We start from the raw sequence: 71159 nt of genomic DNA on the forward strand, positions 1-71159 counted from the left end.
ATCATTAAAGCAAACCTTGAGTGGGAAAAGGTCGTTTACTCTTAGTTTTAAATTAAAAAATTTTAATTGCGGGTCACTTAAATATCAATTTTATCACATTAAAACTCAAAACAGTTTCTTCGGCAAACTACATTAATGGTGATTAACAAATATAATGCAGAAGGATTTTTCTATAATATCAGTTCAGTACTTAACTCATATTGAAATTTAACAGAATCATAATATAGAACATAAATTAGAATCCTAAAATAGATTAGGAGAAACCACATACATTGAATGGAAAACTCTTCAGCATGAAATATAAAATTCATAATAATTATGAAAGAAATATAGAAAATAAGTCAAGATCAACAATCCACCATTTGTTCAATGGAACAAGATAGCTTGACAATAACTGTGAAGTTGTTTGTGTAAAAGTAAATTTGAAATTGCCCTCTAAAATATAAGTTGAGCTTGAAAGGAGCTGTTATTAATGGGACTTGAATTATAATCTAAATTGCATTTTCGACTGTGTAGTACACAGTGTTAAAAATAATGAAATATATGAGCCTATTTGGTACATTATTTAAAATATTATTCTAAAAAATTATTCCGAATATGATAAAATATGATTAAATCAAATAGAATAAGATTTTGAGAATGTATTTGGTACATTTTTTTAAAACATTTAGAAAAATTTTTAACCCCCAACATTTGTTAATTTAGCTAAACAACCCCCCCACCCAAAACAATAAAAGTTTATAAATTAACAAAAACACCCTCATCCACCCAACCGACTGTTGACCACCACCGTCAGACGGTAGTTGACAGAATAACGCACGACCGACCGGGTCTGACCGATTTGGTCTTTTCTAATCAGATCTACAACGAGATCGTCGTTAACAACTAGATTTCTGGCTATTGTTAACGGCCAAAATCTAGCACTCAATGATGGCCAATATATAACTGTCGTCAACAGCCAGATCTCTGACCGTTTTCAACTAGATCAACATATGATCAACCAAATCCGACCGATCGTACATCGTTCTGGTGCCAACGGTGGTTGCTGACAACCGCCAATGGCTAAAGTGCGTGAAGATGTTTTTATTAATTTAAAAATTTTTATTATAAAAGATAATTATTAAATGTTTTGAGTTGGATAGCATAGAATTAGATTTTGAATTGAATTCCGTCAATATTAAGACAAACACGTTTTTTGTTGTTTACTTTAAATAAGATAATAGAATAGAGTTTTAAAATTTTAACCAAACAGGGTTATACTATCAATGAATACTTGTAAATTGACTATGATGTGAAAAAAAAATTAAAAAGACAATATATATACAGGACTAGATAAAATTATGTACAATACCCCAATGCTAGAAGTTCTGATTGCTCTTCACAAAGAACATGTCAATGGAAAGATGTCTACCTTCTTTCTTATCCGACTTCAGCTTCTTGCGTTTACCATGACTAGCAGGATCCTTCCGGACACACCTAATAATTTCCGTTTATTAGATGAAATTTAGTTTCCAGATAAACAATGGAAATGAGAATAGTCAAAGCAATTTGTTTATTAATGTTGCTATTGAAGACAAAATCACTTCCAAATGTGAGCTATTAACCAAAGGAGAATGTCTACACTAAGAAATTTCCAAATATTGAAGTTGATTTAGTCCTAGAACATGTCTCTATATTTGTCATTTCATCTATTTGGATTCTAAGCAATTATGTGAAATATGGCCATAAATAGGGTCGTTAAGAAAAATGATCGATGTTGCTAACCCCACCAGCTGTCCATTCAGGTTGGGTTCAGTTGTGCATTTATATTAATTAAACCCTAAGTCCTTATAAAACGACCATTCATATAGCATTAGAGAAAATAAAATTCTGATAAAAAAATTATTCCTTTATGACCCACCCAGTTATAATTTAGGTTGGGCAGAGTTGTATAAACGATTTATACTAATTAACTTGACTTCAGCTTCTAGACACCAGAAGTTATTAAAAATAATTAACAACTGGTGCAGGTCCCTCTGTTTCAAGCATGTTTAAAGAGGACAAGACAGAAGAACTGGACCAGATTAAAATATAAAATACCTTTGCGGCGGCATCAGCATTCTCAAGTCAGAGCCAGATTCCTCCTCCTGAAGCCTCTGAGCAAGGTGAAAATCAGAGTGCTCTTGCCTTTCCTCAACGAAAGTTGGTGGCATCTCTATTCCACATAATGAACACTTGTAGTCATCCACCCAGAAATTTTGATCTTCTTGATTAGATGAAGACACAGCCTCTTTGTCCAGGGAATTAGCTGCCTCGATTCTGTCATGGTGGCTGCCCTCATAATGCTGGAGAACCGAAGAATTGGCTTCTAACAGTTGTGACTCTTCATTGTGATGATATTTGGGAGAATGCCCTATCATGTCAGACTTATTCTCCTAAAGAAATAGAAACGCACAATCTAGCTATTTGAGAAAGTAATCGGTCTAGAAGAGAACAATTAGATAAACTTGTGAATACAAAGAAAAGAAATTTCTAAAAGGTATAAATAACATGATGCTCATTCATTCAAATTAAGAACGGGTCAAAAGTGGACTTTTCTTCAGGCTCGACACATACCTTTTCTGCAGTTTCATCACTTGAAGGCTCATGAATTTTCTCTGCTTCACCAACATTGTAGGTGAATCTATGATAGTTATCATCTAGATCTGGTACACATTTGTTGTCAAATGAATCTCTAAATACACAATGACTTCTCTTGCGAATACCAAGAGAGATACTAGTTTCTTTATCATCCATGAAATGGTGATCACTGACATCTGATCCCAAGCAATTATCGTGACCAACATTTTTCCTAGAAGCATCTCCGGACATGATAAAGTTGGTGAGAGTTTTTTGAGTAGGATCTGCCGAGGCACCAACCTTTTCTTCATTGAACTGAGACATTCGCAGGCCTGACAGTAAGAAAATCATTTCTTTGTCAATATCTGAACTCCACAAGGTGCAAGATTAATTTTCTAACTAGCAAATATATTTACTATATCACTAAAAAATAAATACATATTTACTACATGACCAATTGGGGTGAGGTGGAAAAAAATATAAACCACAAGATGAAACCCTACCTATAAGTCTTAATGAAACCGGAAGTTCAGCCTTAAGCAGCACTGAAGCATGTTTGAAGATGTCCTCACTTGAGCAAATATGTTTTTGCAGAGTGACTGCTCTGGTTCGAACCTGAAGATAGCAGTTTGTCACTAGTGATGAAACAAAGAGGCATAATAGATGACAAATAAGAATAAAAAAATTGCAAATGAGTCAATAAAATTGTAGAAAGAGAACTTACTATTGTAAGGAGCCTTAAATAGAAAGAAAATAATTCAAAACTCATTATTACAATTCACTATTGTTTATCAATGTAAGCAGCACTGAAGCAACCAGAAGTACCTCAAAAGAAGCAGTTTTCAGTTTAAGAGTTAGAGTTCGCCCACGAAGACCCTCTTTTTCCATATCAGCAGATAGCATCTCTGCAATTTTAGCTGCAAATATAATCTTGATAAGGCATGGTTGGAGGAGGATATATTCATTTACTCATCCAGACAGCCTATGATTCTGAATTTAATATAAGATTGCTAATTCCTCTGCAGTTAACCCTATCATGGTAAATATTATTATATGCACCTGGTCTAGTACAGGACTCAGAAATTAAAAAATGAAACTGAAAAGCTATACAGACAAGAGGAAAAGAAAACTCTTCAGCTAAAAAAAAAGGACTGAAAAAATTAAAATTAGATCCCAAGTCCAGGTGCCTCAATTCTGTCAAAAGCATCACTATTCAGCTCTTCCCAAGTTTCCAGCATGACTATTCTGCTATTCCAAATTCTCAACACATCAGTCATTAGGGTCATCTGAATAGCAGCTTAGCACATTTTTCATTATCTGAATGCCACACGGTACTATCATCTTAATGGTCTACCCCAGCATAAACCAACCCCAGATTGAGATTATGGTACTAACTGAGGCAAAATCAAACCAAATCCAACCGGACCATTAAGATTACGACCTTAGGTAAAAAGTTTAGTTGTAATGTGATGAGCAACTAAGGGGGTTGGTATACCGTAGGAAGGGCAGTGGTAAGAAGTAGAGGAATAATTGCTGAAATTTGTTATGTAGGAGGTTAGAATTTGTTACGAAGGGCAGATGGCTTGATAGGAGTGGATATAGGAGGAATTCGGTTAGGAGCACAAAAGGTGTCTGATAGACCACCTATCAAGAAGGTTTACCAGCACAGAGGGCATAAGGGTAAAAAGCCACTAACAGATTTGGTTGGAATTGGAGAAGCATGCTTGAGTGGAGAGAAGCTGGAGGCAGGTGACGTGTGAACCAATTAGCTAGAAGGGAATAAAAGTTGTTAGATGATTCATGTATAAAAGGGAGAGCCTTTTGGTTAAAAAGGAGAAAAATTGTGAAGTGTGAATCAGGGAGGTCCCGAGCTCCTCGAACTGCTGGGATTTATCTTCTGTTTTTTTCTTTCATTTCAGTCCTGGAAAATTACTCTGTTTTTACCAATTTCAGTTCTTAATATCAATCCCAATTCAATCCACCAAAATCTGTCTCGCGAATTGGTTCCTTGTCTGATTTTGTTGTTGCTTGTTGCTTGTTAATCCTGGGGTTTTATCAACTGGCATCAGAGCTTGGTAATGCCTAAATCGAAAATGGAGCAAAAGGTGGAGGGATTAGAAAAAGAAATGGGTAATATGAAGGAGGAGTTAGGCAGTATCAAAGGGTATCTACTAAAAATGAGGGAATGGATGAGACTGAAAGAGGAGAGGAAGCACAAAATAGTAGAGATCGGGTAAGTCAATCTTGGGGAAAACTCCAACAGTAACGACAATGAGAAATGGGTCATAGTAAGGAAACTGAGAGCCTTGGAGGAAAATAAAGGAAAAAAAAAATTAGAATTACCAATGTTTAATGGAGAAGATCCCTCCGGATGGACTTTCAGAGCGGATCGCTATTTCTCAGTCAATCGTTACACAGAGGAGAAAGGTAGAGGTAGTTGCGGTTTGTATGGAGAGACGGGCACTGAATTGGTATCAGTGCGTCGAATCAAGGGCACCATTAGTTCATGGGAAGCTTTTAAAACTGCCGTGGTTGCGAGATTTCGTCCATCTTTCAAAGGATCAGCATATGAGTCACTAGTGGCCTTAAAACAAACTAGAACAGTAACAGAATTCAGAAAAAGCTTTGAAGAACATTCGCTCCTTTACGTGAGGTAGGAGAAGATTTGTTAATGGGATATTTTTAAATGGACTCAAGAAGAAATTCGGGCTGAACTGCGTTTGGCCCAACCAAATACACTTTTTGCACTTATTGAGCAGGCCCACATAGTTGAGGAGAAAAACGGGTTTTGGAAAAACAAAGCCCAAGCCATTTAAGACCCATCTACCTAAAATGGAGCCATACCAGCGGGTCACACCCAACCCAGAAAATTGGCGCACAAATAGTGGTTGCCAAGTACTTTTTCCAATGCTTCAGATCTGGTTTCAAGCAAAGGAAACGATCTGGTTCCAAGCAGAGGAAATGAACGACAGAGGCCAGCTAACGCACCCATGCAAGGAACTCGAGGCGAAGGGTTCCGACAACTTACTGACGCTGAGATTCAGAGCAAGAGGGAGAAGGGACTGTGCTTCAAATGTGACGAAAAATACAATCCCGCACACCGTTGTAAGGCGAATCGTTGCAGATTCTCTTAGTAACCGATGAAGACTCACCGAAAAAGAAGAACCCAACTCTGACAATGACGATGACACCAACCCAACAGGTAATCCCTTGGCTTTGTCTATGAACTCGATTGTGGGTATGACTATGGATAAGACTTTGAGATCCGGGAATGATTGGAGATGAGATGTCATTGTGTTGGTTGATAGTGGGGCTCCCACAATTTCATCTCAAAGGAGTTGGTAAGGACTAGGCTTGAATGCGGAAAAGGGCAACAATTCGGAGTAATGGTAGGCAATGGTTTTACCGTCAGGGGAGAAGAATCTGCAGAAAGTGAGTATGAGATCCAGGAGGTGGAGTTGACACCAAGATTTTTTTCCTTTTGATTTAGGTGGAGCTGATGTGTGCGTTAGGGATATCTTGATTGAGCACGTTAGGAGATGTGTGCTCTAACTGGAAAAATTTACCATGGCGTTCGATAGTAACGGGAAGAGAATTGTGTTGCCAGGTGATCCTCGTCAGTTAAGACTGTAGTATCTCTAAAAGCCATGCTAAGACACTACAGATTGAGGGTGCAGGTATGTAGTTGAGTTTTGTTCTATTGAGACGAAAGTTGAAGAGCAGAGTGACCCATGGAGCCGAAGTTGCTACATTACTTAATGAATTCTACCAACTGTTTGACCAACACTCTTGCCTACCACCACGGAGACCAACTGACCATGCAAAAACCCTCCAACAATCCTCCAAACCCCTAACCTACGCCCCACACAATATTCCTACAATAAAAAAAAATGAGATAGAAAGGTTGGTGGTGAAATGCTGCTGTCCAATAATCCAACCAAGTGTTAGCCCTTTTGCAAGCCCGGTGCTATTGGTTAAAAAGAAAGATAACTGGCGTTTTGTGTTGACTACCGCGCCCTTAACAACATAACCATACCGACAAATTTCCCATACCTTCAATTGTGAGCTGTTAGATGAGTTGGCTGGAGCGAAAGTTTTTTTAAGTTGGATTTGAAACCCGGATATCATCAGATCACAGTTAGGCCCGAGGATGTGCCGAAAACAGCTTTCCGGACTCCGAGGGGCATTACGATTCCTGGTCATGTCATTGGGGCTGACTAACGCTCCCTCCACTTTCCAGGCTCTAATGAACACCATTTTCAGACCAGTTTTAAGGAAGTTTGTACTGTTATTTTTGAGGATATCCTAGTCTACAGCCCAACCTAGAAGCCCACCTCACTCACTTGCGATACACCTTCCAAATCTTGACCGACAACGAGCCGGTTGTCAACCGGAAAATGTATATTTGGTCAGTTGAAGTTGAATATTTGGGACATTTGATTTCGGCGGAAAGGGTGGAGGCAGACCAACCAAGGTGAATCCATGCTATCTTGGCCTGTTCCACAGACTATCAAAGGGTTGCGGGGATTCTTGGGATATAACAGGATATTACCGTAGATTCGTGAAAGATTATGGGTCAATAGCTCAGCCACACTGACTAAACTACACAGAAAGATGCCTTCGGGTGGAATGAACAAGCCCACAAACCTTTGATAACCTGAAAAAAGCCATGTCATCCGTGCCTGTGCTAGCTGTTCCTGATTTCAATCTTCCTTTTGAAGTCCACACAACGCATCGGGCCAAGGATTGGGAGCTGTCTTACTTCAGAACCAGCATCCCATAGCATTCATCAGTAAAGCATTTTCCCATCAGTCCAAACAAAAATCAGTATATGAAAAGAGTTAATGGCCATAGTGTTCGCGGTTCAAAAATGGAGTCACTACCCACGGGCAAAGTTTCCTATCAAAACGGACCAGCGCAGTCTGCAGTTCCTGACAGATCAGAGGGTGAAAACACCTGAACAGCAAAAATGGATTTCTAAGCTTCTCGGTTACTCTTTTGAGATCGTGTATCAACTAGGTTTCAAACCACGTGGCTGATGCCCTCTCCCGCAGAGAAGACATGGAATTCATTGCTGTCTCGCTAGCTACCTTCTCAGAATTTGATGATTTGGCGGCTGAAGCACAGCAAGATGAAAGCTTCGAACTATCATCCAAGATTTGCTTTTTGATCCCAGAGTCCCCGATATACAGTCTACGCGCGGCGTCTGCTCTAACAAAACAGGTTGGTGATTCCAATCTTCTAATTTATTCCGCGTTTGTTGGAGGAATTCCACAACAGTCCTGCTGGTGGTCATTCTGGATTTTTTAGAACCTACAAACGAGTGACGAATCTAGTTTTTTGGGAGGGTATTAAAAGAGATGTTCAAACATTTGTTCAACAGTGTGCCACCTATCAATTGAACAAACTTCAGCCCTTAAACCTGCAGTCTGCTCCAATCTTTACCCATTCCCACCAGGTATTCGAAGACATTAGTATGGATTTTACGGGGGGCTGCCTAAAGCCAAAGGATACGACACGTCTTGGTCATGGTGGATCGATTAACTAAGTATGGTCATTTCCTTCCCTTATGTCACCCTATACGGCCAAGGATGTGGCTGATCTGTTTATTTCAGAGGTTTTTGACTGCATGGGTTTCCAAACTCAATTGTATCCGACAGAGACCGAGTGTTTGTCAGTCTATTTGGCAGAATTGTTTAAAGCTGTAGGTACCAAGCTGAATTCAGTTCCGCGTATCATCGCCAAACCGATGGCCAACGGAAATCGTTAACCGTTGTTTAGAAGCCTATCTCCGTTGTTTTATAGCAGCCAGCCTAAACAATGGCCACGGTGGGTAGCATGGCCGAATTTTGTATAATTCCACTTTTCATAGTGCAACCAGATGACCCTTTCAAAGCACCTACGGCCGTGACCCCCCACTCTTCTCCTCCGCTTCACCGACTATCCTTCACTGGTTGAAAAGTCAATCAGCAATGGCCGATCGTAACCCATCTTGGACATACTGAAACATAACCTGAGTACTGCCCAGAACCATATGAAATCACAGGCAGATGCCCATCACTGGGATGTAACTTTCAGCCTGGAGACCAAGTATTTTGGAAGCTTCAGCCTTACCGCTTTAGGTCTCTGGCTTCTAACTCAATGAAAAGTTGAGTCCACGTTTTATGGACCATTCCCCCTTTTGGAAAAAATTGGACAGGTGCATATAAAGCTGGAGTTGCCTTCCACAGCCAAAATTCATCCCGTTTTCACGTATCTCAGCTCAAGCGCAGTCTGCACAGCTCGGTCCCTATCCAACCCTACCATCCTCTGCCTCACAGAGGACATGGAGCTGCAGTTCACCGAAATTTGTCTTGGCAGTCCGCACACTAGTGAATGGCTCTCGGAAGTCCTTATAAGTGGAAGGATTTAGCCCCATTTGAAGCAACCTAGAGTTGGCCGACACCATCACTCTTCAATTTCCTCACTTTCACCTTGAGGACAAGGTGGTTCTTCAAGTGGGAGGTATTGATAGACCACCTATCAAGAAGGTTTACCAGCACAGAGGGCATAAGGTAAAAAGCCACTAACAGATTTGGTTGGAATGGAGAAGCATGCTGAGTGGAGAGAGCTGGAGGCAGGTGACGTGTGAACCAATTAGTTAGAAGGGAATAAAAGTTGTAGATGATTCATGTATAAAGGGAGAGCCTTTGGTTAAAAAGGAGAAAATTGTGAGTGTGAAAGGAGGTCCCCAGCTCCTCGAACTGCTGGGATTTATCTTCTGTTTTTTTTCTTCATTTCATCCTGGAAAATTACTCTGTTTTTACCAATTTCAGTTCTTAATATCAATCCCAATTCAATCCACCACAAATCTGTCTCGCGAAGTGGTTCCTTGACTGATTTTGTTGTTGCTTGTTGCTTGTTAATCCTGGGGTTTTATCAATGTCAGGAAGAATAAAAACGAGAGGGGAGAGAGAGGAATTCAGAATTAAAAAGTTAAGTTGAAGGAAGGCAACTGACCCTCGAAGTCAGTATTTGGTGAGGTGGCTGACCCTCGATCAGTCTTTCATTTATCATTTCTTAGTGTACTTGCCTTACTTCTCAGTGTTATGTGCTTGAGTGCTGATAGGACATGGCTTCTGGATGTATCTTCACTGGATGTAATGTTGTGTGTGGTTATTAATACAACTATTTTCTTTATTGATTGTAGTGTTGGTTGTGTTCTGTTGGTAGATTGTTGGTATTGTTAGTGGAATTGCAGGTCAGGATCTCATAATGTCAATACCAATACAATATCAACACTTTGAAAAGGCCTTACATGACATATGTGATCTTGGGTTTCAGAATTTGAAACATGGAACAGCAAAAGGACAGGACAATGATAGCAAGCAAGCAATGGCTCCGTAACAAAGCATTACCCACAATACATTTGGATAGAGAGAACACATTTTTAAGTCACTTACCCAATGTGCGATAAAGAAATGCTTTGTCTTCTGTGGCTGAGAAGGTTCTCTCATTACTCATACTTTTTCTGGACCTGATTTGAGGGGTAGCTGTACCTCCAAGCCCCAGTCCGACAGAGAGAAAAAATCTGCAATAATGAAATGTCTTCAGAACCAAAAAATCCGATTGCTTCTCCTATCTGTAATTTGCCTGTTTGTTTTTTTGCTCGTGACGATTTATAAAAATTAAATACTAGATACAAATGTGTAATGCTGCGCTCACAGAGATCACTTTAAATTAACTGCAGAGTAAGTATCAAAATGCCCAGTTACGTCAAGTATCATTCAATCCATCAATTGATTTCTTGTTCTATATGGATTGTTGAGAGATGTCCAACCAATAACCGTCCAAGCAAAAGGAAAAACAAGAAATGCAATGCAGAAGACCCCAGCAAGGTAGAAAAAGATCTTATGAAAAATGGGACCATCAATCATATAGAAAGCAAGAGACCGTAAAAAAAAGAGTAATTGGTAATATCATCTTTACACATGCATCTTAATTTACATACAATCAACTGATACAATTAAGAAGAGTGGCACAAACTGACCAGTGCGCAACCTGCTGTGAATTTGAAAATAGTGCACTATAAAACTGCCCTTTTCCACATCTCCTCACATGTATTAATTCCAAAAACGTCTCTTAAAATATGTTCAGTGACCTTACCAATGCCTCCAATCTGTAGATAAGTTGTCAATTGTATATTAGAAAAAATTTCAATTGTTGATTCGTACCATCTCAAAGATGTCTTTCCACAAACAAAGAATCGTTTCAAATAAGATGGTACAAAGTTTCTCCACAAGTTAGCAAATTACATATAACCTTTCTAATGGAAGGGGATATAAATGTCATCACAGCCATCCGGTCATTTGGTAAAACAAACTGTCCATTTGGCTTGTTAATATCTAGCAACCTGAAGAATGATATTCTCTAAAGGATTAACAAACTTTATCATTGTGTGCTAATCCAACTTTGAAAGCAAAAAAAAGTTAGCAGGGAAGAGAAAATATTATGCATGCAACAGCCAACAATCACAGTAACTTTCAATTATAAGAACTTCAGAAAGAAAAAGATTGTGAAGGCACATGATCATTTACTTTCTGCAGATAATACCCGAAGCAACAAGATAAAGATGAAACAGTACCTATCAAAATAAAATAAATGCAATGGTAAAGTATTGCATTGCTCGAGTTTCTAATACATTTTTCCTATCCAATTATGGGGCACACAGCAAGTGATAGAAAAGCAAATGAATTGCAAGCATTTAAAAGAATATTAGAAATTTAAACACATCAACAACAATGATGCTTGCACTCAAGTGGATATTTCATATATAAATTACAAAAACTTCTTGTAATCTATTGGGATAATTCTCAAATGTCTAAAATCTATTTATATCTCTCTTCTAGCTTTGCTGTTGTCCAACTTGACATCCCATAATCCTCATCAAGCTTTTGCCTACTTTTCTCTGTTTCTCAACTGAGCAGCCCTGTGCTCCACATTTAACTGAAATTTTATGTGTAATACAAACTGTTCACTTAAAATCGAGATTGCACTGAACAAAATACTGACCAAACTAACTAGCGCCATTAAATTGAATTTTCATCTTTTTTCTCCACCAAAATTTATCATTCATCAACATATTGAACTTTCATCTTTTTTCTCCACCAAAACTGCACTGAATTTTCCAGAAGAAGATACCACATCATTCCTTTTAATTTTTCTCATTCTATAATGAAAAAAATGCCTTCTTATGCAGAATTCTGAAATTTATCAGAATGGAATGAATGGATATTTTACATTCGATTTCATCATAGCTGTTTAATATGTTCAGAAGACCCATGATGGCATCCAACAAAAATAATTACAGTTATATTTAGAGAACTGCCAGAAGAACCTTAGCAAGTAAGCGTTTGGTGCTACTCCTGCACTACATTCAAACCAGTCTTCATAACTCTGGTTCTGAGTTCTCAGCAATCTTCATATATCAAAACAACAGACGATATAAGACCTATCAAAGCTTGATATAAAGACTTTATACAAGAACAATTAGGAGAATAGAAATGTATTATTTTGGGAAATTAATAGCACTTTATATGCACTAACTTACTATTCTGAACTGCTAATGCCCCTCTTCGGCAGACCTCTGTATTGTCAAGATATGCTTCATCCAACTAGTTGCCATGAAGTTAGGATCATAGTTTGTGGAAAACTAAAAAGCAGAGGGAGCAAATTAAGAGATTTGCAAGTGATAACTGCATGTTCATCACAAAATCTTTTCTGAAAGCAGAAATCTAACCTTTCTAGTTAAATCACTGTAATACGTATACTTCTTAAAATCTGTGGGAACAAAATTTAATTCTGGACACAGTTTACGTGCAATGAAGCCAGGCATTGCAGAACGAACCCCAAACCTTCGCGCCTACAATGATCAAAGTGTTTTCACAAAAAATTTAGAAATGAAACTAAGACTGGTAAAGTATCATTTGTGATGATTTCCCTAGAAACTGACCTCATAATTAGCAGTGGAGATCATTGACATGCCGCCAACAGCCATTGGCTTGCCCTTTAAAGAAGGATCACTCAATGTTTCTACAGCTGCATAGAAAGCATCCATATCTACATGTAGCCAAGTTCTAGACAGGTCACGTGTAGCTTCTAGTTCTGGAACTCTGGTATCCGCTACCTGTAGAAAGCATAATAAACTCTAGATTTAAGCAGCAGGCATTGTTCAGCAATATTAAAACACTCTGTTTTCCTTCTTGCTCTTCAATAAGAAAATAGTTTCAGAATATGCACCCAGCCATAGAAACGTCCCCAATTTCAACATAAAAAAACTATGCCCTGACAGAAATATATAAACATCATGTGGATTCATTCAGGCCAATTCATCAAGCAACCTCCTGGACCCTTGTCCTTGTTTTAATAGCACAAATGTAAGAAAATAATATTTATAGTATGTTTTCTTTTGAAGTACTTCAGTACTTCTAAACAGAAGCACTTCCAACATAAGCATCTGGCACAGGCAGGACTTCACGAAGAGGCACTTATCTAGAAATATTACTAATCTAGTGAAAGATCTAATAGCTCTAGTTCTTGAAATTGAAATTGAAATTGCGAATTCAGAACTGCATCAACAATAAAGATTTGGTAAAAAAGAAAAAGAAAAAAAAAGATAAATGTTGATTACAAGTATGATGCCATCAGTACTATATGATACTCAATGTGGAAATCATGCAGTGAATTAAACATAAATGTGGAGATATAATTATATATGCACCTTCAGATAGTGTGAGATGTCATGTGGTGTAAGCTTGGCACATCGAGCGCGCATGTGTTCAATTTTCTGCCTAATAAAGACTTCCATGCGTTCCTCGTTCTCAAAATACTTGGATCCCTTGCTCATCTCATACACAACTCTTTGCACTTTCTCCTTGTCCACTCCATCCATACCTTAAACACCGCCATTTCATGCAAAATTCATTAGCTAAAACTAAAAACAAACAATTTAGAATCTCTACATAACCGAATTCAATTTCGTTACGAAAAGACTATCCCATCGAATTTGAAATTAATTCATATTGAATGGTACGACATGGTTAGAGTAAAATTAGAAATTGGTGGAGCAGAGAAACCTGCTTTAGCGTTGGTGTAAACAGTGTGATAAGATTGCCACGGCTTTGGATTTCCATTTGATGATGAGCTTTCGTTCTTCTCCTTCTCCATCCCTCCGCTCCTTGTATCTTCAAAACAATGCTTCCTTGACAAGGAGAAGAGGGCAAGTGTCCAAATGAAATGGTAGCGGGAGAGAACTAGAAGGCGCTAATAGTAATTGGGTTGGGTTGGGTTGGGCCGGTTGGTTAATCACCCAACCAGTTTAATTGGGTTGTATATCATTGGGTTTGGACAACCCATTTACCATTGGGTATGTTTAGTAAAGACGGAGCTCCAACTGCTTGTAAAATCGGTCTTTTAAGACTTTAACCTTTGTTATGTCAATAATCTAGGTGAGTTTGGTTTATTATTTTAGATAGGATTTTAGATATAGTATTGGATAGTTGAATAGGGTGATTATTAGTTATTACAAGGTAAAATTTAAAAATTTACAAAAAAAACCTCCTAAGTTTGCTAATTTAACTAAACACCCCAATATATAAAAATTTTATAAAATGATAAAAACAGTCCCCACCCACCTACAGTGTCAGATTCCGGCCACCACCGTTGGAATCTGGTCGGAATCTGGCGTTATGATGCAGACATGCGTCTATCTGGCAGTCAACGGCAGCAAAAGGCCAGATCTTGCCGTGGTCGTCGTTGTTAGTCAGCGATGACCAAAGATATGATAGTCGTTGTCGGTCAACGAAAGCCAGATCGGTGAAGTATCGACAAGTTATGGTCGTTTGTAGACCGTTGTGACAGATTCCGGCTATCACCAATGGTGGTTGTCGGAATCTAGCAACTATTGGTTGCCAAATTCTGGCAACTATAGGTGGGTGGGGATGTTTTTGTGAATTTTTAAACTTTTTTTTGGTATTTAATGAAATTAATAAATTTAAGGGGTTTAAAAGTAATTAAAAAAATATAATAGTATTTCCTAAATAATTAAACAAACAAATATTTTAGGAATATGATTGGGAATAGAGATAGAAATATTAAACCAAACGATCCCTGGATTTCCTTTTTTTTCATTTGAGTTGCCCTCTGCCAGACATATTTTAGTAACTGACACAACTCAAATCAGCATCAAATCCCTTTGATCTTGATAAACACATTGTGCTCGCGCCATGTTTTGTTTTTTTTTGTTTTTTTTTTTTTTTTTTTTTTTTTTATAACCAGAGTGTCCGAACTAGTTTTTATGCATTTCAACTAGTCTTCAAGACCTATTAACATTTTACAAGTTCAATGTTTCAAGTAAGCCACAAATATAGATATTATACCCTTTTATGCTCTACAGTTTCATCCTATTAATTTATATATCCCAAAGAGTATGCACTGTATTATGATATTATATCTCAATTGTCAATTTTATGGAGTCTTACTTGTCGACATTGAGTATTTGTAAAACTATATGATAAAACATGATACATTAATTGCATTATCATTTAAATTTTAAACTCTATCATTGAAAATAATATTAATTATGACATAAAATTGATATAAATTATACTTATATGTTATGGTATTGTGTATAAATCATTATATATGAACAAAATATTAATATATAATTTATAGAATAATTATATTTAGAATTATATATATATAAGTGGTCGGAGTACAACTTTGTAGTGGCTAAGGGTAATAAAGTTAGTCAGAATTAAGCTTCACGATAAGCTAATGTTATATGTGAATTATAAATGCATAATGAGGGATCTGACATCTGTTTATATAGTGAATCAAAGAACTTGAAATTCTAATAGAACTATAAGTTATATTTGGTTAAAGAGTCTGAATTAGAAAAGAAATGTTATTATTTACCTTTATTAGATTAGAGTTGTCATTTCAAGTAAAACTTTGGATCTTAACTGAAGTGGAAAGTAAATAAAATTTTAGTTACTATGTTGAGACTATTATGGATTAATAGACTCGAATCCGATTTAACTTAATTCGTAAGATAACTCAATTTATGGAATTGTTAGTTCACAAGTTGTTTGAATAATCGTGTTGAATTTTGAAACTCGAACTCAACCTAAATATTATCTATGTCAACTCAACCTGCTGTCTCGTATTCATGTCGGGTTGGCATGTCAACACTCAACACCTGTTTTGCCACCCCTACAGGAAATATACGCCCCATTTGAAACCTTTATGCATATCATATCCATTTCCCTAAAGGGAAAAAAACGACGCTGCTTTTGAGTCTTTAGATTTCACTCACTAAAACGACACCGTATCAGCCCGATCTCTACAGTCAGTACAAATCAATACCACGTCACGCTTCTTTTCTTTCACCTTATCCTCCCCAGTCCCTAGTCCCCCCCACACTACTCTCAACATCGCAAAACCTCTGCAACCCAACACACTAAACCCTCCATCAATGGCAACATAACATAACCCAGTTCATTTTCTCTTCAACAATTATCACTCTCTAAACATGGACCTCTCTTCTTCTTTATTCAGCCATCCAAAACCAAACTGTTCTTCTCTTTTTTCTGATAACATCTCTTTCTCTTCTTCAATCTCTCCATTTCCTCTCCAAATTTGTCCTAAAACTCTAAAACTAACCAAACTCACCTCTCAAAATTTGCGAATTTTGGCTGTAGCAATAGACCCACAACAAGAACAACCACAAAACAGCCCACAGAAACTTCTCAAAGAGCTTGCACAGAGGAAAAAAGTAACATCTCCAAAGAAAAAAGTTCCCCCAAAACGGTTTATTTTAAGACCACCACTAGACGACAAAAAACTAGCGGATAGGTTTTTAAAAAGCCCACAACTGTCTCTAAAATCCTTCCCTTTGTTAAGTTCTTGCTTGCCCTCTTCACGTCTTAACAATGCTGACAAAACGTGGATGGACGAGTACTTGCTTGAGGCGAAACAGGCTCTAGGTTATTCTTTAGAGGCATCTGAGGAATTAGGAGATGATAATCCAGCTAAGCATTTTGATACGTTGTTGTACCTGGCGTTTCAGCATCCGGCATGTGAGAGGACAAAGGCCAGGCACGTGAGGTCAGGGCATTCAAGACTGTGTTTTTTGGGACAGTATGTGCTTGAATTGGCGTTTGCTGAGTATTTTTTGCAAAGATATCCGAGAGAATCGCCAGCTCCAATGAGAGAAAGAGTGTTTGGATTGATTGGGAAGAGGAACTTGCCCAAGTGGATTAAAGCTGCTAGGTTGCAGAATTTGGTATTTCCTTATGATGATATTGATAAGCTCATTAGGAAAGAGCGGGAACCGCCTTGCAAGTAAGTTTGCTTCTGTTAATCTCATTATTATGCTTCTATTGTGTGTTTGTGTTTGTGTTTGTGTTTTTGATATTTTGTTTATTTTGTTGGTTTTCTATTTCAATTCGTAACTGTATAAGTTTATGTATGGATTAGATATGTGATTGAGAGAAACGCATCCTATGTGCATTGCTGCTTGAACTTTGATCAGAGTATTGCTGATTGTAATTGTTTATGTTAAAAACTTTATTATATGGTTATGGTTTGATGTTGTTGAATGGTATTGAGTTGCTTGTTCGGCTCTATTGTGATTTTGTACGTTTAAGGGGCACCAGAAGTGGCACACTTCTTAGAAAATTAATTGTGGAAGAGCTCCTCTGTAATTCTACAGATCTCTGACATTTTAGCTGCTCGTCTCTAATATTTATTTGTGTGATCACTATGAATGACATGTGCCTTATAGCACTATGTCATGCTTTGACGAGCCAGGCATCTTCAGCGAAAAGCACCATTTTCAACCATTCTGATCATTTTTAAGTTCTTTCAGATTTTGCTGAAGTTGAATTTGCTATTTGTTCTTTTTTCAGTATCAATGAGTTTAGGTTCTTATAGTGGATCACTTAAGTATACCAACTTTGGTTGTTTACAAAAACTGCTTTTGTATTGGAGGTGAGCAGTTCTAAACCCGAAGGGTACAGCATTCTTTTCTCTAAACACTGCTTTCATTTTTCATTTTTTAATTATGTTTTTGGAATATAAAACATTGTTTTTATTGTTTCAACAACTGTAATGTGCATCATGCACTCCTTAGACCATTGCGAGTAAGGTCTGTGTTTGAGAGTTGATAGGATGTAATAGTATTAATACTGCATCCTGTTACAAGAGCATCAGGATGTTGCATGGTTGAAATTTGGCTTCTTTGTCGTGGGGTGCTCCACTTGCTCTAATTGCTATTTATATTAGGAAACAGTTTGCTGGGATCTTTACAGTCTCCAGTCTCTCCCTTCTTCAGGGGATGAACACAAAGAGATCAACTGAATTGAGAACCATATGATCGGCCTGTGACAATTATATAAACTTATGTGCTTCCTTCTAGGTTCTTTGCCAGCGTTGAAGCTACTGGATGAAGTTCATGTTAGTTGCTTGTGCGACATGCTTTACGAAAGTCTTATTTTCACTCGAACTACTATTTAAAATTTACAAGACTGAGATGGGTATCAAACATCAGAAAAATAGGTTTGATGATTGTGTTGTCCCTCGAAAGGTAACTGCAACTGCAGGGCTAAACATCTAGATGATAAAAACCTAATGCAGTAGATTTATGATATTCTGATAAGGTTTTCTGATTAATGCTGCTGTCAGGACAATTATATAGTTAGAGGTCATTATCAGATAACAATTTTGTTAATGGTTTGAAACATGTGTTGATGAAGTTATGAATGTTGAATCCTATCAATTGGGACGTTGTGTTTCTTGAGAAGAAAAAATATCAGCATTCAATAGGCCATTCAATTATGCATATGTGCACTCATCAAGTATACAATAGTCTGTAAAAGAGATATTTCTATTGGATATAGTGGAGGTAGAATGAAAGTTGATTGAGATTTCCACTTGAATTTTTTAACCTTAAAAATTTAGAGCATGTGATTCAGATAATCATTGTATATGGTTTCTAATTCTACGGTTTCACATTCAAATTTTTATTATAGTGACGTTTGTTGATAGTCCTGTTTCTGTTATTTAGTGAAGCTTATCATAAATATATCTTACTCCTGCAATATGCCATGTTTTGAAGTTATAGACTTTTTCTTCCTATGCTGAATAACAAGTGTTCAGCATTATGTATAATTTACTAGTTTGTTGTAATATTGTCATACATAATGGGTTTGGTTAGCAGGCTGTAAGATATCAATTAACAGATAGAACATAATGGGTATTATATTGATGTTGTGATGTTCAGGTCTGTGTTCTGGGCTCTGTTCGGTGCTATATATTTGTGCTTTGGTCTGCCAGAAGTTTATCGTGTTCTTTTTGAAGTATTTGGGATGGATCCAGAAGATGAGGACTGTCAGCCAAAGTTAAGGCGGCAACTTGAAGATGTAGATTATGTATCTGTTGAATTTGAAGGCAAAAAACTCAGTTGGCAAGATGTTGCTGCTTATAAGGCAAGCTTCATATTGTTCTCCTTTCATTCTTATCTAATTTATCAATTAAAAATGAGAACATATATGATGTTAGGACTAGAAACAGAAGTTAAAGATTGCGTTCATCTTGCATAACACAGCCTGGGGATTCATTTATTGCAATTAGAAGCTTTTTAGTGGATAAGATTATATTTGGATGTCAGAGGCAGTTTAGAATCACAGACAGGCAGTAATATTTGAAGCTAATTGCTGGGATGATGTATGAGTAATTATGCTTAAACAATAGTGCAATCAATTTGTTTACAATTTACTTTTATTATAGAAAGAGGGGATTTTATTGTTGTTCGTGTTGGAAGCAGTCCTTTAGCTAATGCTTATCTCCTTTCAGCCACCTGAAGATGCTCTTTTTGCACATCCAAGGCTTTTTAGGGCTTGTGTTCCACCTGGTATGCATCGGTTTCGAGGAAATCTATGGGATTATGACAGCAGACCACAAGTTACGCAAATTCTGGGTTATCCGTTGGCGGTAAAAGACAGGATTCCAGAAATTACCGAAGCCAGGAATATCGAACTTGGACTTGGGCTACAGGTACTTCTTTTTGTAACATTTATGTTTTAATATTTGCATCTATATTGGCCATATTGCTAGCATTTATACTGAGAGGTAAAGACCCTTGATTTCAACCAGGCCAAGGGTTTGATTCCCTTGGGTCGACCAACTTGGTAAATACTATTCACAAGTTTCCTGGCTAAAAAGATTGTACTAGAAGTAGCACCCTAGTTTTAAACTCTGTGAACACATAAGAAAGTTTCAGGTACTTTTGGGTATTAACAAAAGTAATACGTTGATCTAGTATGCACTGTATTCTATTAGCAATGTTAGAGTAGATCAGGATACTTACTGCAGAAGTGCTGATCAATCCTGATTTTGACCACAAGCATCGGTGTTCATATTTATAACTGTCTAAATTTTTGAATGCGTTGAAGTTGTTTATGACATTATTTGTCATATATACTTTTCAAGTTAATTTATTTGTTTGTCAATATCCATATACAAAAGATATGTTATTTATATTGATTTCTTTCATGTTTGTAAATTCACGTATGAATTATTGATTCATTTCTTCATGGATACAGCTTTGTTTCTTGCATCCATCAAAACACAAGTTTGAGCATCCTCGGTTTTGCTATGAGCGTCTGGAGTATGTTGGCCAAAAAATCCAGGTTAATGGCTTTTCTTGTGTTAATTCTTATATATTTTGAGCATGTTTACATGCAGACAAATGTTTGGTTTATTAAACTTGAATGAAATTATACTTTTCCTTTTACTACAAATTTGAAGTAAAACATAGGTGGTGAAAAAGATAACTGCAAAACTTTCATTGTTAAACTCATTTTCAAGTTTATCGATTTCAATATTTTTAGGACATTGTAATGGCTGAGAGGTTGCTGATGAAGCATCTAGATGCTCCTGGACACTGGCTGCAGGAGAAGCACCGACGTATTCTTATGAACAAGTTCTGTGGGAGGTATTTGAGGGAAAAGAATCTCCATCGATTTATAGCTTATTCTGAACAGGTTCAAGATGCATATGAACACAATCGAAGACTGAGAAATCCTGCCACTACTGCTGTTCAACAAGCCATTCATGGGCTTGCTTACACTGTTTATGGAAAGCCAGATGTAAGGCGCCTTATGTTTGAGTTTTTTGATTTTGAGCAAATCCAACCTAAAGCTGTATGAATATTTGAGAAAATGGTGAAAGCATTCCCCTCTCTTCCTTTTAACCTGGAATTTTTTTCAGTGGAATGTACCTGTATTCACCAGCTTGTATTAAATTTTCAACCCAAATTTTTCTTCTGATTGTTGATCAAATATAGAATGTCTTTTACAATTTTGGAAATAGATGCTCTAATTGCATAACTAGCCTGATTTTAAGAGGTCTGCTAAATGGCGTACATGTTCGTGTGATGACTAATGACATCAACATGTTCTTTTGAATGATATAAGGTGTTTTTGATAATCATAAGGGGGCGTTTGGGTAGAGGGTATTTGAGATTATCGGGTTAATTTATTTTATATTACTTGATTATTATGTTTGATTGTCAAATAATGTAAGATATCGGTAATCTTCAAATACCAATAGTGGTTACTATTGGTAATATTTGAGGTAATCTGATTATCTCCATTTTTTAGGTATTCTAAGATTACTAAAGTTATATTTTTTTGTTACAATTCTATCCCTTATTAATAGAATTTTAGGACAATAATGCCCTTATTTTTAAATTTATTTACATGAATATGGCTTTTACTATTTTACCCCATTTAATTAGTTTTTTGGACAAAATTACCCTTGAATTCAAAACAAATTATAGCCCATCCAAGCCACCACCACCGGCCACCTGTCGTCACCTGCCATCGATAACCATCGCCGCAGTCAGCTGCCACCGCCGAAACGGTGCACGGTAGGCCGAAAATGGCCGTCATGCATCGATATGCTGTTAACGACTAGATCCGTCGACAGCCAGATCGACGGATCTGGCCGTCAACGACTAGATAGATATCTGGTCGGAAAGAGCTATAGCGGAGCACAACAGCCATTTTTGGCCTTCTGTGTGCCGTTAGGCTGCCGACTACCAGCGACCTGTGGTGGTTGTCGGCGGCCGGCAGAGGCTGGGTTGGTGGAGGGTGTTTTGTTGATTTTCCAAGCTTATATTATGGGGTAGTTTTTGCTAAGTTTTTTAATGTAGGGGGTTTATAGTAATCCAAATAATAATAATATTAAAAAATAATATTTAATTAGAGGACAATTCAGTAATTTAAATAACATGTCCACCAATTTATTCTTTCCAACCAAACATATTAATATAACATACCCACCAATTAACCAAACACATTTTCCTAAAGATTCTTAGTAATCTTAAGGCGGCGTTTCGTTCAGGAATGTTAGATTACTGGGAATGTTGAATTACTGGAAAGATAGATTACCTTGAAAGATTACTGGGAATCTTTAGAAAAATATGTTTGGTTGGTTGGTGAGTATGTTATATTAATATGTTTGGTTATGGGGAATAAATTGGTGGGTATGCTATTTAAATTACTAAATTGTCCCCCTTTTAAATATTAATATAAAATTATTTTTATTGTTAATTTTTGAATAATTTTTAGACCCCCAATATTTCAGATTTAGCTAAAACACCCCCGCTTATATAAAACTTTAATTTTTGACGAAATCACCCCCACCTCCTGCCACCACCGCGAACCACCGCCGGATGTCCCCGTGAGTACGTCACCGTGACAAAGAGGCTCCGCTATGGCCCTTTTTGGCCATATTGATGGCCGAAAATGCCATATCGGGCCAGATCTGGTCGGAAATGGCCAGAATAGATCTAGCCATTTCCGGCCCGATATGGCCGTTTTCGGCCATCAATATGGCCAAAAACGGCCATAGCGGAGCCTCCCATAGAATTTCCAGTGTTTTTAGGGACTCCGGCAATTTTCCGGCGGTGGTCCGTGGTGGTTGACCCCCTGTCGGCGGTGGTGGCTGGGTGGCTGTGGTGGTGGCTTGGTGGCAGTGGTGGTCTATAAATTATTTTAAATATAAGGGCATTATTGTCCAAAATTTTAATTAAACAAGGGTAAAATTGAAATAAGATATTAATGTAAATTTGTTTTAAAGTAGGGGTATTATTGTCCAAAATTTTTATTAATAAGGGATATAATTGTAACAAAAAAAGATAACCCTGGTAATCTCAGAAAACCTAAGAAAATGGAGGTAATCAGATTACCTCTTATATTACCAATAGTAACCACTATTGGTATTTGAAGATTACTGGTATCTTATATTACTTGACAACCAAACGTGGTAATCAAGTAATATAAGATGACATTACCCCAGTAATGTCACTTAACCGCGAACCAAACTGACCTTAAAAGTAATATATTTTTTCAGTAATTTAACATTCCCAGTAATCTAACATTTCCTAAACCAAACGCCCCTAAGAGGTAATGACAAGTGATGTGATCTTATCAGATATACTTAGACATAGTCAAGCAAGCCTTTTACGTGGCTAACTCACAAAGAAGCACCAGCCACACTACCCTCCCTGTTTTTGAGTTCTTTGCTTGTGTTTGAACTGTAGCGGAAATCTTCATATAAGAAAAGAGTGAAGAGCGGGAATGCGAATGTGATCAATGGGATTCCAAATTCTGGTCTTGGGTTTTTTGCAGCTGGATTGGAAGGCTGGGTTTGGGACCTTGGGCATAGAATAAAAACGAAAAAATTATTGAAAGACTCTTAATATGGATAAAAGATAAAGTATATCAAATGACACAATGGAGGAGTTGAGACTTGAGAACTAGCACAGTGTCTCAAGAAACAGCATATTTCCATTTAGCACAAAATTGGCAGATGAAATTGCCCCTAATGAAAAACCCCTAACCATTAATTCAAAACTCATGCTTCCACTCAAGGCCGTCTCTACAACATTTGTGACTCTAGGCAGGAGTTACTTTGGGGCCCTCTAATAATATAAGCACATATTAAAAAAGTTATTTTAATTTTTTTTTTTTATGAGATGAAAAATCACTAAGAGAGGTGGACAACAATCGGTAGGCTAACAAGGTTAGGCTGGTGGGGGGTTTTGGAGAGTAGATGTTGGAGAAGTGATGGGTGGTGAAATAGGTGATTTTCAATGCCAAGATTGATAAGAAAAGGCTTGAGAAGTCACGGCCCAAAAGGTATCGGTGGTCGGCGATTCGCAAAGTAAACAGATGAGATATGATAGGGGTTTTGGTGAGAGGGTTGAGGGGAGGAAGATGGTGGTGTCGGGAAAGGCCAATAATGTTGGGTACATGTCGAAAAAGCTAGAAATGGCTGTCGTGTGGTGGAGTTGGGTTGCAAGATTCATCAAAAATTACCCAAATCAAGGGCTATCAAGGTTGGGAAATGATAAAATGATGATTTCGATCGATTTTGGTGAGAAAATCGATCGAAATCAACTCCAAACCATTGGCGGCAGGAGAGGGTTAAAGATGATTTATGTGAATGTCAAATTTTGGGATTGAATTGGGGATAAGTAATTTGAGATATGTAAATGACTATTTTAGCCTTTCATTGTTAAAAGAGATTCAATGTGTTAATTTAGGGATATAAACTGGAATATATGAAACTAGAGGTACAAACTCACTATTTTATCAAACTTTGGGTGAGAATATATGTAAAAAGTTCATAATAAATTTGGGGTTTTTTTGGCTTTTTTTTGGGGGCCCCTTGGCTTGATAAAAAATTATAAACTATTTTCATTTTGAAAGATATTCAAAAAAAAGAAAAAAATTATAAAAAATTTGGGCCCCATTTTTTGGGGGCCCTAGTGTAACAAATCCCACATTGGAAGCGTATTGGGGAGGTCTTGGGCTTATAAATGGGGGGAGTCCCTCCACCTAATAGGTTAGCCTTTTGGGTGTGAAACTCCCAGCCCGTGACAAGTAAATGTAACAAATCCCACATTGAAAGCGTATTGGGGAGGTCTTGGGCTTATAAATGGGGGGAGTCCCTCCACCTAATAGGTTAGCCTTTTGGGTGTGAAACTCCCAGCCCGTGACAAGTGGTATCAGAGCAGACCCAATCCGTCTTTCGATGTCCTACCAAGCGCCCACGCAGGGGCGTCCACGTGTGATTGTGGGTCCACACGAGAGTGAGGTGGACGGGTAGGCAGGGGGCCCCACCTGTGACGAGGGCGTCACAGGATTGGGTGGGGGAGAATGTAACAAATCCCACATTGGAAGCGTATTGGGGAGGTCTTGGGCTTATAAATGGGGGGAGTCCCTCCACCTAATAGATTAGCCTTTTGAGTGTGAAACTCCCAGCCCGTGACACTAGGCAGGTGCCTCACCTGCCTACCCCTTAAGCCGGCCCTGCTTCCACTCTAAAATCTTAAGTGAAGACTTGAATTTGTGATCTTGAGGAGCACCTTTTTAACAGATTTCTTGATATATTATTTTTGGAATGAAAGTTTTGTTATTTGAAATCTACAATTTTGAGTATGTTATGTATGTCTAGAAAACATGTTTAATAAGTTATTTTTGAAATGATTTGTTGTTGTTATAGTTGATTAAACTTATATTTCAGTAGATATGTTGAAAATTGATGTTTTTAGTGTACTTTGGGTATGGGTTTCGGCCAATTTCAGAGACTTCAGATAGAAAATTGTCTGGAGGTTGAAGACGGCCAAAACCCACATGTCAGCTGCATTCGGTCGGATTCAGCTAATTCTACCTGGTGAAACTAAGATGGTGAAAACCATGCCATTCGGCCAATGTAGCCGTTTGGACAGACCCTGTCTTGGTTGAATTTTGCCAAATCCAAGATATTTAGCCAAAAATTAACCTCATCTTTTTCAACAAAACCTACTTTTTTTGGCCGAATCTAGTTGAACCCCTTTATTTGACCAAAAAACATAGATTTCAGTCGCCATTTCACCACTATACAACTCAATTATCCGACCATTTTCACACCCTTTTCAACAACACTTCAACATATCTTCCATTCTAGACCCTAAAATCAACCAAAAGCCCTAAATCCAAAACCAGTATTTCCACTCAAATTCTGCTCGATTTTGGCACAAATAGGAGGTGGGTATTGATTTAGGGTTAAAAGTTTGAATTTTGGCAACGAAGAGAGGTAGGTAAGTTTTATTTATATACGAGGCAATATCGTCTGAAAATATTGTGTAAATTAGGATTTTGCTATTTCTTAAAAAAACTATTACTTCTCAATTCAAAGCTCCAAACAATGTCATTTGATATAATTTTTTTAGATAAAATCGTAAGTTATTATATTCATTGTTGAGATTTTTTTAAATATTGTTCTATTTTAGTCGATTTATTTCAGTGTAGAAAGTACTTTTCACTCTGAACAATGAAAGTACTATTTATCTTTTTTTATTATAAGTGAAATTTCTAGCTATAATATTATTAGTAAGAGAATTTAAAAATAAATAATACAAAAATCACCAATAAATCTTTAAATTTTGTCCTAATATATAAAAGTTTAAATCATTTTTAGATGGGAACTTTATACAAATTAAAATATATGAAAAGTTGTTGAGTTGATTTGTTTCTAAGCATTGGATTTAAAAGGATTTAAGTACTAATAAATAACGTCCAAAAATTAAGTCATATTGTCTCAACTAGTGTTTTAAAACCCAACCCGGCCCAACCGGTTCAACCGATCAATCCAGGACCCAGGGCCTTTGCTAGGCTAGGTTATCACTTTCAAGTATTCACTCTAAACTCTAGAATTATGGACAGTGGTCGGTGAGCATATGGTAGTAGGGATATTGAGGCTTTTTCGAGAGGGAGTGTCGGTGAGTCCAAAGGTGGTGAAGGGAGTGATTTCCAGTGAGTGAATTAATCGAAAAAGGCAAAAATCGATTAGCCAAAATAGCAGGTTATTGTCGACGATTAGTAGAGCGAACGGGAGAGGGGTGAGATGGGTTTTGGTCAGGAGGTTGAAGGGAGTGTTTTCATGGTGATGGGGAGTGTTGTAGTCACTGGAAACATACCCTATTTGCCTTGGGTTGTCGATGTTGGCGGTGATATTTGGGGTGTTTTTGCAAGATTTCAAATCTGTAGCAACTTATAGTGATTTTCAAGGGTGTTTTTGTGGATTTTAAACCTTTGGACACCAGTTTGACTTGTCAATCAAACCAGTTAATCCAGTCAACTCGGGACCCAATCACTTTGTCGAATGTCACCCTGGATTGGTTATTAAAACACTAGTCTCAACATATTTTTTATATAAATAAACAAAAAATTAGGTATTCCTAAAGCCAAACAACATCTGCCACGTAAAAGAACTCCACTCAAAGCGTACACAACCAGTCGCATTAAACAAGAATATATCTCCACAAACCCTCCGAGCTCCGATATTTTACAAGTATGGCCTGAACTCGGCCCACACAACCCAATCCAACCTAACCCAACGCATTTTCATTTTAAATTTTATTTAATACCATTAACAATTAACAGCAAAACAAACCCCCTAAAAATAAAATAAAATAAAATAAAATAAAATAAAATAAAAAAAACTGCAAATGGCCTCGTGGTTATGCACATGAAAGATGCGCTAAGAAATCACAACCCACGCCCAGCAGCACTACTACTGCCCCACCGTCTCCTTCTCTTGTGCGCACTCATCGCCTTGCGTACGCCTGTTGCAGACCATCCTATCCTGCACACCCCCTGCCCATCCCATGACCTTAACTTCACCTCCATAATCTATCGCGATAGTTCCATCGATAAGATCGAGAAAATTAATCTCTGCGAGATCTCGTTCCCGGTGATGTCGAAGGCCCGAGTTTATGCGGATGTGAACGTTCTTCGCCCCAAGGACTACTGGGATTACGAGTCTCTCACTGTTCAATGGGGGTAATTTCAACTCTAATGTTATGTTTAAGCTTGAGTTTTACTGTCACTGATTGGATCTCGTAATTAGTTATTCTTCACGCTGTTGAAGCCGCAGTCTTTTGGATTCCTGAAATGAATTTTTCATGCTTGATGAAGAAAACTGTATAATTTTTATAATTTCCTTTGTTTCGATAAATAATGTTTTTGTTAGTGATTGAGGAACGAAGTATTACAAGAGATCACTTAGCTTCTGAAACTTGCATATTTGATTTAGAGAAAGTGATCGAAATTATGAGTGAATGTGAGATTCTTTTAGAATCATTTTCACTTTGTATTTGTTTATGATAAAATGTTTTTTTAATTCTATTTGCAAAAAAGAGTCAGTTTATTTGATTGCTGGTTATGAATGGGTAGTAGCTGTATATGGTTTAAAAAAATGGGAATGTGAAGCGTGATATGATTTATTATTTTTAATTTATTTAAACATGAATGAATAAGAAGGTGAAAATGCATAAACTTGTTTGATATATAAGTTAGTTGGAGCTGATTAAGAAAATCCTTTCTCACCATTTTGCCCCTTATACGCTTTTGTATGAAGTTGTTAGCGTTGCCGTTATATTATATTCACTGTCATTGGCTTTTTCTGATAAGTTTTATGCGATTATGATTTTCTTCTGACAGTAATATATGTTAGAACTATAATATTAGCTTTTTTCTGCTATATTAATTATGATGTATACTTCTTTTTGTTATTCTCGGCTTTTCTACGTAATAATAGTGTTTATACTTCTCTAACTTTTTTTTTTCTATGTTCGTTTCAGTGATCAAGAAGATTATGAGGTTGTTCGGAAGGTTGGACGAGGAAAGTACAGTGAAGTTTTTGAAGGCATAAATGTTAATAGCAATGAGCGTTGTGTGATCAAGATCCTCAAGCCTGTTAAGAAAAAGAAGGTAATTTCTTCATATCTTATCATATGAGGGTAGGTAGCTTATGAATAAAGATGCTGCTTTACAGAACGTTACTTTTTCGACAATCTCTGTCTTGCTTGCTTTATTTATGATGTTTGGCTTACAAGTTTTCTGTTGTTTAAGTGAGAAGGAAGAATATAAATTTACTACCAAATCGGGTAATATTTCATGATATTGTTATCTAAGATGGTTTATTGTATAAGATGACATTTTATATCATGTGTACATAATGATTTGTTAGTTTATTTGATAATGTTCACGGCCTAACTTTGATGATTGTATTTATCTTTTGTGCAGATAAAAAGGGAGATAAAAATACTTCAGAACCTTTGTGGGGGCCCAAATATTGTCAAGCTTCTTGATATTGTTAGAGATCAGCACTCAAAAACTCCTAGCTTGATATTTGAATATGTGAACAGTACAGATTTCAAAGTTTTGTACCCCACATTGACTGATTATGACATACGCTACTACATTTATGAGCTTCTCAAGGTACGTTTTCTGTGGTTTTGTTATTTAAGTTTTAATGTTTTTAAATGTTTCCCACTTGTGTATTCCTTTAAAACTGAATTATGTTTAATTATGCTCAGCCATCAAATTTTTTGGTTGGTGAACCCTGTCATTAGGAGAACTGAAAAATGGGAGCCTTTTTATTTCATTATCATTTGTTTGAATCAAAGCCATCAAATCAACAATTAGTTGTTGCCATCTATTTGTTTGATTTATTCTAAGAGATTTTTTGAAACATTTTTTACCCTACTTAACTTCTAGAGTATTTGCCATCTACTTTACGAAATTAAAAGAAAAGGAAGAATTTTATGATTAACTTTTCTTATGCACTTTTTTTTTTTTTTTTTTTTTTTTTTTTTTTTTATACAAGTAGTATATTGAGGTCATTTTGTCACTTACTAGTTTGAAGATGAAGGATGTCTCATTGGTTTTTAAATGGCCAAATGGTACTGTGCGTTCTTCCCTTTACCATTGAGACTTTCAAACTTTTTTTAGACTATCCTCTGGAAGAAACAGTTTTCCATACTAAATCCACTTTGTTTCACAATTTTAAGCTTGATTTACCTGATTGGCAAGAGAATTCTGGCAGGAAGGTTCTATTATCCCAATTTTCAAAGATAACATAATTTAGAATTTGAAGAGTTTAATTTAATAAATCAATTTCTAACTATTTTGGAGCATCAGCTCATTGGTGCTATTAGGGCACTTTTTCATTCTAAATTAGTAGCTGTATTCAAATTGCAGGCATTAGATTACTGCCATTCACAGGGAATCATGCACAGAGATGTCAAACCTCACAATGTTATGATAGATCATGAGTTGCGAAAACTTCGCTTGATAGATTGGGGTCTTGCTGAATTTTACCATCCTGGCAAGGAGTATAATGTTCGTGTGGCTTCTAGGTAAAGTTGTTAAGCATTATAAATCATGGGGTAGAAATTGTTTTATTGACTTTTTTAAGTTGCTGAAATTTAAGCCTACATAACCAATTTTTAATCTTAAGAATTAAAAGATACATCTTGCATCATGTAAGATATAGGATTAATCTAGTTATGTTAAAGCTTATTGGGTAAAGGTGGCTTGAAGGTGTTTTTTTCTTTTTTTTTGGTTAAATTGTTTTGATTTATATATATATATACGCTAAAACTCTTACAGTCTACATTGAAGGACTTTCTTGGCCTGACAGGCATAAACCTAATATTTATGTCAAACTTTCACTGTAATGAAACTGTGGTGTGTTTGTTAACATCCAGAAGGGTATAAATTTGACAAGGAAGGAGAGTATGGATACGTGCTCAATTCTTATATTTGTTGAATGGCATGACACATTGAATTTCACAGTTGTTTTGTGTAGCATTGATCTTAAAGCCTACTATTCTTTGAGAATTTAAGCTCTTGGGATTTACAATTCTTGGAGACATAACTTTCCTGAAAATGAACTAGGATTTTCTCTGTTGAGCAGCTAAACTAAATAGTAATCTATTTATTAAAATTTCTAATCATATCAATCTCAAAGAATGAACTCTGAACAGCACTGGCTGAAGTTTCTGGTAGAGCCTTGTTGTACACCTAGGCCATCCACCCTAACACCTGTCATTCCACTTGCATGCATTTAACAAGTTATCTTTTGAGCATTTGTGGCAAAAATTCAAATTTCTAATTTTAAACCTTGGGTGAAGTATTGGATAATGCTGTCATGTACCATTGCTTCTATTTTTCTTTTGATTAATATTGGGTATGCAGTAAGTGTGCTTGTGGGTGGTTTTTGGGCTAAGTTGTGGAATTTCCATTTATGATTTTCACATTGTGAAGGCCCCTTTAAATGTTTATAATTCATACTGCTGATTCATCTTTTTCAAGGGACTGAAATTTCTTTTCTCATTGCGCAGATACTTTAAGGGACCCGAACTTCTTGTGGATTTGCAGGACTATGACTATTCTTTGGATATGTGGAGCCTTGGTTGCATGTTTGCTGGAATGGTAAGGGTTGCTCTTGCTAGATTCTACTTGTAATAATGTAAAATTTTCACTTGAAGTGCTATCTACTCTATGGATTTGGTTTTCAGTGGTCTTTTTCCTTTGTTCTCTTTTATTTATTAAATGTTCTTAGAAGAGAAACATGAATCATGCTTTATTTTCTCATTATGGTTATTCTTTTTGTAGATATTCCGAAAGGAACCATTCTTTTATGGTCATGACAACCATGATCAGCTTGTCAAAATTGCTAAGGTAATGCCACTAGCATACAGTGAATTCATTTTGCAATTCATGGAATATGATGGTTAATTTGTTGAGATGCTGGTGAAATATATTCATTATTTTTTTATATTGTTGTGTATCATAACATATCTTCTAGGATTGTTCAGTGAGCTGGAATTTATTTTCGGTACTTTATTTGGCTTCAATTCCTCTTCTAGTTTCTTTTTGGCATGTAACTATATCAGTAAAAAAATTTCATTAATATTTAAAAAAAATTTGTTAATTATATGAATTTGGGTGTTTATACACTTATGCTGCCCTATTGCATATGCATATGCCATAAGAATTTTTATCTCCTCCAATTTCACTATTTATTTTTCTATCAACTCAATTCTCCTTGACTGCAAGTCAATCTTTTGGGCTAATACCCAGATCACTCTTTTATGATTCTCTTGCTATAGTCTATTAAATGGCTGATCGTTTTGCATTTGCATTAATTAACTATTAGAAATTTGTTGTAGAGTTCAGATTGGCTTATACTGTCATATGTAAATGCATATTTGGAACATAAATTTCTGTTTAAGCTATGAGAATAAGACATGTAAACTACAATAACCAGGTTGTAATCACCCTGTTGAAAGGTTCTATCAATATAGCATGCAGTAGTCACTAAGCAGGATGTCTGCTATAGTATGATTGCTTTAAAACGAACAAACTTGTAAATCTTGACAGGTTCTAATGCTGTAAGTGAGATTTACTTCTTCAAATTCAGCTGTCTTCGAGGACATTCCCAGAAATTTTGGATTAGTATAATGACACATTAGGTCCAAAATTACGGCCTATTGGTGGAGGTATATTCTTTTTATTCTGCATGGTATGGTTTACACAACCAGGCAGAGTGTTAAGTGTTGTTATTTTGAGAGCCCAATGCTCAAGAATTTCCCTTGGTGAAGTGGGAAGTTACTAATTTTTAAGGATGGGAATCAAGCCAGCTGAAGCCAAAGATATGATATATTGTGGCCTAAAACTTTAATATACACAGTTTGCTGTGTTAACAGTCCAATAAATACTGGTTTGAATATTGTGTCCTAATATTTTTTGGTACCAGTACATGATCCATTTGATGATTTTGGTCCTCTTAAAATTGACTGGTGCTGCACTGCCTGCATGTTTCAATATAATTCATGTATGATATTGGCACTATAGGCATACATATATTCTATATACATTTCACTGCAGGCATTACCAGGCATCATTTGTTTGTGAAATGAAATCTTGATGAGCAAATTTGATACCATAGGGCTGCTGTATGATGTTTTTGATGCATTTCAGGTACTGGGAACTGATGAATTAAATGCATACCTGAACAAATATCATTTAGAGCTTGAACCTCAACTTGATGCACTTGTTGGGAGGTATACTGAACATGAGTTTCTTCCTTGCTTTGATTTAATCTTTCATTATACCACAAAAATGTAATTACCTTAACATTGATCTTCTGTGGGAACATCTTGTGTGCCCTGTGGAAGGATGGAAGTCTCAAATAGGATTTAATTACCTTATCTAAATAGATCAATAGATGAAACTTACATATCCTCAATTTAATTGATGTGTTGATTTAATATTATGCAGGCACAGTCGCAAGCCTTGGTCCAAATTTATTAATGCTGATAATCAGCATCTGGTTTCTCCAGAGGTCAGTTGTCTTTTGCTTGTGAAAAAAACCTGCCAAATCATTTTTAGTTTAGCCCAATAATTGATACTCATTCTTAAAGGTATTTGACATGCAGGCTATTGATTTTCTTGACAAGCTCCTTCGTTATGATCACCAGGATAGACTAACTGCCAGAGAAGCAATGGTAATTTATATTAGCTATTTGTTACTTGCCTCTGTTTTCTTGCATGAATATTGAGTTTGTATGTTGCCTATCTTTTCTTTCCATTTTTTTTGTCGATTTCCTCTAGACCAATTGTCACTCTGTCCCTTCAAAAAACATTTAGTGACTAATTGTAGGTTGAAAAGTTGGTGGTATTATGTGCCACTAAACGAGTTCCTTATTTACTTTCTGTCTCTATTATCATCCACTAGATGCCAATTTTCACAAAGCTTGTGTCTGATTTGCTATTTCATGTTCCTGTTTTCTACTTGTCTTTGGTAAATAGTACATGGTTGGCCGTTAAAAGCATGAATTTCCTATATGATAGATCAATTTGTTTAATTTTGACCGTCCAAATTCAAAGTGCTGCTCAGGCTGAGGGTCCAGAGTGTCTGTAGAATTTAACTAACCTTTGCTTTGTATAAGATTTAATCTGTGTTCTAATTGACATGAATTTGATATTTTTCATTCTTTGCCCACTCCCTCTCTCTCACTCTCCCTCCCTGCAGCAACCTAACAAGTACAACAGAAATAATGTATTTTCATCTTTTATTTTATTGTTAATTTTTTTTTCTGCAAACTTTTGTTGGCACTTTTGGTACTATGATTCACGGGTGTACTAATTTGTTGCTTCAAATGCAGGGCCATCCTTATTTTGCACAAGTTAGGGCTGCAGAAAGTAGCAGAACACGGATGCAGTAACCTTTCTGATGGTGTTGCTGGGCATTTGAGAAATGTAATGTGCTTACAATCACACACTTTAGAAAACAGTCTTGGCTGCTCGTATCATTATTGTCCGATTAAGGGTTGTGGATAGCTGTTTAATGTTTGATCGAGTTAGTTTGTAAGACAGATCTCAAAACTATTTTTACCCTTTGTGTTTCCCTACTTTCTTTTTGGTTGCATTTTTACTATCTTCTCGAGTGGGAACTAAATTAACAAATTAAAGCTAAATAAAATAATAGCAAACGACAGATCATTGTAAAAGTCTGAGCATTTGGTTTTGCCATTTTAAAATAAGTTATTAAATTTTAGAAAATGTTTTAGTAATTTAGGATATCAAATAGACATACCCGAAAGAGACAGCTTAAACAAATCTGTTCTAGAAACAAACTGAACGTAATGTTTCATGAGTTTTTAACCAAAAAAATTGTATTTTGAAAAACAGGTCACTGCATGCCGGAAATTCAACAGGCGGGCTCTCAAAATGTTGCAAAAGCTTTTAACATATGCTGGAAAAAATGTAGCGAAAAGACATTATTCACTTTGCTCCTTCAAAGACCAGAGGGCCGGTGCACGTAGTGATTACAAACCATGGAATGTATAATGCATTCACGATTCTATTCATTGTCCTTTTAACTACTTGACACAATTTAATCTTACTTAGAACATTAATGAAAACCATGGTGACAAGGTTCAGAGTCAATTTTGCAAATTCAGCTGGACGATCACACTAATATAGTCTCTTATAACTCTTACACCACCCTTACCTTTAAGGTAGGTCGGAAAACATAGAAAACAACAGACAAATTATGCAATTATCATTACACACCAAGTTCCACAAAAGGAGATGGTGATCAACCGGCCCCTCTCTCACATACACAAACACATTCGACTAACTGCGGTGAGTACTGGTCTGAAAATATTCTGGGATGAAATGCTATACATAAAGGGAGATGATGTTGCCATGGTATTTTCCAACTCCGTCACTTCTTAAGATGAGGGAAGCAAACATAAACATCACTTTTAGGGTGCTTTGCTTCAGCATGTTCTCTGCACTTCACCTCTGAAGTTGTGCACATGAATGTCTGCATGCACACCTTGCACTGCATTTCCAATTAATCAAGACAATCAAATTATCAGAAAGCAGCAAAGACAGAATGTCCTAGGGTTATATTCAACATAAATAAAACAGTATCATAAGGTATAACTATACTAGAAAGAGTGAACCCAAATACACAATATAGATCAAGCCTGTTAAAAAACAGAATGGGGAAAGGTAGCACCACTGATACCATATAGTCATATGTAATGCACAAAGGGATATTACCACAGCTAATTATAACATGTTAACAAAACTGCACAATATGCTTGAATGAAACGAGATTCTCTACAAAATAAATCTCAAGCAGATTATCAGCAAAGAAAACTTTTCTTATACTAGAAAAACAATCCCTAATGAAATCCCAATTTCTTCTAGTGGAAAAAAGAAATTGCTACCACAAATAACTTACGGTGAAATCAAAATCTTCAAATATATGTCTCTAACATTGAAAACTGGTATTAACAGAGTAACAGACACCATAAAGCTATGCGCAGCCAAAAAAAATTAGAAAAGAGTACTTGGCAAACCCAACCCCACGTGTTGAGCGAGGAAGGCTAGGCTATTACCAATCAACCATGATTCCACTGTTCAAAGAAATTGTGTTCATTGCACGTTAAATAACAATACTCACTATCATCTAAATTGAGTCTAACATAATCTTCCAGTCAACAAAAACAACATACATTATAAACCCCCATCAAATAGGACCAACAAAACAACCAAAAAGATGACAATAAATAACTAAATGATTAAAAAGTTAAGAAAAACAACTGAAGTGCATATATTAAAGCAAATCAATTAAGAAATTTAAAGACAACAGCACAAAGAAATTACCTGGATCGTCATCGCTTTCTTGTTCGAATCCAATTGACTTCCTGGGAAAATTCAACAGGACAGAAACTACCTTGAACAGAGCCTGTATTATATTAAAAAAATTTAAAACAAAAAATTGCGCGTAAGAGAGAAAAAAAATTGACCTTTGCCGGAGGCTTTTTGCTTCTCCAAGTTCTTCTCACGTGCCATCTTGGCTTTTTGGCCGTTGCCTCCTCCCATGGCTGCCCTATTGAACGATCGGAAACCCTAATTCGCAAACAACTGTAAATCAAGAGGCAAATGATTGAATGAAAGGGTTATTGCGCTTTATATTTGCGGTTCGGAGAAAGTGATTGTGTGTGTCTCACCCGCAGGTCGTGTACTGTCCCCAGCCAATTGTATTGCACCGTTGTGTTTTTATTTGTAGTANCAAAGACCAGAGGGCCGGTGCACGTAGTGATTACAAACCATGGAATGTATAATGCATTCACAATTCTATCCATTGTCCTTTTAACTACTTGACACAATTTAATCTTACTTAGAACATTAATGAAAACCATGGTGACAAAGTTCAGAGCCAATTTTGCAAATTCGGCTGGACGATCACACTAATATAGTCTCTTATAATTCTTACACCACCCTTACCTTTAAGGTAGGTCGGAAAACATAGAAAACAACAGACAAATTATGCAATTATCATTACACACCAAGTTCCACAAAAGGAGATGGTGATCAACCGGCCCCTCTCTCACATACACAAACACATTCGACTAACTGCGGTGAGTACTGGTCTGAAAATATTCTGGGATGAAATGCTATACATAAAGGGAGATGATGTTCCCATGGTATTTTCCAACTCCATCACTTCTTAAGATGAGGGAAGCAAACATTAACATCACTTTTAGGGTGCTTTGCTTCAGCATGTTCTCTGCACTTCACCTCTGAAGTTGTGCACATGAATGTCTGCATGCACACCTTGCACTGCATTTCCAATTAATCAAGACAATCAAATTATCAGAAAGCAGCAAGACAGAATGTCCTAGGGTTATATTCAACATAAATAAAACAGTATCATACGGTATAACTATACTAGAAAGAGTGAACCCAAATACAAAATATAGATCAAGCCTGTTAAAAAACAGAATGGGGAAAGCTAGCACCACTGATACCTTATAGTCATATGTAATGCACAAAGGAATATTACCACAGCTAATTATAACATGTTAACAAAACTACACAATATGCTTGAAAGAAAAGTGATTCTCTACAAAATAAATCTCAAGCAGATTATCAGCAAAGAAAACTTTTCTTATACTAGAAAAACAATCCCTAACGAAATGCCAATTTCTTCTAGTGGAAAAAAGAAATTGCTACCACAAATAACTTACGTAAAATCAAAATCTTCAAATATATATCTCTAACATTGAAAACTGGTATCAACAGAGTAACAGAAACCATAAAGCTATGCGCAGCCAAAAAAAATTAGAAAGAGTACTTGGCAAACCCAACCCCACGTGTTGAGCGAGGAAGGCTAGGCTATTGCCAATCAACCATAATTCCACTGTTCAAAGAAATTGTGTTCATTCCACGTTAAACAACAATACTCACTATCATCTAAATTGAGTCTAACATAATCTTCCAATCAACAAGACCAACATACATTATAAACCTCCATCAAATAGGACCAACAAAACAACCAAAAAGATGACAATAAATAACTAAATGATTAAAAAGTCAAGAAAAACAACTGAAGTTCATATATTAAAGCAAATCAATTAAGAAATTTAAAGACAACAGCAAAAAGAAATTACCTGGATCGTCATCGCTTTCTTGTTCGAATCCAATTGACTTCCTGGGAAAATTCAACAGGACAGAAACTACCTTGAACAGAGCCTGTATTATATTAAAAAAATTTAAAACAAAAAATTGCGCGTAAGAGAGAAAAAAAATTGACCTTTGCCGGAGGCTTTTTGCTTCTCCAAGTTCTTCTCACGTGCCATCTTGGCTTTTTGGCCGTTGCCTCCTCCCATGGCTGCCCTATTGAACGATCGGAAACCCTAATTCGCAAACAACTGTAAATCAAGAGGCAAATGATTGAATGAAAGGGTTATTGCGCTTTATATTTGCGGTTCGGAGAAAGTGATTGTGTGTGTCTCACCCGCAGGTCGTGTTCTGTCCCCAGCCAATTGTATTGCACCGTTGTGTTTTTATTTGTAGTAATTTTGTACGCGCTCACCTCAATGAATGAGCTAATCTTATTTGAGTAATGCTACGGTTATTGTTGGGTGTGCACCGAATTTATACACTGAATGATGTAACAAAATCATGATCGTTGATTTATTATCAGTTAATATTAATAAACGATCAGGATTTTGTCACGTCATTCGGTGCATAAATTCGGTGTAAACTTTTCGGTAACTCTATCATTTTCTATCTTATTTAGGGGTGAAAAAAACCAGTTAACGGGTATATTGAACCAAATTGGTTTTCGGTTTAAAAAAAAAATTGAATCGAAACTGGTCCGATTTCTATTATAAACCGATTATTAATCGAAAAATTCGGTTAACCGGTTAATTATGATTTTTGATGGGCTGCATTTTTCGGCCCAATTCGGTCACACCCTTCACTTTGGCCTTTTTTTTTTCCAGGTTTTTTTTTCACTTGAATTAAAGTCATATTTATTGTAATTGAATAATTTTAATTCATATCATTTTAATGTACATAAAAAACGCAGAAGAGAAAATTATAGAGCATCCCTTGCAGTTATCTATACAACACTTATACTTGTTTCTATAAAGCTAAATTCTTAGATGTACATAGTTCAAGTAATTGCATCAGTTATCTCTTTAAACACCATAATATAATAATATCTGTGAAAGAGTTAGATTTCTGCCGGTTTCAATCTGTTTTGAGTTACTGCATACCCAACTCAATTAAAATGCCTGGATGTCAACCCAATTACATGAGATTGGATATGAGATTCATTACCCAAACTAGTTAATATTATATATAATTATATCAAAACGATTCTGACTTAAAAAATATATCTGTAATAATAATAATAAATAATTATATTCCAATAATTTTTTTCCCAAAAAAAGTAATGAACTCAAACCTTTAAATCAATAATACAACTTCTGGTATTGAGAATTGGCTCACATAGATCATTCATTCTAACTAACAAATACACATAACAAGAAGAATAATTAAAAACAATTGTTACAGGACATCAAATATCTGAGCCATGGGCTCTCCTATTCATTGCAAAGAGATGAGGTCACGCACTGGAAACGGACGACGACGTGGAGACTAGAGCGACGACGGCGACTGCAGCTAAGGCCACGCAGTAGGCACACGTGAGGGACCTGGGAAACCCAAACGTCGACGGTAGTGAGCCAGCTACTTGGTGAAGGAAGAAGAATGGTGACCTTGAATAGTGACTGCCGACTGTTGAGCAAAAGATCAGTGAGCAAAGATCGACAGCGTGAGCAAAGATCGATGGCGTGAGCAACGTGAGAAATTTGTGTGGCTATTGGCTAAGGCATGACCACGTGACTCCGATGTGAGAACAGAGAACTGAAAACTGAGAGACAGTGAGAGTCCAAGAGAGAGTGAGAGACTGAGACTGAGACTGAGTCACTGAGACTTTGAGACTCTGAGAGTGTGAGAGTTACTGAGGTGAGTGAGGTCTGAGTAGTGAGTTGTGAGTACCGTGAGTGAGGTCTGAGTAGTCAGTAGCCAGTAGCCAGTTAGGATGTTAGATTGTTGGTGTTAGGGATTGCAAAATAAAAAACCTAAAATGCATAATTTTTTTAAAAATTCGGTTCAAAAAACCGGTTCCGGGTAACCATAATTAATTTTGCCAAAAACCAAAACCGAACCAGATATTCGGTTTTTTTAATATTCGAACTGAAACTGAAAAAAATCGAATTTTCGGTCCAGTTTTTTGGTCTGGTTCGGTTTCCAGGTTTTTTTTTCCACCCCTACTGTTATTGGTTCTCAGTTGGTCTCGATCAACTCCTTAATTGTAATTAGAATAATGCTACCTTTACACCACCCTTTACACCATTTTCATTACACTGCTTATTTTTACTCTCATGTATTTTTGGGGCCTGCGATGCCCTTCCATGGCATGTGTGCCTTTTTTGTACTTGATATTTAGCCGTTTGAGGCTCTTTTATCTTATACTTAGCCGTCAGTGCTTTTTGTGTTTCTGTTTTGCTGCTTTCCTTGTGGATGGATGAGTTGGTTGCTTGATTGCTTGTAGATGTATAGAGGTTGAGCCAACCACTTGTGCTGCGATTTTCACGAGGCTAAGTGGCTGAGTCGCCAGTGTCGTGGCGGTGTGTCGATATGGTCTACCGAATGTGTAGTCCATTGAGTTGCTAGGTTGGTATGGACCGTCTGGCAGGGTGGGTCGATGAATTGTCGATTGAAGGTATAAAGTCTATAAATCAGTCTAGGCCGATTGAAGGTGTAAATCTATAAATCGGTCTGGGCTGATTAAAGGTGTAAATTCATAAATTGGTCTGGGTCAATTGAAGGTGTAATCAATGAATCAGTCTGGGCCGATTGACGCTATAAACTGTTCTATCAATGAATAGTACTTTTATTGAATTTGGGCCATGAGGCCAACTGACGGTGAAGGAGGTGGATAGGCCCACTCATCCTTTTAAAAACAGAAACAAGAAAGCAGAAATGTCGATGAAAGAGTTAGACTAAAAGTAGTAATGTTTGAGATAGATTGCATTCTAACTGTTGCTGATGTCTTTGCCTTCGGGGGTTTGGAGTCGATAGGCGCCCTTCCCTACTTCTTTGGCGATCTTGTAAGGACCCTCCCAAGTGGAGCTGAGCTTGTCAGAGTTGATCTCCCTAGTGTTTTGAAAGACTTTACGAAGGACCCAGTCGCCTAGTTTAAAAGTTCTGATTTGGACGTTGCGATTGTAGTGTCGAGCGACTTGTTGCTGATAGACTGCGTTGCGGATGTTCGCTTGCTTACGTAATTTGTCGACGGTATCTAAGTTGTGACAAAGGTTTTGGTTGTTGGTTTCCTCGTTCGCCCATTAGAGTTTGGTGGAAGGGACCGATATTTCGGTTAGGATGATTACTTCAAATCTATATGTGAGGGAGAAAGGAGTTTCGTCCATGGACGAGCGGGCTGTGGTCCGGTAGGACTAGAGGACCCCGGTAGTTCATCTGCCCAATCGCCCTTGGCTTTCTGTAGGCGCTTCTTTAAAGTCTACATGATGGTTTTATTCGATGATTTAGCCTGGCCGTTGGATTGGGGGTTGTAGGGGGTAGAGAAGCTAAGCTTGATCCCTCACATGTCACAGAAGTCTTTGAAGCTTGAACTAATGAATTGGGATTCATTGTCAGTGACAATTTCCTCGGTATCCCAACCTGTAGATGATGTGTTTTCAGATGAAAGCTTTTATCTCTCAGTCTTTGACTTGTGCGAGTGCTTCGGTTTCGATCCACTTAGTAAAGTAGTCGATGACCGCCAACATAAAGACCTGCTGCCCGGACGCGGTCGAGAGTTTTCTGACTATAACCATTCCCCACTTCATGAACGGCTAAGGTGTGAGAGTGGAGTTGAGTCGCTCTGGTGGGAGGTGTGAGACATGGGCGAACCTTTGACAACTGTCGTATTTCTTCGCATAGGCTGTTGAGTTAGTGCGTATGGTTGGCCAATATTAGCCAACGGTGATCACCCGATGGACAAGGCTGCGTCCTTTTGTATGGTTTCCACATTCACCTTCGTGGACTTCGGCGAGAACCCGTTTGGCTTCTTTTGGGCTTATGCCCTTAAGGTAGGGGCCAAAGAACGACTTCCTAAGGAGTTGGCCTTCGTATATGGTGAAACTTGTGACTTTCGCTCTCAGATGGTGTGCTTCACTCTTGTCGACTGGGAGCTCATTATGTTCCAAGTATTTTAGTATCGAGGTCATCTAGGAGTTGGTCGGTTCGACGTCTATTACTTCTTTGGGCAGCTTGTTCGTTGGGTGTTCCTTTTAGTCAGCTGGCCATTAGAGAACAGTAGAGGGATGGACGATTGGGAGGAACCTTGAAGGGTTGAGCCGAGGTTAATAAGGGTGTCAGCATGGGTGTTCTCCGCTCTTGGGACTTGGGCGATGGAAAATTCTTCGAAGGCGGTCTGCAATTCTTTGACTAGGTTCAAGTAGGCTGTCATCTTCGAGTTGCGAGCTTGGTAAGTGCCTTGTAGCTGGTTGACCACGTGTTGGGAGTTGGATTTTACCTCCAGCTTCCATACTCCGATCTCTTTGGCTAAGGAGAGTCTAGCGGTGAGAGCCTCGTATTCGGCTTCGCTGTTGGTGCACTTGAACACACATCGTATGGTCCGTTGGATGATATCTCCTTCTGGTGTAGTAAGTACAACACTGAGCCCACTTCTATTCATGTTCCTTGAGCCATCCACTGAGAGAGTCCACTTTGAAGGCGATCTGCTATTCATGCATTATAACTCTTTTTTAGCTTGGACGGTTGTGTTCGGGGTGAAATCATTAATAAAGTCTGCCAGTGCTTGGGATTTGATGGCGGTGCATGGTTGAAAAGATATGTCAAACTCACTAAGCTCTACTGTCCATTGTATGAGTCGTCTTGATAATTCTGGCTTATGGAGTATCTTCTTGAGTGGGAAGGAGGTGAGTACGACTATGGAGTGGCATTCAAAGTATGGTCTGGGCTTCTTGGACGCATGGATGAGGGCAAGTGCTAGTTTCTCCAGCTGACTGTATCGTATCTTCGCATCGAGGAGTCATTTGTTTACATAGTAAACCGGTAGCTGCTTCGCATTATCTTCCCGAACTAACACTGTTGAGATTGCTGTCTCTGAGACCTCTATTTTGCCCTTTCTCCAACCATAGGCTTGGAAAGAAGTGGGGGAGAGGTTAGGTATCTCTTTAACTGTTGCAAGGCCTCCTCGCATGTGGGGGTCCATTCAAACTTCTTGGATTTCTTGAGTGTGAGGAAGAAATGGTGACACTTGTCGGTGGATTTGAAGATGAAGCAGCTCAAGGCAGCTACTCGTCGCACGAGGCGTTGGACATCTTTGATGCAAGCTGGTGATGGTATGTTGAGGATAGCCTAGTTTTGGTCAGGATTGGCTTATATCCCACTCTGAGTTATCATGTATCCTAAGAGTTTTCCTGATGAGATCCCGAACGAACATTTGGCTAGCTAAATTCAACTTCATGTTACACTTCCTTAGGACGGTAAACGTCTAGCTAAGGTGGTCGAGGTGCTGCTCGGCCATGAGGGACTTGACGAGCATGTCGTCGATGTATACTTCCATGGTGTCCCCAAGATGTTCGATGAACATTCTGTAGACTAACCGCTAATAAATAGCTCCGACGTTCTTGGGACCAAACGGCATCACTTTGTAACAGTAGGTCCTCCTCTTTGTGATAAAGGTTGTTTTCTCCTAGTTGTCTGGGTGTATCAAAATCTGGTTGTACCCTGAGAAGGCATCCACGAAGCTTAGGAGTTTGTGACCTACTGTCGCATCGACCATCATGTCGATATGTGGGAGTAGGAAGAAGTCCTTAGGGCATGTTTTGTTTAAATCTATGAAGTCTATGCAAACCCTCCACTTTTCGTTCTTTTTCTTCACGACCACAACGTTTGCTAGCCAGTCGGGATAGTGGACTTCTCTTATCAGCCCGTTATTCAGTAGTTTATCAATCTCCTCATTGACGATCCGGTAGCGTTCTGGTGCGAATTTCCTTCGCCTTTGCTTCACTGGAGGGTGATCCGAATCTACTTGGAGGTGGTGGACGATTGCCTCGGGGTTGACTCCTATCATGTCTACATGAGACCAGGCGAAGCAGTCCTGGTTTTGTTTTAGGAATTCTGTGAGTTGCTCTCTTATCTCGGGCCCAAGGCAAGAGCTTATCTGGGTCTTCCTTTGGGGTCGTCCGGGTGTATCTGCACTGCATCCAACTTTTTCATGGATGGTTGATCTGGCTCGGTCGGAGGGGTTGGATGAGACTGTAGTTGCTATGAAGCATGACCTTTGCTTTTGAAGGCGTTTTTGTACCAGTCTTTGGAGGCTTTAGGATCGCCCTTGATCTCTCTTACTCCCCATTTCGTTGGAAATCTTATAGTTTGGTGGAAGGTGGATGGAACAGCTCACATGTCATGGATCCAAGGTCGACCCAAGATAACGTTGTATGGTGAGAGGCAATCACGCACTAGGAAAATGGTTTGCTTGTTGACTCTGCTAGTGTAAACAGGCAGGGCGATTTCTCCGATGGTGTACTTCTACTCGGAACTAAACCCGACCAGCATGGTTAGTCGTCTGCTAATGTTTGTTTCATCCAGTCCCATGGCCTTCACTGCTTCAAGGAAGAGAATGTTTGCTGATGATCCCCCGTTTACGAATACTCTCTTGACCAGGATGTTGGTGATCTGGAGGGAGATGACTAGAGCATCAATGTGAGGGGCGGCAAGGGTGACTGGTTCATCATCTTCAAACTGAATTATCTGGTTGGTGTGCGAACGAAGGGGTGGATGAATGGATTGGACTTCAAGGTGATGGTGGGCTCGGGCATAGCACTTGGCAGAGGAATAGCTTACCCCACTAATCTCCGACCCTCCAAAGATAATGGAACATAACCCTTTTAGTGTAGGCTTTCGTAGAGGAGGAGATGTTTCCTTCGAGCTTCTTTGACCGATTGTATTCTTCCCTTTATCCGTCAATAGATCTTGGAGATGTCCCCTCTTCAGTAGTGCTACGACTTCCAACCGTAGGGCGATGCAATTCACACCATGGTCACCATGGAATTTGCACCACTTGGTCGTGTCCCTCTTCGCTTCAGGATTGAGCTTGACCGATCACTTAACGGTAGGTCTCATTCCTTTCATGATTGCCACGACCTGGGCTGGTTTGATGTTAAGGTTGTACTCTAGAACTTTGAATTGGTTCGATCCGGATGGTTTATTGCCAACCCTAGTTGGCTGGCGGTCATATGGTTTTTTTTACTTTATTCAGATTGTGTGGAGGGGGTTGATAACAAGGCTCAAACAATCTAGGCTTTAACCTTCTATCATTCTGCCTTTGGTGACGGTCACCATATCTGGCATACCTCATCCGGTTCATCTCATTTTCCTCCCACCTTATTTGAATCACAGCTCTGGCTAGGGCATCTTCCATCGTGGTGCAGCTAAGCTTCGTCAGGTCTTTGTATAGTTCTCCATCTAGGAGGAGACCCTTTCTCAAGGCGTCTACTGTTATCTTTGGGTTGCAAGAGGGGATGGAGATTTTTTCTTTGTTGAATCTGCTGACGTATTCTATTAGTGGCTCCCCCTTCTTCTAGTAGACTCTGTACAGGTCGACCGATAACTTCTCAAGTTTCTTGCTACTGGCAAATTGTTCAACAAAGGTGTCGGTGAGTTGAGCGAATGAGTTGATTGTATTGTTTGGAGGTTAGTGTACCACTAAAGAGCTGGGTCGGAGAGGCTTGAGCCGAAGCTCTTAAACATACAAGCTTCCCTCAATGTTCGGGGTATCAAGATGGCAAACATCTGCTGCTTGTAAGAGGCTATGTGGTCATCTGGGTAGGTTGTGCTGTCGTAGGGCTTCGTGCTGGGGATGGTGAATTTGTGAGGCATCTCGGTTAGCGCGATTACATCCATAAAGGGTGAATCGGCATAACAGTGAGGTTGACTCTTTTTTATTGGGATTGACACTCCAGGTATGCGCCTCATTACTGCCTCTATGTCAGCCAATATTTTGGCCAATATCTACTCCATGAGAGACGCGGAGACCAGTAGGTCATCTTGGTTGACTCGGTTGGTCATATGATTCGCACTCGGTGCGTTTTATTTGGTCAATCCACGCGATGTAGCCTGACAGATCATTCCATCGTGTGCCACTAAGTAGCCCAGATCTCTATTCATTCCCTCCGGTTGGGTGGCTCCCATTGTGACCGATCGAGTGTTTCGCCCCACATGGATGGTAAGAGGGGTTATTTGGGATTCGCTCAGTTCGTTGGGATGGATGGACTCGAGCGGGATGGTTTGAAGGAGAAAGAGCCCACTTGACCCGCGAGGATGAGTCGAGCCGAGTGGGGTTTGGGTAGGGATTGTTGACTAAAGGTGAGACATGATGGTGAGGATGGGTGGCTCTTGTTGTGGTGGGCTTTCTGTCACTTGGACACCTTGATCTCGCACCTGAAGCGGATTGGCCGAGAGTGGTTCTGTTGGCAGCCCATGTTCACTATGATTTAGGGCTGAATCATCCACTAATGATGAACATAGTTGGCGCAACCTCGTGTCCGAGATCGTTGGTCTGTGCTCTAGGGTTTGGAGAGGTTGCATGGATGGAACTGATGCGCGGAACCTGACAAGGCAGAAGCTCAAGATCATAAAACTGACTTACCTTCTCTTTTGGAGATTGGTTTTTGGCCCTGATGGAGGCGTTTTCGGTCCGGATGACAGTGTTCTCAGCTTCCAATGTGGTCACCTTGTCTGAGTGTTGTTGCATAAGGGCAGTTAGAGCTTCCAGTCTGGCCTCGAGGCCAGGATTAGTGTTATCATAATTTTCAGCCATAGAGAGTTTCTTTACATAGCAAGGTCTGTGAGACGAATGATTGCCAGAGGCCCCACGGTGGGCGTCAAACTGTAGATGCAAAAATCTACCTTCACGAAAATAGGGACTGATACCAAAAGGTTGAGACCACTAGCAATTTGTTGCACCTGCACACACAAGGAAACAAGCGTGAAGCAGACAGAAAACACCAGGTTGGTGTTTGCCGTAAGCACTTTGATGCTTAAGTTAGTAAGATTGAGTGAGGCTAATTTAGTGAGGGTTAGGGAGATGAAAGGTTACCGAAAATCTAGTCGAAGACTGTAACTGCGGCTGTAATGCGAAGTTCTCAAGAGTGAGAACTCCAGGGTTTGAAGGTGTAAAGTCTCTGTCCTTTGTGAGAGGGCTGACCTTTGTTTAAATAGTGACTACAGGGTCTTCGAATCCTGGTGGGACTAGGAGTCCTTGTAGTGGTGGTTTTGTGAAAGAGTGAAGCCTTTGGCTCCTTTATCTTAGTAGGAAAGGGAGTCCCAACGTGCCAAGGATACAGATCTTAGACAAATTCAGGTAGTGATTGACCTCTTTAGTAGAGTTCAGATAGTACTAGGGTACGTAGGCGACCCTGGGCTCCAAGTAGACCTTGAGTTCAGAAGGTGTTCTAGGATCAGAAGGCTTGGGCTCATATAACCTAGTGGTGTGGTGAGGCCTAAGCGAGTTAGGCCTCTGCTGATTAGGCCCAAATAGTAGGTAGCTAGGTAGGTGAGTCGAACGGACCTAATATGTAAACTTTGTTGTGGGCCTAATCGAAATTAGGGTTATGCTTCTTGCTTTGTTGAAGGTGTCTTCGTCTTTGGGCCTATTGGGGCCGAGGACATTTTTTTGCCTTAACATTCTTCAATTTTAAAGAATTTTTGAAATCAATGTTGAAAAGAAATTATATTTTGAAAAAAAAAAAAATTGTACAAAAGTTTTGAGGCAGAGCAGACTAAATCTGTGGTGGATAGGGGCTTAATTTGGAGTAAAACCAATTACCTACCTTAAACTTTCCAAAATTACATTAGGTCCAAAAAAATGGCATATTACACAAATACCTCTCCTGTCGTCAATTTTCTCCGTTAAACAATGGTTAATAACGGTTCAAAGGGTAAAAAGGTCATTGCATAGTAAAACTAGTGTTGAAGTCAAAAAAAGGAAAACATTTTATCATATTTAAAGAATTATTGATCACACCATAAACCTAAGGAATTTCTCTAATGTCAAAGGCGCTACTATTCAGTGCAATTTCTTGATCTAGTGCTCAAGTATGGAAGAGAATTAAGAAAGTAAGTGCAGGGAAAGGAATAACATTTGGAAAATGAAGAATAAAGAGAAGCTGAGTGGAGATCAAGGAGAATAAAAGATTAATGGGGTTGAAATTGAAATGATGATGAAGATTCAAGAATAATGGTAATTGATTTGACACCATGTTAGGTTGTTCAAAGAAAGCTTTTTGCGGGTTCAAGGGCATTTTAGTCATTATATTGGCCAAACTTGTTTTTTTTGTCAATTTTAACGGCCGAAACTTATGGTAGGAGAAGTACATGTGTAATATGCTATTTGTTTGGACCTATAATGTATTTCGGAAAGTTGAAGGGAGGTAGTTGGTTTTACGCCGCTTGATTTTTTTAAAAGAGTACCGAGAAAATTAAATTTTAATGCAGTCCCCTTCCCCAGAAAACAAACCAGACTAAATTTTAAAAAATAACTGTAGCAACACTGTTTACCTCTTCCTCCAGTGAGATGCAGGGCAATACTGCAAAACAAACTCACCCTAAGCATATAGAGTGATAAATAATCTCTTTAATTCAATGACATTATTAGGGGTGAGATAAATAATCTGAAAACCGAACCGAACCGAAAATTAGGTTTTTTTACAAACCAGTTCGGTTTTTGGTTTGTGAAAAAAATTTCAAACCGGTTTTACCCTAAATATAAAAGCAAAAAAATTATTATATATAAAATAATAAATATTTGAATTTAGGGACTTAAATGAAACATTGAAGAATTTTAAGGATTAAAGATAATTTGAAAACCGGTTAACCGGTAACCGAACCGAAAATTCGGTTCGGTTTACATTCGATTTTTAATCGAAACCGGTCCAGTTTTCGGTTTGGATAAACCAGTTCGGTTAACCGGATTATCCCACCCCTAGACATTATAGTCCAACAATCCATACATTATACCCTACCTAACTTACTCTTAAGGGGGCGTTTGGTTTAAAAAATGTTGTATTGCTTGAAATATTATACTTAGGGGTGTTCAAAAGCGGTTAACCGAACCGGTTAACCATTTTTTTTAATCGAACCGGTTTTTCGGTTCGGAAAAATTCCCGAACCGAAACCGACCCGGTTTGGAGGAAAAACCGGTTAACCGCTTTTTTTAAAGCGGTTAACCGGTTTTGAACCGGTTTTCCCTTTTTTTTATAAAACTTATTTTTTTTATTTTTTCCTAAATTAAATTGTAAATATAAATAATACATATCCAAATAACAATTAGACATTTATATATATCCATTGACCACAACTAACGATACATTAAAACTATTATTATTTTTTATTTAATATATAATATTTATTTTTATTATATATATATATATATATAAATTAGAGAATATAATTTTTTTTATTTTATTTTTTTGTAAAACTGGTTTCGGTTAACCGCTTTTTATTTTTTCCCGAACCGATAACCGAACCGGAAATTCGGTTTTTTGAATTTTTCGAACCGTAACCGAACCATTTTTTCGGTTACCCGGTTTTTTGGTTCGGTTATCGGTTCGGTTCGGTTTTTGCATTTTTTTGAACACCCTTAATTATACTAATAGAAAGATAGATAATCTTGAAGATTATTGAGAATTTTATTAAAAATATGTTTGGTTGGATAAGATTAAATTGGTGAATATGTTATATTGATATTTTTGGTTGAGAGGAATTAATTTGTGGGTATGTTATATTTTGGGTTAGATTACTAAATTGTCCTTATATTTTAATATATTATTAATTTGTATTTGGTTGGGAGGAATTAATTTGTGGGTATGTTATATTTTAGGGTTCGATTACTAAATTGTCCTCATATTTTAATATTATTATTAATTTGCATTTTATATTTAACCCCAACATTTCAGATTTAGCTAAAACACTCCAACAATAAAAAAAGTTTAAGACTTAACAAAAACATCCCAACCACCTTCCCAAGACCGTCGGCATGGCTAGCCGGTTGTCCTCTTGGGTGGCTGGGGTTGGTTGTGGTCTTGGGTAATTTGGTTGAAGTACAAGGGTACTTATGTCTTAAAAATATTGAGTATAAGACTAAAATTGTCTATAAATTTATTGTAAATTGTTTAAATAACAAGGGCATTTCTATCCTAAAATTTTATTAATAAGGAGTAAAATTGTAACAAAAATAAGATTACCAAATACTCTCAAAATACCAAGGAAAATTGTGGTATTCATATTATTACATATATAACGAATAACGATTACTATTAGTTTTTGAAGATTATCGAAATCTTATATTATTTGACAACCAAACATGATAATATAGTAATATAAGATGATATTATCTTATTTAAGGAAGACAACCCTAACTAAATAGCCTTTTAAGGCACCAAATTATAAATATGCATCTACTAAAAATAATAATAATTGCACTTACACATGTAGCATGTATTATATGACGATATATTTTATAAATAATATTACATCAATAACTTATTCTAAAAAATTTGAACGTGACAGTTTGTAATACGACTCATATTTTATTTCTAGGATAATGCCACTATGCAAGTGACAGCACAATTCTTTCTCACACGTGCTTTTTGCCTTGCTTAATCATATATGATATATTCACATTTACTGAAAGAAATTGTTAGTACAGTCCATTTGCTTATTAAAACAAGTTAGCGTTGAATACTTGAATGGACCATCTAGCTTGCGACGTTGCCGTGCTATCTCTTCTCGTTTTCCTTATTTTATTTATTCTTTTCAAGTTTAGTTCATTGATTTAGATGCTGCTATGTTTCCTTTTTAGTAAATTTCTATTAAGTATAGGTTATATATATTTTTTATTATTTAGCTCGGATTTTCATAAAAATTAATAAGTATATTTCATAATTAACGATGAAATAAATTTTTAGTGATAATTCTTTATTAATTATCACGAGGATTCAAATTCAAGGGCTTTTAAATAATAAATTTTATGTAATAAATATGTATAACATGCTGATCAAACTTGACAAAGACAAATATTAGAGAGATGGAACGCATCTACTTTTCCCTGCATTTATTTGTGACAAGTCTAAAAGCATCCATGTGAAATACGGCAGCCAGAAGATGAAATGAATGTGCTTGATTTTATATGGACACAACAATTTATTTTACTCCAGAGAAGCTACAGGATATTTCCTTATTTTGATCAAATTTATTGAGCTGGAAACTGCTCAAAATAATTTGCAGAATTATATGTCAGTTATCTCATCATATTTATAATTAATTATTATCTAAATATATATATTACTGTTTTTTTTTTAATGAAATCTTCTACCGTCTGCTATATCGAAACTTCTTTGAATTATTAATATTAACTCTGATTGTGTAATTAGGTGTAAATACTTGAAATTGCATTGAATAAATAATTAAAAAATATTTGATTTATTATGTAAAAAACATTTTTCCTTTTTTATTTAAATAGATATAAATTAATTGAAAAACTGGATTATTCACAGGCAGCATATCCTCCCTTTAACCTTTAAGCTTTAACTTTTTACGTTTCTTTTTCTTTTGTTCCTAAGAATTAATTATTTTATTGAAGTAATAGATAGATTGCTTTGTAATGGAAAATTACAAAGGAGCCCCAGTGGCCAGGTAAATAAACATAGTATAAATCAGTCCAAGAGCAACATTTTTTCCATGGCTTGACTCTCCTGAACAAGAAACTGAAATTGGTAACCACCGTCTCTCACAGCATAGCGCTCTCTCTGTTAGTGGAGAGTCCCTTTCGAATACCTCTTCCTTACCTGCAAGATGGGGCCGACAACTAATACTTGTATTACTCCCATAACACCAATATACTTTTATCTGTCTCTAAAATTCTCTTCATACCCATAACACTCTTTTTTCTGATTTTTTTTCCTACCTTTTCTTCTCTCCTGTAAAACCCAATTCAAAGGAGACAACGACCATGGAACTTTTTCTTGAACTTGTCTTCACTGTTGCTATTTCTCTTTTTTTCTCTTTTTTCCTCGCCAAGTTTCTTTCAGGGTCTTCTTCTTCTCGTTCGGCTTACACTGATGACTTGGTCAGTGGAGAGCGTAAATTCCAAGCTAAGTTGAAAAGGAAGGGTTTTGAATGTGAGAGAAGAACTGGGTTTGTTGAAAAAGTTGTGAAAGTTGCTGATTTGGGTGAGTCGAGGCAAGAGAAGTTAGTACCTGAAGAGATCTTGAAGGATGGTTGCGGATCATGTGATGATGTCAAGATTGATGAAAATAAAGTTTTGAGAGAAGTGGAGGTTGAAATTGTTGAAGAAATTGATGATGGTGTTTGTGAATGTGAAGAGAATTTGGCGGTGGGAAGTGTTGAGAGTGAAAAAATTGCCAACTTTGAGACAGATTTAACTAAAGATGATGTTTTGGAGAGTGAGAAAGATTTAACTAAAGATGAAATTTTGGAGAGTGAGAAAGCTTTAACCAAAGATGAAGTTTTAAAGGGTGAAAACTTGACGGAAGAAGCAGATGATGGCAGAGGTTGTTTGTCTGAATGTGAAGAGATCGTTGTAAATAAAATTGGTGAGAGTGAAAAAATTACAGAAATTGAAACAGAATTTAATAAACATGAAGATGGCGTGGCCAAAAGTGGAGAGATTGAAATTTTAAAGGGTGAAAGTGATCATGAGATAATAGAAGCAGAACAAGATGGTGTTAAGGAGGTGTTGTTTGATGAGGAGGATGATTGGGAAGGAATAGAGAGAACTGAGTTAGAGAGGCTTTTTGGTGTTGCTGTGGCATTTGTTGGGAATAAGAGTAATGCTGATCGGATTTCAAGACTTGGCAGTGATGTTAAGATGCAGTTGTATGGACTTCACAAGATTGCCACTGAAGGCCCTTGCCATGAGCCCCAACCGATGGCATTGAAGGTCTCTGCTCGCGCAAACTGGTATTAGGCGTCTTCTTTGGATTTTGAGATCTATGTTTACTTATCATATTATGCTTGGTTGTTTTTTTTTTTTTTTTTTTTTTTTTGCTTAAAAATGATTATGTCTATATTGGGTATTTTTTATCCATCTTTTTTTGGGTTCAGGGGTGGAGAGTTCCCAATATGTCTTAATTAGAATGCTCAAATTGTATAGAAATTATTGGTCAGTTGGGTCCAGTACTGCCACGGAGTTGATTAGCGGCACATGTATAGGAATTTGAATAAGCTCAAGTTTTGAGAAATGATTGTTTCGCTGATCTCAGAATCAGTTGTTGGTGATTTAACTCTGATGTGGAGAATATGTGCTGGTGGTATGTTGAGAATTTTAATAAATGGATATTGATGTCTATATAATAAAATAGCTTACAGGAATGAGCAATGCAATGTTGATATACAGGGAAATGAGTGAAAAGGCAAAAATAAAAACGGCAAATTTGATTGGGTAAGATAACTGAATGAGAATAGTTATTCCTTACTTTAGAATTTGTATGCACAAAGTTTGAACTTGCATTCTGTAAGAAATGGTGTTCTATAATGGGATGTTTGAATGGTTTCACTTACGTTCCTGTCTCTTTCTGTTATGAATGCTTTTCTGAGTTACCTTTTCATATTCTTTCTCGTTTCTGTTTCTGTTGGTTACTTATTTTTAACTATTATTACTTTAAAAAATGGTTGAAGTTTGTTATGTCGGAACTTGCATTACATTCATGGAAACCACATCAGCTAGGAGAACATGAGATGGAGTTCAGGTCATCAATCTTACTATTAAAACTCGCTGGGGGATACAATAAAGGGGGACAAAGAATCAATTGAAAAGATATTTTTCTAAAATCCTCTCTAGATTCTCAGGAGCCTGTTCCAATTTATTGCACTTTTTCACACTTTCTGTAATTTTCTTACCAATCAAATACCGTGCAAAGTCAATTCAAAATTAGGAAAATCAATGATCATTATCTTGAATCTCAATTTGTCATATTAGCTTTTCATTTTAAGGGAAGAGAGCGAAGAAATGGTTGTTTGCACCCTGAATGTTATGGCATAGAGCAAAATTTGAATCAGGCTCAGGACAGATGAACTTAGTGTAAATTGTGAAATAGCCAAATAAGGCCTCCCCTTTGTGGCTATAGCTTGATTGCTAGACATATAAAAGGCTCATGGCTTCAATGATGGAGGAAAAATATTTTCTGATAGGAATGCGTGGAAACAGCTGGGGGACATGGATCCAGAGGTTGCTATGGAGCAGTATGTCACTGTTCTCTTGAGAAGCATTCCTGGGTGTAACCAAGATGAAGTCAGTGTAAGTATTTCCTCTTGAAGCATGTATTGCTACCAGTCTCTTTGGTGCTTTCAACAGTTGAGAAACTCTGAATCATGCTCTTTTGATTTACAGGGAGATAGTAAGCATATTTTTGCTGATGCTGACGCTTGTAGGAAGCTAGCTTCTGATCTAAACACATGGAAGAAGAACCAAGTAGCTGCTGTAGATGAGAGGTAGTTTTGATTAAAATACTTGCATTTTGGTTGATTTATATGAGGCTCTTCAAGTTCCTTAGTCCTTCGCTTGTTCTTTTCATTTCCACTACAGGATCAAGGATGAGCTAATACCGTGTCATGAAGGCTTAGATGTGAATGGATCTTCAATTGAGTCACCTTGAACCAAGGTGTGTATGTAGTTGTTTGTTTATGTATGTTCATGACTTTTAACTTCTTCATGCCCAGCATGCCAAACTGTATGAGCAAAATACTCAGCGAAGATGATATGTATGTTGATATCTCTGTGCCTTGCATTTGATTTATAAGAAAGTCATTATTTATTGGATGTCAATAGCAAAACAGACATGTTTCCTGATAAATTTGTTGCGAAAGTATGAATATTTTCAGTGTTTCATTATTCTTCCAAGTCATACTTCAAATTGCCTACTGCTGCTCCGTAAGAAAATAGTCGCGGTCTTGACAAGATACAATTAAGCAGAATCACATCTCCCAAGTTGGGTGTTTTCTTGAGTTGCATATTCAAAACTTTAACAGCTCTGACAATGTATTTTCTTGCCTTTAATAACATAAATTGGTTTAATTCAGGCAATCGAGATGCCATTCAATGTCAATTGCTTCATCAACACAGTGGGCTCTCCAGAAATCTCACAGCTTACAAGTGTGAAGGATGTGGAGTTCACTTCATATATTGCTTAGTATTAGAAATGTTTATAAGCAAGTAGATCTTAGTATTTCAGTGCCACACTGTACCTATGGCTATTACAATATTTTCCAACTGATTCCAGCTTCTTATGAGTTTAATATAATTATATTGATTTTAGGGTAGGGGATTTCCTCAATTGCCTGGGTATAGTTTAATTTGAATTGCTTTTAACAGGCTCAACCAAGTTTTGTCCAGGTAAGTCCAGGATTAGGAAAATATTTTATTTGTTTTTTATGACAGAATAGTTGGATTTTATACTTTTAGCATATTTCCTTTCATGATGTATGAATAAAGCTTTTAAAATTGGAGTTTTAATGTAAAAATAACTATGGGTTTGTGGTGGCTTTTATAGAGAGGGTTGTTGATTAAACGTTTGAAAATGAAGTTTAATTTAATCTCCTACATATTAAGTAAGCGTCACCATTCAACCATTTATTACAATTCTGTGAACGATCTTATTCAGTTAGTTGTATAAGGAATTTTATTGGAGCAATATAATTTGCGTGATGGTTAAGGCTTGATCTTGTGGATGGTGGGTGGTCAATAGTCGATTCTAATAACAATTCTTAATTGTTGTAGGAATGTTTATTCTCTTTATGATTGTTAGATGATTGATTTTTTAGTGATTAGAAAGAATTGATATTCAAGTATTAAGTTTTAAATTATTAATGTTCATTTTATGGACAAGATGTATATATCAAGGTTTTAAAATTGGTCCAGTTTGAAACCCGACAAAGTGGTCGAGTCTGGGTTTGATCAGTTGAACTAGTTTCACCGATGGGTCAAATTGATGATGTTAGCATGTTTAAAAGTTTGAAATCTAGCAAAAACATCCCTAATAAATTACATAGAAGTCTTTATAAATTTGAAATTTTGTAAAAACATCTTAAATTACATCGTTTGCGTTGACAACCCAGGTCAAATAGGGTTTGTTTTCAGTGTCAACAACACACCTTATTACAACGAAAACTCTCTCTTCAGTCTCTTGACCAAAACCTATCTCGCCCCACCTTTAATCGTCGACAACAACGCACATTTTTTGTGATTTTCGATTGCTTCACTTATAAAAAATCACTTCCGTCTTCACCTTTCAACTTATCACATTCCAACCACCAATCGCTCGTCTATCATCGTCCTCCTTTTTAGGGTTTGCCATGAACCAGACCCAGCTCAAAGGGGAAGGCAGGTGAGGCACCTGCCTAGGGCCCCCAAAAAATAGGGGCCCAAATTTTTTATTATTTTTTTAATATATTACAAAAATAAAAATGGTGTATGATTTTTTATCCAGGCCAAGGAGGAAAATAAAAAAAATAAAAAAAAAATAAAAGCCAAAAAGACCCAAATTTATTATAAATTTTTTACATATATTCCGACCCAAAGTTTGATAAAATAGTAAGTTTATACATCTAGTTTCATATATTCCAATTTACACCCCTAAATTAATATATTAAATTTCTTTTAACAATAAAATGCTAAAATAGTCATTTACATGTCTCAAATTATTCAACCCCAATTCCATCCCAAATTTGGACATTCATATAAATTATCTCCACCCCTCTTTCGCCGCTAGCTGTTTGGAGCTGACTCCCATCAATTTTCTCACCAAAATTGAATAGAATCATCACTTTATCATTTTCCCAAATGTTTTTTCAATCTTGATAGCCCTTGATTTGACCGATTTTTTACGAATCTCATAACCCAACTCCACTGTGCGTGACAGCCATTTTCAACCTTTTCAGTATGTACCTGGCGTTGTTGGCCTTCCCTGACACCACCATCTTTCTCCCCTCAATCCTCTCTCCAAAATCCCTATCATACCTCATTCGTTTACTGTAACAACTGCTGTAAACTAGTATAATGCATGCATAATAATAATAGAAAATTGGCTCAAAACTTTCTTTTTATTATATGTACTAAGTCTTTTATACACAAAGAGCATGATTTACAAAATGTCATTTAAAAAGACAAAAACAGGGGAAACAGTGTAGCTATTGCTCCTCGCTTGCCGACGCCCCTCCAACTGCATTATCACTTAGATCCTGCANTCTATACTGAAACTTCTTCTTCTGATTCTTCATGTCTTTACCTCTTACACTTTCTTGTTTCTCTCTCTGGGGGGCGGAGGGTGGCTCACTTGGTTCTCCTGTCGAGGAACCTACTGGGGAAATTTTATTCTCAAAAATCTCCGCCTTCATTGCCCGCCTCAAAGCCTCACTATAATTTCGAGGAGGATTAGAACTTGTCATTATATCCCGGGCTATCTCCGGTTTCAACCCATGCACAAACTTATCCCTTCTCAATGCCGGAGTATTGACTATTCCGGGCGCAAACCTTGCAAGAGAATTGAATTTCACCGAGTACTCCTTCACAACACTAAACCCTTGCTGTAAGCTAATAAATTCTTCGACCTTCTCGTGAACTTGGTCCTCTGTTCTATACTCGGCCTCAAACTCTTGCTTGAACTCTTCCCAAGTCATCGTTGCCACATCATGAGTTTCTTCCATTAATTCCCACCAAATTTGGGCATCACCCCGAAACAAGAAACTCGCATACCGGATCTTTTCCCGGTCTGACATGGGAAATAAACATGTGGCTCGCTCTACGAACCCAAACCACTCTTCTGCTATTACTGGATCCATAGTACCCTTAAACTCTGAGGGTTGATATTGACTGGAAAGACCATAAATCTGTTCAACTCTGCTCTGTACTGAGGAAGGTACCGGTTGTCCTCTTTCGACATGCGCAACTGGCGGTACTTGTACGGGGGTTTCAACTCTCCCTTGGGTTTCTGCCATAACTTGCTGTATAATTCCCCGAATTCTAGCTTCATCCAAGGGAGGGGGCGTAGACTCTGGTAGGTTAGAAGGTTCTCCTTCATTCACCACACCTTTACCACGTTTTCGGTAACTATGCCTCATCTACAAAATAATCAGACCAATCAACTCGAAAAACAATTACTGTAAGGAAAGAATTAACTCACACAGTCGGTTTTAGGACGTCGTGGCAATGAGAATAGTACACTGTTCAATCCCAAAATCTTTGCTCTGATACAAAAAATGTAAGAACTACTGTAAACTAGTACAATGAATGCATAATAATAATAGAAAATGGGCCCAAAACTTTCTTTTTATTATATGTACTAAGTCTTTTATACACAAAGAGCATTATTTACAAAATGCCATTTAAAAAGACAAAAACAGGGGAAACAGTGTAGCTATTGCTCCTCGCTTGCCGACGCCCCTCCGACTGCATCATCACCTAGATCCTGCATCCACAAAGGAAAATAACGGGGTGAGCACAAAATAATGCTCAGTAAGTAAACCCTCTATCTATCTATCCCCGTAAGTATTTCTCTTAATTCTTTTCTCACACTTTCTTTCTATTGTTTTCTACTAAACGTCATGGCCTCATCTTACCGGAGGTACGGCCGGATGGTGTTCACACAGTGCCATCACACTCTTCATGACTGTCGGGTGGAGTTCACACAGCACCAACCCGCTCTTAATGACTACCGAGTGGGGATCACAAAGCACCTATCCGGTTTCCATAACTATCGGGTGGAGATCACAAAGCACCTACCCATTTCTAATGACTTTCGGGTGACGATCACAAAGCATCAACCCGTTTCTAATAAAGCATCAACTCGTTTCTCATAACTATCGGGTGACGATCACAAAGCATCAACCCGTTTCTAATAAAGCATCAACTCGTTTCTCATAACTATCGGGTGACGATCACAAAGCATCAACCTGTTTCTCATACTCTTCTCATAGCACTTCTCATTCTCTCTACCCTTAGAGTAGTTACATTCACAAAGTTCTCTACTCATAGAGCAAGTGCCTACACAAAGTTTTCTACTCTTTCTTAAGTCATTTCTCAATGCACAATTAATGTCTATGGATGGTTCATCTCCACTAATGCACTTATGAAATGCCAACATGCAATGTTGCAAGAATTAAGGTTCACTACTCATACTCAAACCTCTATTAGGCATTTCATCAAACAACTCAAGTGCATAATAAAACTCTAATATAACAATAATTCTATGTCTTTCTCTAACCATCCAAAATGGGAGAAAACTCCCTCACATAGCCATAATTCCTGCCAAAGAATAACACTTCAAAAAAAAGATTTCTCAATATCCTTCAATTCCATCTCAAACTACCTTTCCAACCCACATCTCATTTCTCATAATTGAAATGTATGAACAATCACAAAGCAATAATAATCTCCATTTGAGACTCAATAACATAGCATATAACATGTATACAACATACATACATAATTGCTATTAAAACCCTAATCAAGAAAATTCTCAAATCTCCACTTGGGTTGGGATTTACTTACCTTGGTATGGAGAGATCTCACTAGCACTTCATTTCTCTTGGTTTGCTTGGTTTTTTCTCTACCCTTAAACAATTCAACCAAAGGCCCTCAATAATCAAATACACTCAAATTTCACAAAACTTCACATTCAAAGCAAGAATCCTTACCTTAAGTTATTGTAGTTTAATATTTGCATTGAATAAAGTTTTGTTTCAATTTTTCATCATTTTTTGAATTATATAACTATTATGAATTTATTATTATAAATATTAATATAAATAATAATCAAATTAATATAAATACATATAACAAAAAAAAAAATTTATTTTTTATAGTGTTTGAACAATGCCACGCCAAATTGGTGTGCATGAATAGTGCTACACCAAATTTGGATTGGCAATATACATTGACACCAAATTGGTGTAATGTTTGGTGCTGGGTTGAAGGCCATCTTTCACGCAATTTTGGTGTTTTTACACCAAAATTGCATTGGGTTGGAGATGCCCTAACAAGCACATCACTAACTCTAGCTTGTTGGCCTAATTCTGAATCAAAAAAGAAATTAGTAGGAATGATTTCAGCTAGAGCTCCCAACGGGTGCCAAGAGTCATACCATAGAAGGGTGGAGCGTCCATCTCCTAGTTTGACCATAAAATGTTTTCTTAGCATCTCCCTCATTCCAAGAAGTTTACGCCAGCTCCAACTCAAGTCCCACAGAATTTTCACACTCCAAAAACTACGGCCCTTGACATGGTAAGTGTGAATCCATTTCACCCACAAGGAATCTCTTCCTAAGAGAATACTCCAAACATGATAAGCCATAAGGGCTATCTTCCACTGTTCTAAGGGTCTAATTCCAAGTCCCTCACTATGTTTGGGCATATAAACATCTTTCCAAGCAACTGTGACCTTACCTTTAACATTATCACTACCCGCCCATAAGAAGGTTCTCATCATTTTTTCAATTGCTTGGGTGACTGAATGAGGTAAAATAAAAACAAAGGCCCAGAATACTTGTAAAGAAGAAAACATTGAGATTACCAATTGTAGTCGACCAGGGTAGGATAAACATATGTTTTTCCAAGAATTTGGCCTTTTTTCTACTTTGTCAATGAGGGCTAAACAGTCCTTATGAAAAAGGCGTGTAGAAATGAGAGGGACTCCCAAATACCTGACCGGGAGTTGGCCTTCTTGGAAGCCCATGATACTTCTAATTATAATTTGCTGTTCTGGCTTGACATTGCAAAAAGAAGAGGAGCTTTTAGCTAGATTTGGCTGGAGCCCAGAGACCTCGGAAAATTCAGAGAAAGCATCCTTCAAAACCTGTATAGAAATAGGAACATATCATCTACAAATTTAGATGGGTAATTTGCTGAGCTGCACACCTATGATGAAACTTGAAACTCTTGCTTTCCTGAATTCTTCGACGAATAAACAGTGAGAGGACTTACATAACAAGGGTAAATAAATAGGGGGATAATGGGTCGCCCTGTCGAAATCCTTTTCTCCCTTTAAAGTAACCATGCTGCTCACCATTTATAGAGATTGCGTATGATGTTATGGAGACACATTCCTTGATCCAGCCAACCATTTGGGAGTGAAATCCATACCATTCAAGAATCTTAAAAAGAAAATCCCAATTCACTGTATCATGGGCTTTTCGAACATCAACCTTGAGAGCACACCTTGCCACTCCGACATTTTGATGGTAATTTTGGAAGAGTTCCTATGCAAGGAGAATGGTGTACCACGCCGATATTTCAATGGTAATTTCGGAAGAGTTCCTATGCAAGGAGAATATTATCACTAATTCTCCATCCAGAAACAAAAGCCGACTGGGTTTCATCAATTACATCTGGAAGGCAGAATTTAATTCTATCCACAATGATTTTGGAAATACATTTATATACAACATTGCAGCAAGATATGGGACAAAAGTCACTAACCCACAAAGGAACTTCAACTTTTGGGATTTGAGCAATGACTGTGGAGTTTATATCCCTAAGCATCCAGCTGTTGATAAAGAAATCAACCACTGCCGCCGAGATGTCTTCCCCTACTATATCCCAGGTTTCTTTGAAAAATTTAGTTGAAAAGCCATCAGGGCCTGGAGCTTTGTCATCACCAATTTGGAACATGGCCTTTTTAATTTCATTTATGGAAACTGGGCGAATCATACTATTCCTTCTACCCTTTGAAATTGGGTTAACAAACAAGGGTTCCAGCCCTTCAAGATTCATGGTTGGAGATGAAGTACATAAAAATGCTCATAAAAGAAAATGAAAACTCCAACAAGATTATTTCCACCCACAGTTTCCTCTGATTCATCCATAAAACAGTCAATACATTGAGAATTCTTACGCGCCCTCAAAGATTTATGGAAGAAAGACGAGTTCCTATCTCCCATGCTCAACCAATGTATTTTGGCCTTCTGCTTTTGAAATATTTCTTCATCAAGAAAGGCTACTCTAAAAGCATTGGAAAAGGCAGCCTCACACTCCCTTAAATTCTTATTATGCGGCTCCATATCCAACACAAACTGAATTTGTTCCACTTCTTTGCAAAGGGCTTCAACTTTTTGGAAAAGGTTACCTTGCTTTCTATTGAGATCACGGAGGAAAGGCTTCAGAGCTTTGAGTTTCCTTACAACTTGAAACATTGGAACCCCAGATATGCTCTTAGCCTAGACTTCTTGAATAATTGATTTAAACTCTGCCTTATACGTTAGATAATTAAAAAACTTGAATGGCTTATGCTTGGTCATCAAAGTGCTCAGAAAGGATGTCACCGAAGGGCTATGGTCACTAACCCATTGCAGGTAAAAGAAGGTACTCACCCTCAGAAACTTGGTAGAGAAGTGGGAATTTCCCATAACACGATCTAACTTCTTTAAGACACCGTTCTCCCCATGAGGTTTGTCGTTCCAAGTGAACATAATTCTCGCTTGAGAGATATCCTCCACTTCCAAAGTATTCACAGAGTCTCAAAAATCCCTTATACCCGTGGTTATATAAGCTCTCCCAAGAATTCAAGATAACGTTAAAATCTCCCATGATAATCCAGGGAGAGCCTCTCACCAGCAATTTGTGACTGATCAGATTTTTCCACAAATCACAGTGACTCATATAGTCATTGGTAGCATGCACAACAGAACAGAGGAAAATCCCATTATCAATAAGATTACGAACCAGGCAAAGGATTACCTGGTCTGTTCTTTCAAGTAACTCCACCATAAAGCTCTCCGGGTCCCAACCCATTACAATTCTACATCTAGCTTGACTCTGATCACCATTGGAAATCCACTTCCACTTGTTAAAAATATAGTAAAAAATGCACTTAGAATTTTCTTGCACTACTCTAGTCAACAAGAGAACACATAAAGCTAGAAGTTTTTTCTTCATAAACACTCTTACTTCTTTTTGTTTGAAGGGCTGGTTGAGGCGGTTGGAATGGCAGTATTTTCCTCATCATGGAGGTTTGGAGGAATACGTTTGGATTTAGAAGTAGGTGTTAGACCTGGTACCCTCTTGGGACCTACCCTGCATTTTTTCTTTACCCTTTCTTGTCACCAATGTAAATCCCTCCTTTTCAATCTGATTTCCTTCAACTACTTTATCATTAGAATTAATCACCACTCTAGGTTTCTGAGGACATAGGACATCCCCAAGGGCATTTTATTAAAAAACCATGTTAAGTTCACGTTCAATTAAAAGGCCATAAAGTTTTAAAGTGTTAACTAAATAGCCTTTTTATTGATTAAGGGTAATTAAACATGATTAGAGGTTAATTAGGATTAATGAAGCATTGTATAATCTTTTAAAATTTATACTATGTCCCCAAAATCCAAAATTCTTGTAAACAATCCCAAACACCTTCTTCTTCTTCCTCCCCCCATTAACACATCCCTCCCCTAGTTGCTATTTCTTCTTAGCCTTGTCTACATCTTCATCTTCCTCCTTCCTCTACATCTTCTTTTTCCTTCACCATTAACACTTTCTTCTTCCTTCGCCATTAACATCTTCTCTACCAAAGATCCTCCTCCTCCTCTCAACATTTCATCCAAGTATGTGTATCTCCTCTTTGCATTTTATAATTTGATTCACAAAGATTTAATGATGGATTGGGTTTGGGTTTGGGTTATGATTTTGATTTAGGTATTTAGTTTGTTAGGTTGTGTTTGATGTAATGCAAGTTGAAAGGAGTAAAATTTCTTGAATATTTTCTTGCATTGTGGGTAGTTGGGGGTGGTAGCACCGATTGTAAGTGGAGATGACTGAAATTGTGTTCTGGAGCTGATGGATCGCTTAAGCGATCTGATTTATTGCTTAAGCTGTTGGGGTAGGTGCCCTAGAGCCAATCAATTATTATAAAATTGACTCTTTGTAATAATGTTTATTAGTCAATAAAAAAACATTTTCTACTATATCATGTAAATTATATCTGTATGTATTGATATATGTCCTTAGGATGGTAGAACCGTGACGAGGGTGTCAAGTGATTCAAATATTGATAGTGAGAACCATATGATCACATATGGTGGCCATTCTAGAAATGTTCGTAGCCCTAGTATTATCCTGACCAAGGACACGTATAATACGGTAAGGCTATCATAGTGTTGAACGACCTTGCCGAAAGGCAGTGATTGATCTCACTTTCAAGGTTGTTTGCTGACAACTTGGTGCAACACATGGCTGCTTGCTGTAAGCAAGTTCACTGGACTAACCCACTAGAGGATTCCATACAGGTGGTAACCCCAGTGTCTATGGAACAAATCCTTTAACAAATGGTGGTGCATGTGATCCTTAGACTTGAGATCACCGGAGCATCTTGTGCATCGATTGGTGTAGTTTGACACTAGTCCACTGTAGTTTTATTCAGAGCTATCAATACGGTAGTGATTGGCTGTATCGAGGAGTGTATCAAGACTATGGTGGATCGACAGACTCCCGAGTAAGGGAGAAGTTATCTCACAGCGCAGTTCAATGTATAGTAATGACACTAAAGCTGTGGCCACAGTGAGATTGAGTTGCTGCTTAATCCAATTTATTTATCCTATCATTGGTCTAGTAACTAAATACAAAAAGATCAAGAGTAATTGAGGTTGACACTATTTCTGTACCTTAGTCTCGAGGAGATAATAGATGATGAAAGGATTTGATTGCATGGTAACCATACAATTGATAGGTAGCTATTTTCTGATTATGATGCCTTGCTAGGGGCCAATCTTGGTCAGTGTGTAGTGAGACAATTAATTGGTGTTAATCGCGATACTACTCACTACCAATATGATGAGGAGCCTACGGGTCACACACTTAGAAGATAATTTAACAATCAGTTTGTGCGATGGGTATTTTTGTCTTTTAGGACGAAGGGTATTTTAGTAATCTCACAGTGCAATTAAATTTGTTAAGGTTGTTGCCTGTATTTAATTTAATTTTAAAATTAAATTAGTGAGATTATGTTTAAATATATGTACGCATATATTTAAATGAATTATTATTATTAATTAAATGTTAATATATGTTATATATATATATATATATATATTAATTTTAATTATAATAATAATTAATTAAAATTTAAAATACCAAAACAAGAGTGTTTGGAGACAAGGTTGGATTAGGGTTGGAGCCCATGCCTATTCCTTATAGGAATAAGGTTTTAACTCTAGCACTATATAAGTGCAAGTTGAGTTAAAAATATTCATTCATTTTTCATTCAATCATTATTGAATAGAAAAAGGCAGCCACCCTTTTACTCTCACTCTCTCACGTTTCCCTTTGTGTGAATCAAAGTTTTTCTTTGATTCAACTTGATTCTTGAAGCCACCCTTTTGTTCTAGCGAAACAAGGGCTAGTTCTTCGGATTGTCTTCATATGGATCATCGTTCGTGTGGTCCTACGTTGAATCGGTAGCGAAGAAAATTTAGAGACACTTGAAAGAGCCTCCAAACATGCATAAGATCTCTGATCCTTGAATGGATTGATATTATTTTGTGTAGAATTTTGATTTAACATGTAAACTATATAATTTATACCCGGATTTGTGTATAAAAGGAATCGATTCATGCTTTTGATTTTTGTTTTTCCACTGCGTTGGGTAGATAGATTCCTACCATAAGCGATTTGGTATGTCTGGTAAAATGTAGCAGATTGTAGATCACTTAAGCTATCAGGTATATGGTAGAAGATCGCTTAAGCAATCTGCTATAAGTCTGGTATATGACAGCAAATTGCTTAAGCGATCAAGCTTATTTATACCAGATCGCTTAAGCGATCTAGTAAGCAATATACCATCACTTAAGCGATACACCACATTGCCTAAGTGATTTTGTAGATACTTTTTAAAATATGTCAACCCTTAATATATCAGTTAATAATTTTTGTTTTCTTGCATTATAGGTACTTGACTATTATTAGACATGGGACAAGTGGTTTTGGGTGTTGAATATTTTGATGAGTAGGTGGAGGAAGAAAGTTGTTGGAAGTGGATTGGGAAGAGCAAACAAGTTAAAGCAATTGTTGTGAGCACAAAAGTTAGTTTTGATGAGTTGATTGATGAAATCATTAGAAGAGGCAGGTTGAGTTGCTCACGGAGTGATATAGTTGTGAAGTTGTTTTAAGTAGAGCTCCAACAAATTTTAAGGTACCCCTTATTGTATTAATGTCTGATGAAAATGTGAAGTTATCTATGCTTAATGTGGGTGATAATGGTTTGAGGCCAATTTTAATGGTTTCGGTTGTGGATAGAGCTTTGGAAGTTAGTTCAAGAGTAAGTGGTGATTTAGGTAGGGAGAATGCTGGTTTTAATTTTAACTACGAGGACATTGATTTCTTTGTTGAAAAATCAAGAATAGGCAATGATTTGATTGGTGAGGAGGACACTGTAAGAGGTTGGTCATGTGGGGTAGAATGAAAATATGGACGAGGAGGACCCCGTACATGTTCTTGTAGATGTAGAGATTCATGTAAATACAGATTATGCAAAAGGTGTAGATTGTGAGGAAGAGAACACTATAGTCCTTTATGCAGGTTTAGGGGTGGTAATTGCAGGTACTAGTGAATCACCTCATATTTTTACTGATGGATCGGACTTGCACGTGGGGTATTTATTTGACAACAAGGAGAAAGTGGTAAGGAAGCTAAAACTTATTGCCGTGAGAGGTAATTTTGAGTTCATCACCAAAAAGTCTAATTCATTGGTAGTGACGGTTGCATGTTGTGACCGAAAGTACAAGTGACGGGTTTATTGTAGAAGGTTGGCAGAGTTCAAAAAATTTATTGTAAGCACATATACCCATGAGCACACATGTGGGTTGGGACATATTTTAGGTGAGCATCAACAATCCTCCGCTAATGTTATTGGACAATTTGTCAAAAGTCAATTTGTTGAAGGAAAAGGTCCATCTTCTAAGGACATTCAGAGACTTGTGTGCACAGAGTTGGGATGTGATGTTAGTTATTGGAAATGCTAGAAAGGGAGACAACATGCATAAGATTTTGTGAGGGGCACGCTTAAGCATGGGTACACAATATTAGAAGTGTACCGTTATATGCTTGAGTTGACAAACCAAGGTAGCAAGATGGCTTTGAAGTGGGACCAGAATATGAGGTTTAAATATTTTTTTGTTGCTTACGGTGCTGCTATAAGGGGTTTTGTAAATATGAGAAAGGTGTTGGCTGTTGATGGTTACTTTTTTATGGGAAAGTATAGAGGTACATTGTTGGTGGCCACTGCACAGGACTGCTAGAATCACACATATCCCATTGCATGGTGTGTGGTTGACTCTGAGAACCATAAGTTGTGGACTTGGTATTTTCAGCAATTACTTACTATAGTGCTTGATAGTGACGAGTTGTACATAATATTCGATAGGCACAACTCTATAAAGAAGGGGATTGCCACTATTTACCCTCAAACACATCACAGATTCTATATAAGGCATCTTGGTGAGAACATAAAACAAAAGTTTAAGTGTGCTAGCCTCTTTCAGACATACTACATGGCAGCAAAAGCTTATCGAGTTGATGAGTTCGAGGAGCACTTCCGGAAAATCTGAATCAAGGATGATAGAATTGCTAAGTATCTTAAGCATGATGTTGGTTTTGAGTAGTGCAGTGGAGCTTACTTTCCTGGAAGAAGGTTCAATGTCATGACCACGAACATAGCCGAGTTCATAAATTCGAAGTTGTTAATAGAAAGGGAGTTTCCAACTGTTGCCCTTTTTTGATACAATCCAGAGGACATTGTCACGGTGGTTCTATGAGCGTCGTATGAAGTCAGATAATTTTACCATAACCATTGTTTTGTCGGTTGGAAAATTATTGTGAGAATGTATAGAATTGTCTAATGCACTGTTTGCCTATCCTCTTAATGCTCAAGAGTTCACCATGCACAACTATGGTTCGGATGCCCTAGTTAACATTTTTAGTAAAACTTACAGTTGTAAAGTGCTTGACATTGAACGTTTACCTTGTCCTCATGCAATAGCAGCACCGAAACACCAAAGCAAGCCAGATCTTGGTTCAAAAATTTACACGAAACTTTGCTTCCCTCTCTATATGGCAAACCACTATATGCTGGCTTATTCATAAATGATATATCTAGTTCCTCCAAAAGAGTTGTTGGTGGTGCTGCCATAGTTGCTTGACATTATCATTCATACCCTATTCAAGAAGACAGAAAGAGGGAGAAAAAGAGTTAAACTTATTCCATCAGTCTATGAGGTTTTTCGGAGGATGAATAAGTGCTCAATTTGCAAGCAATAGCCACAAGAAAAGCAATTGCCAAAATCGATCACATGCAGATCGAGAAAATTAGCTTCGAATCGATCTGAAGCAAGCAACCTGTCAAGAAGCAGATCGCTTAAGCGATCTTTTGTTCACTTAAACAATCTGTTGTTCAGATATGTAGATAACAGCAGATCGCTTAAGTGATAGAAGATCACTTAAGCGATCTGTTTTTATCTATAAATCAGAATAGAAGGTCGCTTAAGTGATCTGCTACTCAAATTTGCAGATAACAGCAGATCACATAAGCGATCTTTTGTCACTTAAGCGATCTGATGAACTTATTAACGCTACTCTGTATAATAGGTAATAGACACGTAGATGCTGTTTCGTTTACTTGTTCACTAGTTTCTCTTGGCTGTATGTCAATCTTTTGTGGTGCATTAAACTAATTTTATGTCCTTGTATTTGCAGCTATGCCATCAAGAAGAAGGATGAAATCGAGAGAGTTGCCAAGGCCAACCGTTGAAGACTTCTTGTTTTCAATTTTTTATGTTGACAATTGGATATCTTTTTGTTTGAAGTTTTGAATAGATGATATTGACATTTTATTATGCTACTAAATTAATTCAATATTGGCATGTTATTGTGCTACTAAATTAATTGAATATTGAGATGTTATTGTGCTACTGAATTTTAGAAGGAAATGCCAAGTACAAATAACTTTTGCCTTGGTCGCTTAAGCGATCACAGCTTATTTGTAAAGGATCGCTTAAGCGAGTGATTACATCGCTCAAGTGATCATGAATTTTAGAAGGAAATGCTAAGTACAAGTAAATTTGGCCTTGGTCGCTTAAGCGACGTAGTCTATCGCTTAAACGATCAAGGCTTATCTGTACAAGATAGCTTAAGTGAGATATTGCATCACTTAAGCGATCATGAATTTTAGAAGGAAATGTTAAGTACAAGTAAATTTGTCCTTTGTTGCTTAAGCGACGTAGTCTATCGTTTAAGCAATCAAGGCTTATTTGTACAAGATCGCTTAAGCGATCATGAATTTTAGAAGGAAATGTTAAGTACAAGTAAATTTGTCCTTTGTTGCTTAAGCGACGTAGTCTATCGTTTAAGCAATCAAGGCTTATTTGTACAGGGATCATTTAAGCGAGATATTGCATCGCTTAAGCGATCATGAATTTTAGAAGGAAATGCTAAGTGCAAGTTAATTTGTCCTTGGTCGCTTAAGCGACGTAGGCTATCGCTTAAGCAATCAAGGCCTATTTATACAAGATCGCTTAAGCGAGATACTGCATCGCTTAAGCGATCCTGAATTTTAGAAGGAAATGCAAAGTACAAATAAATTTGGCCTCGGTCGTTTAAGTGATTTAGTCCATCGCTCAAGCGATCATGACTTATTTGTAAAGGATCGCTTAAGCGATCATGAATTTTAGAAGGAAATGCCAAGTACAAATGAATTTTGCCTTGGTCGCTTAAGCGATATAGTCTATCGCTTAATCGATCATGAATTCTATGTGCAGAATAGCTTAAGCGAGAGCTTTCATCGCTTAAATGATCAAGGCTAATTTCCTTTTGTACTTGGAATAATCATTCTCAAATACGCAATCGCTTAAGTGACATAGTCTATCGCTTAAGCGATCTAGTTTAGATTAGCCGTGATCGCTTAAGCGTTATCCTACGTCGCTTAAGCGATCATGGCCAATTTGCTTCTTTTCTCCTCAATCTTTTGATATTGCGCACGTTTAAGTGAGAAATTATATTCTATATTGTGAGTCAGCTCTACATTCAATCATAACCACCATATTTGTGAAATGAGTTATGTTTCTACTAACGTGTCACACTCTATGCTATGACATTCATCTATGTATCATACGGTTGTAGGTCACATATTGTATCTATTATATTTTGATGTTGTGAATGCCTGAGGTTTAAATTAACATTAATAGTCTTCTTACACGGCCTTAATATGTGTTGATGAATTAGGTTGTCAAATAATCCTTCTTAATTGGCCTTAATATGTGTTAATAATTGATGTCGCTTAAGCGATCAAGGCTAATTTGCTTCTTTTCTCCTCAATCTTGTGATGTTGAGAACGTCCCAAGTTAACATTAGCGTTACTTAATATGGGGTTGTCAAATAATCCAAAAAAGGGATCACTTAAGTGATGAATCTATTGCTTAAGCGATCCAGTATATATTAGCCTTCGTTGCTTAAGTGATATAGTAAATCGCTTAAGCGACCAAAGGCCAATTGTCAAAATCAAGTGAACGATCGCTTAAGTGATATAGGGGATCACTTAAGCGATTCAATATAGATAAGTCTTCGTTGCTTAAGCGATACCATACATTGCTTAAGCGATCAAGTCCAAGGTAGTAACAAGATCATTCTCCAAGTGCACGATCGCTTAAGTGATGTCATGTCTCACTTAAGTGATCCAATATATTTAGCCTTCGTTGCTTAAGCGATGCAGTACATTGCTTAAGTGATCAAGTCCAAGGCAGAATCAATATCATCCCCAAGTGCACGATCGCTTAAGCGATGTAAGGTCTTGCTTAAGCAATCCAGTATATTTAGCCTTCGTCGCTTAAGCAATACCATACTTCTCTTAAGCGATCAAGTCAAAGGCAGAATCAATATCATCCCCTGGTACATGATCGCTTAAGCGATGTCAGCTCTCGCTTAAGCGATACCATACTTCACTTAAGCGATCAAGTCAAAGGCAGAATCAAGATCATCCCCAAGTACACGATCGCTTAAGCGATGTCATGTATCGCTGAGGCGATCCAGTATATTTAGCCTTCATTGCTTAAGCGATATCATACTTTGCTTAAGTGATCAAGTTAAAGGCAGAATCAAGATCATCCCTTGGTGCACGATTGCTTAAGCGAAGTCAGTTCTCGCTTAAGCGGTCCAGTATAGGAAACCCTTGATCGTTTAAGCGATATACGCCGTCACTTAAGTGATCATGCGCAACCACTACTAGAAAAACCCCTTTTCTTGATAGGTAATAATTGTCAAGAAGGGTGTTTCTTGATAGTTCTTCACCCGTCATTAAAGCTAGTGTCAAGAAAGGGTGGTGACCGTTTTTGAACTGTCAAGAATTTCTTGACAGTTATAACCCGTCAAGGATTTAGCCAAAATTTAACCAATCCTTGACAGTCTTTAAACTGCCAAGAGATTTTAACCAAAAAAAAAAAAAAAAAAAAAACAATTTAATAATAATAATAATAATCAAATTTTATTAATAATATTTTTCCATCCTTGATAGTCTTAAACTGTCAAGGATTTTTTTTGTAAGTATTTTTAGTTTGTAATTAGTTTATTTTCCTAATTATTACCAATTAAATAATGGAATAATGCAATGAAATTCTTCATAATATTCCTCAACCAAAACAACAATTATCACAATTCAACAAT

At 37.3% G+C, this 71159-nt stretch overlaps 6 protein-coding genes across 7 annotated transcripts; 3 read left to right on the forward strand and 3 right to left on the reverse strand.

The window, feature by feature from the left end:
- Positions 1 to 1255: 1255 nt before the first annotated feature.
- On the reverse strand, positions 1256 to 13857 carry LOC116146973 (DNA polymerase kappa). The gene is given in 14 exon segments (XM_031432395.1): positions 1256 to 1476; positions 2080 to 2414; positions 2596 to 2930; positions 3102 to 3213; positions 3424 to 3515; positions 10041 to 10219; positions 10686 to 10756; positions 10900 to 11007; positions 11163 to 11221; positions 12188 to 12253; positions 12256 to 12499; positions 12590 to 12763; positions 13358 to 13530; positions 13713 to 13857. Coding segments are annotated over 14 exon segments (2157 nt in total). The 5' UTR covers positions 13804 to 13857; the 3' UTR covers positions 1256 to 1358.
- Positions 13858 to 16040: 2183 nt separating this feature from the next.
- LOC116146974 (ribonuclease III domain-containing protein RNC1, chloroplastic) lies at positions 16041 to 20968 on the forward strand. The gene is made up of 5 exons (XM_031432396.1): positions 16041 to 16980; positions 18920 to 19124; positions 19492 to 19692; positions 20241 to 20327; positions 20529 to 20968. The coding sequence occupies exons 1-5, from the start codon at positions 16169 to 16171 to the stop codon at positions 20844 to 20846; spliced, it is 1623 nt and encodes a 540-aa protein (XP_031288256.1). The 5' UTR covers positions 16041 to 16168; the 3' UTR covers positions 20847 to 20968.
- A 6192-nt stretch (positions 20969 to 27160) lies between these two features.
- LOC116146975 (casein kinase II subunit alpha-2) lies at positions 27161 to 33955 on the forward strand. Its single transcript, XM_031432398.1, has 10 exons — positions 27161 to 27533; positions 28334 to 28463; positions 28779 to 28973; positions 29736 to 29893; positions 30881 to 30971; positions 31155 to 31220; positions 32523 to 32605; positions 32823 to 32886; positions 32981 to 33049; positions 33710 to 33955. Exons 1-10 carry the CDS (start codon positions 27214 to 27216, stop codon positions 33767 to 33769), a joined length of 1236 nt encoding a protein of 411 aa, XP_031288258.1. The 5' UTR covers positions 27161 to 27213; the 3' UTR covers positions 33770 to 33955.
- A 475-nt stretch (positions 33956 to 34430) lies between these two features.
- Positions 34431 to 35995, reverse strand: LOC116146984 (uncharacterized protein At2g23090-like). The gene is made up of 3 exons (XM_031432406.1): positions 35870 to 35995; positions 35727 to 35767; positions 34431 to 34893 (listed from the first exon to the last, which is right to left on the reverse strand). The coding sequence occupies exons 1-3, from the start codon at positions 35943 to 35945 to the stop codon at positions 34774 to 34776; spliced, it is 237 nt and encodes a 78-aa protein (XP_031288266.1). The 5' UTR covers positions 35946 to 35995; the 3' UTR covers positions 34431 to 34773.
- Positions 35996 to 36313: 318 nt separating this feature from the next.
- LOC116146994 (uncharacterized protein At2g23090-like) lies at positions 36314 to 37785 on the reverse strand. The gene is made up of 3 exons (XM_031432418.1): positions 37660 to 37785; positions 37517 to 37557; positions 36314 to 36686 (listed from the first exon to the last, which is right to left on the reverse strand). Exons 1-3 carry the CDS (start codon positions 37733 to 37735, stop codon positions 36567 to 36569), a joined length of 237 nt encoding a protein of 78 aa, XP_031288278.1. The 5' UTR covers positions 37736 to 37785; the 3' UTR covers positions 36314 to 36566.
- A 13680-nt stretch (positions 37786 to 51465) lies between these two features.
- Positions 51466 to 54789, forward strand: LOC116146979 (acyl-CoA-binding domain-containing protein 3-like). Of its 2 annotated transcripts, XM_031432403.1 has the most exons (6): positions 51466 to 51940; positions 51977 to 52436; positions 53667 to 53772; positions 53866 to 53966; positions 54061 to 54136; positions 54555 to 54789. In XM_031432403.1, the coding sequence occupies exons 1-5, from the start codon at positions 51466 to 51468 to the stop codon at positions 54128 to 54130; spliced, it is 1212 nt and encodes a 403-aa protein (XP_031288263.1). In that variant the 3' UTR covers positions 54131 to 54136; positions 54555 to 54789. The 2 variants fall into 2 exon arrangements, with proteins under 2 accessions (XP_031288263.1, XP_031288262.1); XM_031432402.1 differs by having other exon boundaries at positions 51466 to 52436.
- Positions 54790 to 71159: the final 16370 nt, after the last annotated feature.

This window comes from Pistacia vera, unplaced genomic scaffold (assembly GCF_008641045.1).
Source record: "Pistacia vera cultivar Batoury unplaced genomic scaffold, PisVer_v2 Contig486, whole genome shotgun sequence".
Classification (NCBI taxonomy): domain Eukaryota; kingdom Viridiplantae; phylum Streptophyta; class Magnoliopsida; order Sapindales; family Anacardiaceae; genus Pistacia; species Pistacia vera.

Excerpts from the sequence above, each read along its gene's own strand:
- LOC116146984 (XM_031432406.1), bottom strand. The coding sequence starts at position 35,945 with ATGGGAGGAGGCAACGGCCAAAAAGCCAAGATGGCACGTGAGAAGAAC. Across the intron at positions 35,768-35,869 it reads GCAAAAAGCCTCCGGCAAAG|GAAGTCAATTGGATTCGAAC; the intron begins GTCAATTTTTTT and ends GAATTTTCCCAG. Across the intron at positions 34,894-35,726 it reads AGAAAGCGATGACGATCCAG|TGCAAGGTGTGCATGCAGAC; the intron begins GTAATTTCTTTG and ends TTGGAAATGCAG.
- LOC116146979 (XM_031432402.1), top strand. The coding sequence starts at position 51,466 with ATGGAACTTTTTCTTGAACTTGTCTTCACTGTTGCTATTTCTCTTTTT. Across the intron at positions 52,437-53,666 it reads GTCTCTGCTCGCGCAAACTG|GAATGCGTGGAAACAGCTGG; the intron begins GTATTAGGCGTC and ends ATTTTCTGATAG. Across the intron at positions 53,773-53,865 it reads GTAACCAAGATGAAGTCAGT|GGAGATAGTAAGCATATTTT; the intron begins GTAAGTATTTCC and ends TTTGATTTACAG.
- LOC116146975 (XM_031432398.1), top strand. The coding sequence starts at position 27,214 with ATGCACATGAAAGATGCGCTAAGAAATCACAACCCACGCCCAGCAGCA. Across the intron at positions 28,464-28,778 it reads AGCCTGTTAAGAAAAAGAAG|ATAAAAAGGGAGATAAAAAT; the intron begins GTAATTTCTTCA and ends TCTTTTGTGCAG. Across the intron at positions 29,894-30,880 it reads AATGTTCGTGTGGCTTCTAG|ATACTTTAAGGGACCCGAAC; the intron begins GTAAAGTTGTTA and ends CTCATTGCGCAG.
- LOC116146994 (XM_031432418.1), bottom strand. The coding sequence starts at position 37,735 with ATGGGAGGAGGCAACGGCCAAAAAGCCAAGATGGCACGTGAGAAGAAC. Across the intron at positions 37,558-37,659 it reads GCAAAAAGCCTCCGGCAAAG|GAAGTCAATTGGATTCGAAC; the intron begins GTCAATTTTTTT and ends GAATTTTCCCAG. Across the intron at positions 36,687-37,516 it reads AGAAAGCGATGACGATCCAG|TGCAAGGTGTGCATGCAGAC; the intron begins GTAATTTCTTTT and ends TTGGAAATGCAG.
- LOC116146974 (XM_031432396.1), top strand. The coding sequence starts at position 16,169 with ATGGACCTCTCTTCTTCTTTATTCAGCCATCCAAAACCAAACTGTTCT. Across the intron at positions 19,125-19,491 it reads AAGATGTTGCTGCTTATAAG|CCACCTGAAGATGCTCTTTT; the intron begins GCAAGCTTCATA and ends ATCTCCTTTCAG. Across the intron at positions 20,328-20,528 it reads ATGTTGGCCAAAAAATCCAG|GACATTGTAATGGCTGAGAG; the intron begins GTTAATGGCTTT and ends CAATATTTTTAG.